General features: G+C 35.1%; 1 protein-coding gene and 1 long non-coding RNA gene across 2 annotated transcripts; both read right to left on the bottom strand.

The window, feature by feature from the left end:
• Nucleotides 1-20,894: 20,894 nt before the first annotated feature.
• On the bottom strand, nucleotides 20,895-32,367 carry LOC129256935 (uncharacterized). Its single transcript, XR_008584111.2, has 2 exons — nucleotides 30,851-32,367; nucleotides 20,895-25,256 (listed from the first exon to the last, which is right to left on the bottom strand). It is a non-coding gene; the product is annotated as an uncharacterized LOC129256935 (long non-coding RNA).
• Nucleotides 32,368-43,358: 10,991 nt separating this feature from the next.
• On the bottom strand, nucleotides 43,359-70,890 carry LOC129255470 (protein bicaudal D homolog 1-like). The gene is made up of 3 exons (XM_054893821.2): nucleotides 70,660-70,890; nucleotides 50,687-51,028; nucleotides 43,359-48,980 (listed from the first exon to the last, which is right to left on the bottom strand). Exons 1-3 carry the CDS (start codon nucleotides 70,888-70,890, stop codon nucleotides 47,061-47,063), a joined length of 2,493 nt encoding a protein of 830 aa, XP_054749796.2. The 3' UTR covers nucleotides 43,359-47,060.
• Between the last annotated feature and the right edge of the window lie 1,199 nt (nucleotides 70,891-72,089).

The following is a 72,089-nucleotide window of genomic DNA, read 5'->3' as shown; positions in this document are numbered from 1 at the left end:
ATTGCAAAAATCTTTGAAAAATTAGTAAATATGCGTCTCATGGCCTTTCTAGAGTCCAGTGATATTTTGTATAGACATCAGTATGGCTTTCGTAAGAGATATACAGTAGTACGAAATTATCAGTAATAAATTTGGTAAACACATTATTGAAGGCGATTGATAAAGGTGAAATAACCATAGGTATATTTATAGATTTCAAAAAGGCGTTTGACACAATCAATCATAACATACTCTACGAAAAATTAAAGCATTATGGAATAAGAGGTATTGTATTGCAGTGGTTCCAGAATTACTTAATGGACCGATCGCAGGTTTTATGTTACAAAGATGAAATGTCCAGTAGTAGAAGGATAACATGTGGTGTTCCCCAAGGATCAGTCCTGGGGCCAACACTCTTTTTATTATATATTAATGACTTACCAAGATCAACTGATTTTTTCCAGTTTAGACTTTTTGCAGATGATTCAAATATACCCTTTTTACACAGGATTTTCTTAGCCCCGGACTATCGCTAACCCCGTACTATCCTTAACCCCGTACTATTTTTTTTTTCCTTTTTACACATGCCAAATTGTTATTGCTAACCCCGGATAAGGAATGCTTGCTTTTCACACACGAAACTCGCTAACCCCGGACTAGTGGTTTTTGTCGATCATTCGTAGTACAAGTACTTCACGAGTTCACTCGTACCTTTTTACACACGCCACAATTTCCTTAACCCCGTACTATAGGTGGGGCCAAATTGCCATTTAGCCCCACCTATAGTACGGGGTTAAGCTTAGCCCACTTTCGTTTTACACTAGCGATCTTAACCCCGTACTATCGCTCTTAGCACCGCAATTGCTGGGATAACCCTGCTTTTTTGCAGGGCCAAATAATCCCGTACTAAAGGTGGGGTTAGCCCACTTTGCAAAAATGCTGTGTAAAAAGAAAGTGGGCTAAGCTTAACCCCGTACTATAGGTGGGGCTAAATGGCAATTTAGCCCCACCTATAGTACGGGGTTAAGGAAATTTTAGCGTGTGTAAAAAGGGTAAAATTTTCCATACTTTCCCCAAATGTCAAAAAGATATTGATATGAACTATGTAAGTAAGAAATTAAAAGAGGTGTATAGTTGGTGTATACTTAATAAATTAACCATAAATTTGAAGAAAACTAATTATATGATAATAAAAGGACCAAGACGATCTATTGAAATTGAAGGTGTATTAACTTTATGTGAAACAGTTATAGAAAAAGTACATGTGGCATCTTTTGTAGGAATTCAAATCGATGAATCTTTGTTGTGGAAAAACCAGATCCAATGTATTGATAAATGCATTAGGCGGAAAATTGGTTTGCTTTTTAAATTACGTTACTATGTACCACGGCATGTTCTAATGCTTTTGTATAAATGTTTTATACAACCACACATATCTTTTGGAATTGAAGTTTGGGGAAGTAGCTACAGGAGCCACCTAAATCGTATATATTTGGAGCAGAAATGGCTATGAGAGCAATTACATTTTCTCCACTTAGAACAAGCTCTACGCCACTATTCGTCAGTCTGGGGGTGTTTATGACTTGCATAAACTTGCAGTATCAACATTTGTTTATGATTTACACAAGGAACATTTACCACATTCTGTAAAGCAATACTTTGAGATGTTAAATCATAGTTACAAAACCAGAGGCAGAGAACATTCCATGCTAAGACTCCCCAAATGTAACACTACACATGGCACTTTTTCTATATCTTTTATTGGAGCAAAGTTTTGGAATAGTTTGCCCCAGAGTATACGAGAGAAAAGAACACGGTTTTCATTTCGTAAAAATCTGAAAATTTACTTGATTAATGAAGTTTGATGATTGATATGAGTTTGGAAAAAAATAAAATAAAACAAAGTTGTTTTAGAAGTAGATACATTGAACTTTTATCCTTTTGGGAAACCATTCTTGACTAGCACTTGTACTAACTTTTGGTTCTCCCTTTAACAGCATTTCATTTGGTACAAAATCACCCATACCATTTATAATTTATGTTCATGCATACAATCAATTTTTATGGTGATTTGCTTCTTGTCAGGTGAAACTGTATCAAGACAAACCACATGATGTTACTCTTTTGTATTATATGCTGATATCACATGCGGTATTATATTGTGTTTTTATTTAGACTATGATTATATTATGTTATGAATTGCATTTACATGTATATGATTCATGTTATATAACACATTCTTGTAAATATGTATTACACATATATTCATTCATGTAAATATGTTAATGTTGTTAATAAATTCAACTCAACTCAACTCATGCCTATTCGCTATTTGTATACCATTTCGTCTAATAACCAGTTGGTCTAATACTCACTTTGTTTTCCTTAGTTTTGCACAATCAACACTTTAGTTTTATTATTAGACCAAATGGTAGACTATATGGACTAAATGGCTATTGGACAAACTGGTTATTTAACAGAATGGCATTAGACTAAATGAAAGTAGACCAAGTGGTGAGTGGACGAAATGATGGTAGACCAAATGATAGTAGACAAGTTGGCAATTGGATGAATTGGCTTTAGACCAATTGGAAATAAACCAAACAAAATACAATGAAATAGGGCCTAATACAGGGCTCGACACTAGCGGCGGTCCGACGGTCCCAGACCGGTAAAAATCGCTGTCGGGCCAGTAGATTTTCAGAAATAGGAAGATTTACTGGTCCGACATGACCAGTAAAAAATATCATTTTCGGGCCAGTAATTTTTCCAAAAATAGCAAGATTTAAGGGTCCGACATGACCACTAATAAAATCCACTGTTGGGCCAATAACTTTCCCAGAAATTGTCAAATTCACTGCAAACTATTTCCCCCCGTTAAATTCTGTCATTCACACACAGAATACACACACTAGAGTAGCATACAGTGTACATGTAGCCAGCCACACAACACACGTGGTAAATTCTCTACTGGCTGCGCGAACGAAGCTTGGCTAAACTTGGCAGAAATCTCTCACAGAACTGTAAAAATTCACGGTTCATACTCATGAAAGGCTCTTATAATGTCCAATTTCCTAAAAATTGGAGTAACTCTGTCATTTGTAAGCAGTAAAAGGAGAAATTTTCACTTCTGTTTTGGTTCAAACAGATCGGGTTTCGGGTGATATCTTCTGAATACATAATAGCCCCACATATGCATTTATGTGTGTGTTGATACACTTGGTTTCTGACTTTCTTTCGTAGTTATTTTAATTGAGCCAAAAAGAAACTGATAAATTATTTGATGATAGTTTTAGCTTTCTTCCTCTGTTTTCTTCCTATCTTTCTTTCCTTCTTTCTTTTCAATCTTTCTTTGTTTCTTCCCTCTTTTCTTTCATTTTTTTTGTTACTGTCTTTCTTTTTTAATTTCCCTTTTTTCTTTAATTTGTTCTTTCTTTCCTTTTAAAAATATTTTTCTCTATTTCTTTTTCTCTTTCTTTCTTTCTTTTTTTTTTTTCTTCCTTTCTTTCTTTCTTCCTTTCTTCCTTCCTTCCTTCCTTTCTTTCTTTTTGATATGTTTCTTTCTTTAATTCTTGAGTCCATCCATCCTATATTCATCTCTTCTCTCATTCCTTTCTTTCCTTCTTTTTACCCTTTTCTTTCCTTCATTCTTTGTTACTTTCTTTGTTTCTTTCTTCCTTCCATCCATCATTTATTTACCCTTTCTTGTTGTTTTTTATTTCTTCCTTCTTCCAACCCTTTCTTTCTTACATTCATTCCTTCCTTTCTTATATATGTCTTGTTCTTTCCTTTTTCCCTTTGTTAAATCTATCCTTTTACCTTTCCTTTCTTTTTTTGACTGCTTGCTTCCTTTCTCTCCTTTATTCTTTCATTCCTTCCTTTCTTTGTCTCTCAGTCTTTCTTTTTTTCTTCCTTTCATCTATTCTTTTCTCTTTTTTTATATTGCTTGCTTCTTTCCTTCCTTCCTTTATTTCTTTCCTTCTATCTATCATTTTACCCTTCCTTTATTTCTTCCTTAATTCCTTTCTTCCTTCTTTCAATCCTTCCTTCCTCTCTTTCTTTATTTTGACCTTCTTTCCATCTCTCCTTTTACCCTTTCTTTTTTATTGCTTCTTCTTTCTTTCCTTTACTACTTACTGGATTTGTTCTTTCTTTCTGTATTGCTTGCTTCATTTCTTTCCTTCATTTCTTTTTTTCTTTTCTTTCTTTCTTTCTTTCTTTCTTTCTTTCTTTCTTTCTTTCTTTCTTTCTTTCTTTCTTTCTTTTTGTTCCTTCTTTATTCCTTCCTTCCTTTCCTTCTTTAGTTCTTTCTTTTTTTTCCTTCCTTCACATCTATCCTTTCTTTACCTTTTCTTTTTTTCTTCCTTCCTTCCTATCTTTTATTCTTTTCTTTCTTTCTTTCTTTCTTTCTTTCTTTCTTCGTTTCTGTCTTGCTTTCTTTTTGTCCTTCATTCCTTCATTTTATGGGGGGGGGGGGAACGAGAGGCTAGAAAAATAAACTTGCGCCTTTTTTTAATGTTTTCTTTATTTTTTGGGACCAGTAGATTTTAGGTTCGGACCAGTAAAAATATGAAAAACTGGGTATCTACTGGTCTGACATGAATAGGTTGGACCAGTAGAAAAAATGGGTTAGTGTGGAGCCCTGCCTAATATAATATACTAGCTAGTACACTGTAGCTACACTACACATACAGACTTACAGTGTAAACTGAATTTCTTAAATTCATTTAAAATACCAGTTATAGTATGCAGCTAGATCTAATTGTTTTTACCATAATCTTTCAATACCCATTACCATAATCTTTCAATACCCATAGTTTTTAATGAGTGTTCACTGTGTCGCCCGATTTTGAGCTCCGAGACATTTCACTGCCTGAATTTGAATCGTTTGAATGAACAAGTGTTGTTTTAACCGAGCAGCAAGCAGAGCAAATCACGGGGCTACCTGCGGGGTGCACGAGGAGGTACCGGTACCTACAGTAACACTTCTCCTCTACACTCTACAGCTAAAAAAAACTTTCAACTTTTTCGTTCGTACCGGTACCCTCAGATTAAACAAATTGAACACCAATAATTCAAATACTTAACTGACAGTTCACATTTAAGCAGCTTACCTGAAATTCATAACACTTTCGTGACAACCATTCCATCCGAATTTTGGAGAAAATAACGACGTAGAGTGATCGGATTCCACGCAGTTCTCATAACTCAATACAGTATACCTATAAAACCAGGGCGTTGATTCGCGTTCTCCCTCGCCAATGCGTATTGTGTACACCTGTATGGTATGGCAATGGGTAAACGCATGGGTACGGTATGAATGATGAGGAGCGCTTGTACTTGTTGGTAGGCAGCTCAGATAAAAGAGCTGAAAATACTTCCACATTCCCAAGAAATGTAAATACTTCATGTGGGGTCTACATGGGGGGCATAGGGAGTAGCAGGGGCCACAGAACCAGGCGCTGGGGTCTTTAGGCCCGAGCCCCCCCCCCCCCACACACACACACACACGGGCCACACACACACTTTTTTTTCTTCAATAAACCATAAACCAAGGGATGGCCACCTGATTGTTTGGTATTGTGGGTTTTTTTGCATGGTCAGTCCCCACTTTCGGCTCAGCCCCCACTTTCTAAACCATTCCAGTCATCCATGAAGAGGGCATTTGTCACTTGGGTCACGAAGGAGCAGGCATTATAAAAAAGCGGGGGACAGAGCTGAGGGCACTTCCTCCATAAAGTTGGGGGACAAAACGAGTTTTTGCCCCCCCCCCCCATGTGCCCCGAAAAAGTAAGATAATAATCAATTGTCTAAAATTGTCAATCTTTAAATTAAAAAGTTAAAATTATCGCTCCTGACGGGGCAAGTTCATAATATTACAAGTAAATTTAGTGTTTAGCCTCCAGTCCGTCGACAACTATGCCCCATGCCCAGGTGAAACATACCTTTGGTAAACCCTTTCATCGTCTTAATTTTTCCATGCTTACTTGTAATATAAGAATATTATTCATTGCTCGCGTACTTAGTAAATGCATGGATGGTAAATGAATAATCTTCATAATCTACGATTATAGTCCTTGGCAGCATGGGCGTCAATCCAAACTTGAGCATGGGGGGGACACAAAGCAACATGCAAGCATGTCACTTTTATAGGTATACTTTCCAGATCCATTACACTTTCGTCATACTCCACTGCTACATGTACCGTATGTCACAGGGGCGGATCCAGCCTTCGTCAATAGGGGGGAGGGGCCGGAATTTTTTTCACCCACATTTTCCCCGATCGGCCGCTCGAAGTTAATTTTTGTTTGTTTCTTTGAAGGGGTAATATATATAATATATAATATCATGAGCCTTATTTAAAAAGTGTGAGCTTTTTGTTTATTTTATGTATTTTGTTTTAAAATTAAAATATTTTGGGCAATGTTTATGATCCTAAACGAGATGTGTATCTAACTAAACAATTGCTGCGAGCGAGCAGACATTTTTAATATAAGTTTTCATCTGATAAAAAAGGATCTGTTACCGGCAGCTTGTTAGCCATGAAGATGTTATAATGCGAAGCGTGAGCTGAAAATTTTGACATTTTTACGTGAAGAATGAAAAAGGTTAAGTATATAACTAAATAATTAATGCGAGCGCGAAGCGCGAGCTGAAAAATTCGAGATTCAAACCAAAAAATTGGACACTCTATTCATATTTTGTAAATCATGAAAATGATGAGTAATTGGAAATCGGCTTCCTACATTAATAATGCGAGCGCAAAACGCGAGCACAAATTGATTTATTTTTTGATATACGCTTTGATCTGATCTGTTAACGGCTGCGTGTTAGCCATGATGACGTTACATATTTTAACTACAAACTAATGCGAGCGCGAAGCGCGAGCTGGAAATTTTGACATTTCTACCTCAAGAATGAAAATTCTAAGCACTTTTTGTAATCGTGAAAAGGATAAGTATATAACTAAACAATTGATGCGAGCGCGAAGCGCGAGCGGAAAAATTCTGGACACTCTATTCATGATTTGTAAATCATGAAAATGAGTCATTGGAAATTTTCCTACATTAATAATGCGAGCGCAAAGCGCGAGCAGACAATTTTTTATATTGTGATCTGAAACTGAATAATGATTTAAATAGAGAACAAGCTGCGTATCTTAATAAACGCGTGTTTCAGATTTCGACCAAGAACATGTAGAATTAGGGTAATTTAAATACATTTCTTATCATGAAAATCAATAAAGCGAGCGCAAAGCGCGAGCTAAAAATATGTGATATTCCGCTCTGAAAGGGGTCAATTTAAGCTCTGTTTTTCAAGCACTTTGTGGGAAAATTGTGAGGTGGATATGGATCACATTTAAAAAGAGCTGATAAGCTTCATTATTATTACTTTGAGTTTTGACATAGGACCGGGACATTATGTCATCATATGAAAATGATGACTATCTTCCCATTTCTCTTCCTAAGCATGAGAGCGCAAAATCTCTTAATATTATGGCCTGAAAACTGGACATTTAAAGAATTTTTGTAATTATGAATAAGATGCATGAGTTGATATATTTCAACAGGGCTACCCTGTTGAAATAAAACGGAAATAAATAAATAATAAATAAAACAATCAATGCGAGCGGAAATCGCGAGCCGAAATTTTTAATAAACTGCAAGTGATCAAATGGGGATTTTTAGTAGTTTGTTTTATAATTAATATTGAGATAAACATAACTAACCAATCAAAATGCGAGCATGCAACGCTAGCTAATACGTTTTCACAATCTGACCTGAATAGGGATATTTTGATAACTTTATGGAATACAGGAAAATAATAGGTACCTGACAAATCAAATTTTGGGAGCGCGCAGCGCAAGCAGAAAATGTTAATATTCAGACCATAAAACAAAAAAAATTACAGAACACTTTAAAAAAATCAAATTTGCAAATCAAACAAAATAATGAAAGTTAAATTTTCGAGCTGAAATATGTTTTGTACATTGACTTCAAGATTTGATATTTAAGCTCCATATTGAGCAAGATATGTAAATCACCTAAAAGGCGAAGCGAGCGCGAAGCGCGAGCAAAAATTTTATATCCCGGCATGAAAGATTTTTTATTATTACTTTCCAAGTCTTCCCCTAATATCTTATTCACTCGTCTTCCTCCTTTTATGTTTCCCTATCTTTTATTTCTCCTCTCTTTTCCCTTCTTCTCTTTTTTTTCTTTCTTTCCCTTTTTTTTCTTTTTTTTTGCTCCGCCAATAGGGGGGGGGGCCCGGGCCCCTCGGCCCCCCCCCTGGATCCGCCTATGCTGTCATGCCGTGCATACCCACTTGAAAAAAACCCACCACGCACGTGCGGGTCTCCATGTGGGTGCTCGCGTGTACCCCGGCGTCGTACGTACAGGAACGGCTCATAGACGGCTTGCTGCGCTGCTTTTGAATGCGAATTTACCCACCGTTAATTGCATCGAAAAGTTACATGGCAGTTGTTTTTTTTCTTTATATTTTTAAGGGGAATCAACTCTCATTTCCTTGAGAAGGTATGCACATATCCCCCCCCCCCCCAGATGGTCACACTTCTTTTGTGACAAAAACATGGGGGGGGGGCATTTGATATTGTTTCCCCCCTGAAAAAGTCATGGAGGGGACACGTCCCCCCCCCCGTCCCCCACCGATTGACGCCCATGCTTGGCAGTGAATTTCAACTTTGTTTAATTTCCAAGGAATTTGTTTTGAAATGCTCTATAAATTACAAAAGTCCTTACCGCGGGAGTGGGTCATAGGCGAATCAAAGGGGGGGGGGGGGGCGAAGCAACCGCCCACCTACAAGCGGTGCAAAAAAAGTGAAGGAGAGGACAAACAGAAGATAAAAGAAAGTTAAATTAAATAAGGGGAGGAGAATAATTAGAAAAAAGGGGGAAAATTCAGTCATAATAATTTCGTTCGCGCTTCGTGCTCGCAATGTTTTCTGTTGAGAAAGATAATCTGTTCAAGAGGGTAACATTAGGCTTAAAAAATATTTCGTTTTAAAGTCAATAAGTCCCAAATTACGAAGTTATTGATTTTTAAGGATTTGCATTATTCCGGTGAAACAGTTCTAGGCATGTCTTCATGAATATTCATAAGGTGGGTTGATGATGTTATATCCCCACTTATTATTTTGTATTTCATTAGGTTTATTCAAATTTTTCTACCAAGAACTAAAACAATTGGATTGACAACTGATTAAGTGCATTAATTATTTATTGCCGCAACTTATTTCATCAAAATTTAGACACATCATTTACACATGCATGTATAAAAAAAAAAATAAAAAAAAAATTATGATTTCATGTAATAACATAAGAAAAAGGAAAGTGGGAATATGACACCATCAGCCCACCTAATGAATATTCATAATATTGATAAAATTTAAAATTCAATAACTTCGTTATTTGTTATCCGATTTTGATGAAATTTTCAGCATTTTGTTTTGTGAACTTTACTCTATTTATTTAGAAATATTTCCAGCCCGAACCATCCCTTTAAGGTATTTTAAAGTTTCACTTATTTATGCACTACTCAGTCATATGCAAATGAGAGAATCAATTATTTCCCTTACTCATTGTTCTTTTTTGTTTATTGTTTGAATTACGCAATATTTCAGTTTTTACAGATTTGATAATAATGACCCTCTTGATTGAACCACAAAACGTTAAAACTCTAAAAATTCATATTGTACATGTTCAGGTAGGAATAAAACTTTGTTTTATACCACAATCTTGAAGAAAAAAGAATTACATGTACATTTTATAATGAGAAATGGTGAGGGTGTGATGTCACCGTCCAAGATATATGTTTTGTGAAATTAAGTGAAACTTTAAAATGTCATAGCTTTCTTATTTTACACCCGACTTTGATGAAATTTACATTTTGTTATGCTTGTTGGATTTTTCCCTTTTTATTTAAATCAACTTTAAGTTGGGGTGGACTTGTCCTTTAAAACATTAGTCTTTAGTTAGGGCTGCCCCCTCAAGATCTAAAATAAAACAAGAAGTAAAAATAAAAAGAAGTAAAAAAAAATTGTGGCCGATTGGGAGAAATGTGGAGGAAAATGTTTCATACGCCCCTCCCCCGTTGACGGGGGCGGCGGAAAGTATTTTCGTTTGGGGAGAGGGCAAAGCCAATAAAGGGGGCCTAGGCCTTTCTGTCAAAATGGGCATTTTGGTGCAAACGAATATTTTCACATTATACTATCATCTGCGTAAAGTAGTTGTGTGTTTTGTGGTAATTGCGTTGAGCAAAGCATTTTTAAGTGATTTCTGATTGATAAGACATATCTTTAGGCTTTATTTTTTCCACGAGAGAGATTAGCGACCGAGAAGTTTAGGAACAATTTTAAAATCTGAAGTTGTAAAACTCGCTCTTTGGTCAACTGTTATCATCGGGGGATTGTTGCGAGCGCAAATCGCTAGTTCAAACTTTTGGTAAAATTCATGTGATACAAATTAAACATTCCGAGCACTTTTGTAATCATGAAAAAGATGCGTATCTAACTAAACAATTAACACGAGCGCGAAGAGCGAGCTGATATTTATAAATTACTGGCCAGAAAAAGAATATGTTAAGGACTGCATTTTTTTTTTATTTATGAGTAGGAAACAAATTAACCACTCGAATAATGCGAGCGCGAGCTGAAAATTTGTGATATTCCAACTGAAAACTGGACATTCTAAGCATTTTTTTTGTAACCAGGAACATAATGAATACTTTACTAAACAATAATTAATGCGAGCGTGAAACCCGAGCCAATTTTTTAAAAATATTTTAACCTGAAAACTATAGCATTTTTGTAACCATGAACGTAAAATGTGTTATGTTTTGTTTCAACAAGAGTATTTCATTATGAAAAAGGGCAAATTTCATTTTGAAAAAAAAAATGACATTTTTCCTCAGGGTAATTTTCTTGGGGGGGGGGGGGGGACAAGTGCCGATTCTGCCTCCCCCCCTTTACGCCGCCCCTGCCCGTTGACGAAAGACGCGGAGGGGAAGGGGTCCTTCCCCCATTCTCCATCCACTCGGTCGCTTTGCTTACTCGCCACTTTCAAACAAAATTATTGTATCCCCTTCAAGACTTTGCCCTCTCAAAACTGAAAGTGTTCCGGCGTGCCTGGTCATATAGGGATAGGCCTAATGGTATAGGAAGAATTCTTTAAAAATATTGACTTGATTGTTTTTCTTTACGGAGTCATTGATTTGTAGGCCTAGCCGCGTGAGGAATGTGGAGATACAATATAAAGGAATATCATTTTATGTTGTCGGGTGAATGCATTTTTTTTTTGGTGAAAAAGATATCGTTTTATTTATCATCATGATTTCAGTCAGAGTAATATCTGGCAAATTGAACCTCTCTTAGTCAATTACTGTATGCTAGTACCAGATTTTATTTTCTCATTCATCAAATTTTATACCTTCAATTTTTTTTGTGCAAATCCATGGAGAAAATGCATACACGGTGCGGGCATGCATGCAGGATTCCATGACCGGGCGCTTAGAAACGCAAAGTACTATTCGCGTTCGCAAACCTTCAGCCCCCGCAAAAAAAAAAAAAAAAAAAAAAAAAAGTGGAACGCCTCTGACAGTCTCGCCTGCATTACGCTATTCGATATAGCAGCAGTGCTGACTTTAAAAACAGCTATTGAATAATCATTCACAAAAGAAAACATTCCTATGATAATAAAATACTTTGTCCATTGACCCAAACTGACCTTTGACCGTGATCATGACTTGTGACGTGTGAAAAACAATCATTCACACTTGATTACAAATATGTCAATGAGTTATGTCTATGCTTCATGAACTAGGTCCATAAAATTTCAAAGTTATGATGACAATTCCACAAATACCCCCAACATGACCAAAGATCATTGACCCTAAGTGACCTTTGACCTTGGTCATGTGACCTGAAACTAAGGCAGGATCATTACTCTTATGCCTAAGTTTCATGAACTAGGTCCACATACTTCCTAACTAATGATGACATGTCAAAAACTTAACCTTGGTTTAGATTTCGATATTGATTCCCCCAACATGGTATAAATTCATTGACCCTATATGACCTTTGACCTTGGTCATGTAACCTGGAACTGAGGGAGGATGTTCAGTAATACTTAATTACCCTTATGTCCAAGATTCATGATCTAGGTCCACAGTTATGATTATTTAAGAACTTAACCTTGGTTGAGATTTCAATGTTGACGACGCTGCCGCCGTCGCAACCGTCGGAAAAGCGGCGCCTATAATAGTCTCGCTATGCAATGCAGGCGAGACGTAAACAAAACAAAAACAACAACAAACAAACATGACTTCATCCGGCACCTCAAAAGCACAGCCAACATCTCAAAATCGGTTGTGTACAAAAAACTAAATATTGTCATGATTGTCATGTGTTGACATTCGACATTATACATGTATAGAAAAAGATGCGAGTTAAAATGCATCCATCCTCCACGGCAAATAATTTTCACTTCTGGTCTTCTGCAACACAAACTTTCTCCTAGATTTGATTTATTGACAAATAATTTATCAAATTTTCTTGTGTGATGGTGGTGGGGGCTGGTGAAAATACATTAATAAACTATGTTATCCAACTTTAATTATAATCGCAGAGAGGTGCTATATGTACCGAGATCTTGTCAAAGAAAGAACCTGATATTGGAATTATATTACAAAATCCAGTCGAATACATTTTTTTTTTGGGGGGGGGGGCGAGGGGGAGGGTAGGTAATGATAATGAAAATATTCATCGTATTCTCGATATGTGCGCAATATCTGCTATTTTCATGGTTGATCGAAATTATTTTTTTTTACCTCATTGCTTCATTTCCAACATAAACAACTGGAACACCTATTTTTTTTTAATTTAGACAGTTAAAAGGATGCTGGAGATGAAATAAAATGTTTAAGGCAAGTCGGCTGAATAATTTCTGTCTTTACCTTATTTTATGCTCTTAGCATCTTCTTTCGTTCCCATCCATAATCATAAATTTAAGAAATGAAATATTCTGCGCCAGACGAGTAAACATGCTAACTCAGTTTTCGAAAGGTCCATGCAAGAAAATCAAATTGAGGATTTATGTACCTTTGTGATAAAATGAAATGGAAGCGCTGGGTGTTTTTAACGAGCTCTACCATACCATTACAGGTAGTCGAGTTTACTGCTACATCATGTTTAGAGCGGTGCTTCTCCATCTCAATAATTACTAAAGCGTGTCTGAAGTCACGAAAGCCGATACTTTTTCTCTCGCAAAATATTACTCACGAGATTGATTAAAGTTATATGTAGATGATGATATGGGAGTAATGGAAAGCCATGTTAAAAGGTTTTCAGAGTGCGTTTGACAGTCTGAAAACATCGACTGTTCAAGAAAAGCCATGTTAGTGTATTTGCAATAAAGGGACCAATATCAACTATAGCTTACATCAGGGTGGGGGGCGGGGGCAGAGTGCCCCCTGACGGAGTTCAAACCGAAGGAAAGAAAATATTAAAGGATGAAAATAATAAAATGGAAAAAAGGACAAACGGAAAAGGATTAAAGGTTTGAAAAAAATAAAGAAGAGAAAGGAAAAGGGGGAATTTCGGGAAGACAAAAGGAATGATTTTTTCCCCTCCTTTACCCAAGAGCACCTGCCAAAATAAAGGGCATGATTCAGTGCACCTAGCTCCTCAATGATGATCAAGATAGTTCAGCATAAAATTTTACTCACTTGCTCCTATTCGCTCACACATACGGGACATTTAATTTATAAGAGGGGGATTTTCATATTCTCAAAACTTTTGGGGGTCCTTAAACATTCAATTCAGTGATACTATTTTATAACTCACTTCTATAATTATATTCACACTGATCACAACATATGTTTTTCTCTATCAACGAAATTCGACAGAGATCATCATGACCATAGTCTTTCTTCGCCCCTCCTTGATCAATCGAAAGATTTAGGTAAATCGACATTGACATTTTTGTAATAAATGAAATGTGCTCAAATCATTGATTGATTGTGCATACGGGTTGTTGTTTTTTGTCTTTGAAACACCAGAGCGAAATTGCTAAATCACGTATACGTATTTATCTCGTGATTTTTGCCACAAATACTCGAACTTTCGAAATAACGAAGCGTCGGAATTACGAATGTATGCGCGTAGGTATATTTAAAGGACAAGTCCACCCCAACAAAAAGTTTATTTGAATAAAGAGAGAAAAATGCAATAAGCATAACACTGAAAATTTCATCAAAATCGGATGTAAATTAAGAAAGTTATGACATTTTAAAGTTTCGCTTAATTTCACAAAACAGTTATATGCACATCCTGGCTGGTATGCAAATGAGGAGACTATGACGTCATCCACTCACTATTTCTTTTGTATTTCATTATATGAAATATGAAATATTCTAATTTTCTCCTCATTGTCAAGTGATACAACGATTAATTTCTCCCTGAACATGTGGAATTAGCATTGTTTAATACTGTATGGTTCAGTCAAGTTGGTCCTTATTCTCAAATCTATAAAAATTGAATTATTGTATAATTCAAACAATAAAAAACAAAAGAAATAGTGAGTGATGGACATCATCCACTGACTCACCTATATAGTTGTGCATATAACTGTTTTGTGAAATATAAGCGAAACTTTAAAATGTCATAACTTTCTTATTTTACATCCGATTTTGATGAAATTTTCAGCACTATGCTAGTTTGATTTTTCTCTATTTATTCAGGTGAGCATTTTCCTGGGATGGACTTGACCTTTAACTATTTAACAAGCATGACAAGAGAAGTGGTTGGTATAGTAAAATAGCATTAAGGACGTTCCACAGTTAAAATGAAGTCCATGTCATTTTCACCAAATTTTGCAGAGAGATACTTTGGTATCTATGCACTTTTATGAAAATGCAAAAAATAATATAGGTTCATGTGCTTATTTTTTTTCTACGGGTCTTCAAAGTCGCCGTATTTGAATGATATATGCAATCAAGAGAATAATTTTTTTTATGCCTCTCTTAGACCTCACGAATTCACCAAATGAGTTTAAATCATCTTTACTCAGTGGATACCGCATCAAACTTCATCAAATTTTCAAGATATATAAAAAAGTGTATATCAAAGTAAGAGAAAGTCTTTTAATTGGTAAAACTATATCCATTTGGAGTCAGCAGCGCCCTCATTTGGCAAGAATGGTGCAAAAACTCGGAAAAAACAAATCTTCAAAGACGTGAGTATACTCAAAAATTAAAAAAGTATTTTGTAAGCTGCACTTTTTTCAAAATCCATGTCATTTTCATCACATTCGGCTAAATTGTAGAGGAATGCATATCGAAGGTGTAGGAAAGTTAAAAATATGGGGTCCATGTGCTCGTTTTTAACTAAGAGTGTCCAAAGTGATGCGAGTTGGCATGAAAACCGCCGAAAATGCGCTCAAAACGTGCAAAAGTCTAATAATACCGTCTAAAATGCGAATGGTTCCGTAGTTTTGACCCCAAACATTCAAAATCCATGTCATTTTCATCATACTCTCCAGATTTGTATATAGAAGAATATATTCTGAAGACATTAAAATATAAAAAATATGGGGTCCATGTGCTCGTTTTTAAACTATTGGTGTCCCAACTCCCAAGTGTTGCAAGTTGGCTTGAAAATCGTCTTAAAAGCGCCGAAAACATGCAAAAGTTCCATATTTCGCTCCCAAACATTCAAAATCCATGTCATTTTCATCATACTCTCTACATTTGTAGAGGAATATATTCTAAAGGCATTAGAACATTAAAAATATGGGGTCCATGTGCTCGTTTTTAAACTATCAGTGTCCAAAGTGTTGCAAAATGGCTTGAAAATATTGAAATCCACCTAAAAAGCGCCGAAAACGTGCAAAAGTCTCTTGATACCCTCTAAAATGCAAATGGTTCCATATTTCACTCCCAAACATTTAAAATCCATGTCATTTTCATTATACTCTCTAGATTTGTAGAGGAATATATTCTGATGACGTTAAAATATTAAAAACATGGGGTCCATGTGCTCGTTTTTAAACTATCAGTGTCTTAACTGTTGCGAGTTGGCTTGAAACAGCCCAAAATGCGCCGAAAACAAGAAAACAAGTCTGATAATACCGTCCAAAATGTCTAAAATACGAATGGTTCCGTAGTTCTGCTCCCAAACATTAAAAATCCATGTCATTTTCATAATACTCTCTAGATTTGTAGAGGGATATATTCTGAAGACGTTAAAATATTAAAAATATGGGGTCCAAGTACTCGTTATCAAACTATCAGTGTCTAAAGTGTTGCGAGTTGGCTTGAAACAGTCTATAATGCGTCTATAATGGGCAAAAGTCTAATACCGTCCAAAATGTCTAAGATACGAATGGTTCTTTAGTCCTGCTCCAAAACATTCAAAATCCATGTCAGTTTCATCATACTTTCTAGATTTGTAGAAGAATATATTCTGAAGAATTTAAGACATTTAAACTATGGGGTCCATGTGCTCGTTTTCAAATTATCAGTGTCCAAAATATTGCGAGTTGGATTGAAACAGCCCCAAATGCGCCGAAAACAAGCAAAAGTCTGTCAATATATACCGTCTAAAATGCGAATGGTTCCGTAGTCTTGCTCCCAAACATTGAAAATCCATGTAATTTTCATGATACTTTGCACATAGATACTTTAGCACCTGAATATTCCAAATATGCAAAAATTAACATGGGTCCATGTGCTTGATTTTTTGCTATAGAGCTTCAAAGTTAACCCAAAACGGATGATGTTCTTAAAAATTGCGCATCCAAAAGAATTTGGCATTTTTAGACTTCACGAGATCACAACAATGAGTTTAAAGCTCTATTACTTAGTCAAAATCCATGAAAATGTTATCAAATTTTGTAATATGATTAATACTTATATCCGTAAGATGGATAATTTATTCATATTGTTGTCAATTGTTTTCTCATTTAAGTCTAACAACACTCACAGTTCTTAGAAATTGCGGGAAAGATACTCAACCTCAAAACTTTCAAATTTCAATAACAAACTTGAGAAGTAAAAAAAAATGCTGCACTTTGTAGTAGGAGGTATACCTAAGAGGTGCAAACATTAAAAAATATGGGTTCATGTGCTTGTTTTCAAACTACCAGCACTCTTATTAGAGCAAATCTGCTTCTTAAAACACCCGCAAAAACGCGCCAAAAGCTTTGTATCTATGTGAGGAAAAATTCCGAACCACTTTTCCATTTATTCAAACTCGGGGTCATATTCATCATACTTTGCAGCACTACAAAGAAACGATTTTGAAATTGTAGAGGAATAAAAAAAAATGGTCCATGGAATAATTCCAGTTTATTAGCTTCATAAAATAACACATCGGATCTGCAGTTAGTGCAGATAAGGAGAAAAATCAGCTCACAATACCTACAGCTGATTAATCACCAGTTCATCCATTGTGACGTCAGCGCGCAGAGTGTAAAATATGCGCAGATCATGATGCGCACAAACATAACTGTGGAACGTCCTTAAACATGGATATACTAATGACGCTTTTCGACGAAGGACGAGCTCAAACCTTGAATACTCAGTCTGAACTGTGATAATATTCATTTTAACAACCGTTTACAGGATACAAGTCTCATTAAGTGATAATGTGAGCACAAAGCAAGTGTTTTAGACCAGAAAACATTCCGACTTGCCGAGTATTTCTTGTGATTATGAAAAGGAACTAAATTGCTATAATGCGAGTAAGAAGCTCTAGAGGAATTTTTATATCGATATAGTGACCTGAAAGTTATCGTATTTGCCAATTTTTATCTTACCCATGTTCATTACTTTTCTTTCTCATTAGATTGTTATTGTCTTTTCCTTCATATAGTACATGAATTTGTGAACTACATTCAATGTAGTTTAACAAATAGATTGGTCAAAATAACAGTATAGGCCTTGTGAACCAAACCTGGATCTTATCGGGGGGGGGGGGGGGGGGGGGTACTTAAATTTTGTTTGGACGTGGGTGTGCGACTGAAGGTTCAAAACCCATACCCATATTTACGGGTCATTTTGGCTAAAAGGTACCCATTATTAAGGATTTATTAAAATTTGACAAGCAAAAAAAAAAAAAAGGAAGTTATCACCAAAAATATGGACCCATCATAAGGCCATTATCTAAAAATTGGGGCCATGGACCCATGTTTAAGGCCAGTATCTAAAAATTTGGGCCATGTTTAGGGATTTTCCAGCATAATACACCATGTTTAGGGATTTCTTCCCCCAAAGCGACCAATTCCAGCGGCACATCCCCGTATGCCTTATCTCGTGAGTACCCCCCCCCCCGGATCTTGTTGCACGGTCTTTAATTTAAGTGCATGTGTCGTTCACTAAAATCAACTGGATTATAATAGTTTCTATTAATACAGAAAACAAAGGAATTAATTTGTCAGTTTTGGTAGTATGTTATCAGACATAATTATAACTTCCTCCAACGACTTTCCAGATGTTGGAAATCTTATTCAAAGAAATCGAAAGAACGCTCAGAATTTTCGTAGTAAAGCACCTGTGTTATAATGAGATTTCCTTATCCGGATGAGCTTAAGGAAAAAGTAAATATTCTGCATATCTTATAGATAATGAAAAAAGTAAATTTTCAGACTTTTGATTCGAATTCTTCAGACCTTATAATATAGATTCAAAAGCGGGACATTCTACTTTTAGTTATCATTATCTTGGCGTGTATCAAACCATGGACCATAGGTCCATGATCAAACCAAACATTGATGAGGGCGCAAGTTGATTTTTTTATACTCCACCCCAGAAAAATGTTGATTTGAATCAAAAGAGAAAATCAAACAAGAATAACGCTGAAAATTTCATCACAATCGGATGTAAAATAAGAAAGTTATGACATTTAAATTTTCGCTTATTTTTCACAAAACAGTTAATGCACCACTCAGCAACATGCAAAAATGAGAGTCGATGATGTCCCTCACTTTCTTTTGCTTTTATCGTTCAGTTTATACAATATTTCATTTTATTTTCAGATTTGACAATAAGGACCAGCTTGACTGAATGTTAACATGTTAAAACAATTATTGTTCATGATGGAAGAAAACTTGCTTCACCTTCGAATGAGGAGAAAATTAGAATATTTTATATTTCATATAATAAACTACAAAAAGAAATAGTGAGTGACGTCATCAGTCCCCGCATGTGCATACCGACCTGGATGTGCATTATGAACTGTTTTGTGAACTTAGGCAAAACTTAGAAATGTCATAACTTTCCTAATTTACATCCGATTTCGATGAAATTTTCAGTGTTATGCTTTTTGGATTTTCTCTTTTTGTTCAAATCAACATTTTGTTGGGGTGGACTTTTTAACACTGCGCTATACAGAAGGGGCTGGGGTATGTTTGCTCCCCTGGAGGATTTCACCAGGAAATTGGTTTAAAAAAAAAAAGGGGTGGGGGAGTGAAAGACGGAAAGGGAAGAAAAGAAAATGGAGAAATAATCAGAAAGGAGGGAGAAAGGGGAAATAAATTAAAGGGTAGCAAAATGGAAGAGGAAAGGGAAAGAAAAGCGGCAAAAAAGAAATGAAGATAGAGTGGAATGAGTGAAAAGGCTAAAGGAAATGCTAAAATGGAAAGTAAATAAAAGGAAAAAGAAAAAGGCCAAGCTGCAAAACAGAAACAAAAAAATTGTCAAAGAAGAATGGAAGTTGGAAGCGAAGGGATAGGAAAGGGCACGTCGGGTCGTAGAGGAAAAAGGGAAACTAGAAAATAGGGGGGGGGGGAATAAGACGAATTAACCAAAGTGAATGAAAAAAATCAAAAGGGGAAAGATGACAGAATACTATAGAAAATAATGAAAGAGGATCATGTATATTCAGGGGTGGGAGATACAACCTTCTATCACAGTGGCGGGTCTCGCCCTATATTGAGTGAACAAAGTTGATTTTTGCATGTCTGGAGTTTCTTCCCATTTCCAATAGGTGGCGCTATTCACGAGGGTTTTTATTGTGAGATTTACTGGATACAGACTTCTGTCCGATAATTGCATAGTATTGTGTTTACTTCATCATCATCATCATCATCACCATCATCATCATCATCATTCATATTACAAAGAAGTTAAGCAATTGATGCTTCATTGAAAAGAAATAATTTCATCTAAGCTGGGGACAAGATGGTTTTTGTTCATAACCAAACTATGACTTCTTAAAGGTCATGCAAGTCCACCCCAGAAAAATGTTGATTTGAATAAAAAGAGAAAAATCAAACTAGCATAACGCTGAAAATTTCATAAAACTCGGATGTAAAATAAGGAAATTATGGCATTTTAAAGTATCGCTTAAGTTCACGAAACAGGGATAATTATGTACAACTCAGTGTCATGCAAATGAGTCAGGCGATGATGTCCATCACTCACTATTTCTTTTGTTTTTTATTGTTTCAATTATACATTATTTCAATTTTTACAGATTTGACAAGAAGGACCCTCTTGTTTGAACCACAAAATGTTCAGACAATGATATATACACATGTTCAGGAAGGAATAGAACTTCATTTCACATGACAATGAGGAGAAAATTAGAATATTTCATATTTCATATACCAGTAATAAAATACAAAAGAAATAGTGAGTGATGTCATCAGTTCCCTCATTTGCCTACCGACTGGATGTGCATATAACTGTTTTGTGAAATTAAGCAAAACTTTAAAATGTCATAACTTTCTTATTTTACATCCGATTTTGATGAAATTTTCAGTGTTTATTTGTTGGATTTTTCTCGTTTTATTCAAATAAACTTTCTGTTGGGGTGGACTTGTCCTTTAACAAAGACAGATTGAGAATTTAAAAGAAAAGAACAAACCGATATTAAATAAAGAAAATTCTATCAAAATAAATGTATATTGATTAATGAAAGCTGTTTATTCATAATAAATTGTGAACAGCAAAAATACCATGAACAAATTGCCAATCTCAGCAATTCTCCATATATCCAGTGCATTTAAAAATGATTTAGAAATCCAACATAATAGCTTTCATAAAAAATCACTTCGGCATAATAAAATGTAAAAATCAGTCAATTCAAAACAAAACAAATTCATACATTATATAGGCAATGAGTACATATCACTGAGATCCCATTCATAATGAGTGTTTGAAAACTATTGGAATAATAATTAAACATCACAGCTCTCAAAGAAGTATAAAACTTTATCACCTTCATAACTCTATATATTTCTCCATTATTTCAGTTGTTAATCTAAACCTATTAGTAAATGCTACTGAATCATATTTTTTTCAGTCTCCCAATACAAGAACCAACTAAATATTAAGTGTACATATCTGTATTCTATGTGACCATCAAAGTTAATTGATTTCCAGGAATCAAGTCAGTGGAATGATAAAAACAATTATTGGATGTCACTTTTTAATAAGCTGAATACAAATAGTAACTATTGTAATAAAAATACATTTACATATAAAATTGCAATTGAGAACTTTGATCTCTTAAAGATAAATACCTGTTGTGGTAAATGAGTTCGAACAGAATCCAATGAAATTACCACCAAAGTGTTTGTATGTATAACTAACAAATATGTGCCAAATAGCTCTGGAAGAAAATGTGTAATTGCTGAAAAATGAGCAAAAGCATGGAATTCAATCAAATGTTGAGTATTTTTGAAGCAATATTAATACACTGTCCCACACTGTGTTAGTGATCATCAGAATGATCAATTTTGAGCTAAGATTTCATGATTGTACAAAGATAAGGTTACATTTTTGCACCAGATCTAGATCTATGAAAACATTTTGACAATTAACCTTGATTTAAGACTTTCTCATGAAATAATTCGTCGGCGGTCATCCGAACCGTCGTATCAGTCAATTTTGGTCTAAAAAAAAAGTCCTGCTCTATTCATAACTAAATTTCTAGGCAGCAATTTATTTTATTTTCTGAGATATGAGAGGATTTTCACGGCGATGCCATACAATTTTTTTATAAAATGCGTAAATCCCATTGGAAACGTGTACTGTAACAGAGCGATACGACGTTTTGACTGACCGCGATTTCAATGCGCGCAGTCAGCCAAACTGTCATATCGGCACTGGGCCGGGAACTGCATTGACTTTGCGCGTGAAAAGCGATACAACGTTTTGACTGACCGCGTGCATTGAAATCGCGGTCAGGGTTGTTGTATTTCCTATGGCGTTTTTGTACAGGGAAAATCTAAACCGCTCAAACCGAAATTACAAGCACGTAGCTCTTTTGCGATATTTTCTCGGATTCTTAGTTTTGTGTAAAAATAAAGATACCAATGTCAAGCAATTGTCTTGGTCTTTCCAACCATGTACTTTTCTAGCAATGAATATGTTGTAAGGCTGGGGAACTAAGTGTGAAAATTATAGTAAACTTTGAAGTCGATTTTCTCTGAAATGGGTTTGCACCGTCGTATGTGTGACGGTTCGGAAGACCGCCGACGGATTGTATGATGCAACTACTGTCTTTTACCTTTAATATTGAATATTATGAAGAAACCTATTCTGATGGAGAATTATATATTGTATGAAGTCTAGTATAAATATTCACATCTATTAAAGCAAAACATTTATAAAGAGTATATAAATAAATATTTCTTGCAGCACAAACTAATATTGACAATATAACAGCTATGACTTAACATTATAAATTTACAGACTCATAAAAGATACACTAAATGAATTGGAGTCAAGTAGGCCTAATATGGATGAATAATGTCAATATACGTTTAGACAAAGATATTGCCCCCTTCAAAGTGTGATACTAATGCCCCGTTCTACGATCTTTACCTGTGGTTTAAGTTTAAAAAAAGACTGAAATGTTCTTTGCATAATGTAAAGTTGAAACTCCTTTAAAGAATCATTCCACGTTCATTTCAAAGACTGACAGAGAAAACACATTAACAATTCATAACATGAATTGAACAACCTGTCTTTTCAATATTAGACATGTTGCATTAAGTTTTAAACATTTTCAAAAAGCATGTTCACAGTGTAAATCTTCAAATTAATCAATAAACATCCGGGGGGGGGGGGATTATTATCAACACAAAATGAATAAGTTATTGGATACAAGATTCTAATTAGTTCTATATTATTATTGTTATCATGTCATCAACCCATACATACCCATATACATGTAAAGTAAGTCTCACAGTTTAACCCAATATTTAGTCATCAATACACTGGAGTTCAACAATAAATAATTCATAAATCAAATTAAATTCAACAATCTTCATACCTTTGATAATAATCTTCATTTTAAATATTCTATAAATATAAAGTTCAAAGCTAAGGAAAGGAGAAAAATTACCTGGACTAACTATATATTGCACAATAAATGTATACTATGCTGGATTTTAATTTCCTCTTTCAAAACAAGATTACCATTACTAAAAATCACTTAACAAATTATAAGACGGATTCTGCTAATATTAAAAAAATAAAAAATATTAGGCACAGTGTGGTTGGCTAGGATAAATAACCTCAATATGTCACAACATTGACTGATATAGCACAATACAAAATAGGCCTGATACAACACAATGCCATAAGCACAAGAATAAAAAAAGACCAAGTAAAGTGACTCATACTGTGAACCTTCAAGTATACACATCAACAACACACATATTTATCTGCTGCAATACTAAACTTGGTATTATTTAGTTTTTAATGGTCCATCTTTGAAAATAAACACCAAATATGGGCTAATTCAATATGTAAGAACTTTTGAGTCTTATTGCAGAATAGACAGATGCACAAACTCTCATTTTTTGTGACTTTATGAGAAAAAAAATCAAGCACATCACTTCATACTTTGTTTCATTTCCTAACTTCCAGAACTATCAATGCCTAGAATTAAAAGAAAATAATTATCAACATTTTTGGTAAAAAATAAATATAAAATACTTAGATAATCATAGTCAACTTAGCCACTAACACGAACACAAAATTTTCACTTGCCTTCCAAAGGGTCATACATGAAACTAAAGTAACTCCTTGTTGAATCATATTTTCTTATGATTATCTAGCTACCCCAGTTCAATTTTCTAATCCATTATATGTTTTTAATCTAACCCACCCCCTTAGACTGTAGATATTAATGATTTATTGTACTTTAATATCATTTTGAATAAAAGGCATACACTATATATTTGTTCTTGTACATTCAAAGGTATTAAGCAAAACTGTACAATATTTCTACAAACCCAAATTATGTTAGTACATATACAAATGGACTGATTTCAATTCAACAGATCAATGTCCCCACTTTTAATATTGAAGACATACATGTAACATCAATTTCAAGTGTATCTTTTGGGTATGTTTGGCTTTTCTTATCTTATAGTCATTTTTTGAGGTACATAACGTGTGTAGTAAAACAAAAAAATATAAATTGCCGTGAAAACATTTTTGTGACTTTTCATAAATAGAATAAAATACTTCTACAAGAGTTTCAGATATGTGAATCCCAGCACCAATATGAAATATGAGTTGAATACATTATGCTATTAAAACCATAATAAAAAAATTACAATTTGATTTTTGACATGAAATTTGAATGACTATAATTAGGTCCATATAGTATGCCAAACATGAAGGTTTTAATCATACTGTGAAGAAATATATCTCAATTTGCCAGATCAAGTTTTTCTTTTCTTTTCATGTATGGCCTAAAATACAATGGAAACAATTTTACTTTAGGTACTGATAGTGATATTCGATCCTAATAGAAACATTCAATTTTTTATAATTTTTTTACTAGACCCACATGCATCTGCTCTTGAAATATTACCATGATTTCTTTCTAGTTTGAAACAGTAAACGGTGAACCTACTTATAGACAGTTTTCATTTCAAAACAAACTCAATGTAAACTATGTCCTACAAGGTGATTTTGCAAGGTAGTGCCTCCCTCTGTAATGTACTGTATTATATTATACATGTATACCATGGGCGCTCTCCTTCACAATGTGCTAAATTGTGGACTGTAGGGACTGTAAGCTCCTTCTGTTACAAACCCTGTGTAGGCACAGTATAATAAGCTTGATACAAGGAGCTCCTTCCTAGCAGGCTCCATGTAAACTATCGTTGGCTACAAGCTCCCCCAGCAAGCTCTCCATATAGGGTCCACGGTAAGTGCTCCTCCTACTGTAAACTTGGGCTCCATGCAGACTTTGGTTCAAAATTCTTCTTATCACATAACAAGCTCCTTCTTCAGCTCTTGAAGAGAGAAAAAAATCAAAAACATTAATTTCCTGTATGTTACATATTTATATCTTCAGAAGAAGACACAAGTCAAGTTGAAGTACTGTACCATGAGTGATTTTATGAAGTGTTCTATATTTAGAATGTTTCCATAACAAGCTTTTGAGATAATAATATTGCCTTCAGAGTTTGGATGTTCTTCCGATGCTCAAAATTTGCAGTCCGAAGGAAATCACAGCAATTTGTTATTGTCAATTTAAAGTATAAATTCTTTTTTATTTCATAATACATGGTGTATGCAAAATTGTTTATGGAACTTTGTAAAATCGCACAATGCATAATATATATGCAAAAACATCTAGGTATAGGGTATTGACCCCTGCACGTCATTCAGGAGGCTGCTATAGTGTATAGAAACAATGGTTTAGGATGCTTCATAAAATCAAATGAGTGGGATCATCTGGTAATAAAAATTTGGATCTTATCTTACTTTTTAAAAATAATAAGAAATTTGATCTGAAATTCAATAAGTGGATTGAGTTGAAACAAGTTTTTTTTTTTATATATAACACTTCAATATTTTAAATTTGACAAAAAAACTAGGTTTATGACAGTTTGTAAAATCAGCGATGATAATGAGACGGCCTACATGTAAGTTTCAAGAATATATCTTAAAAAGTGTTGGACAAAAACATACAGTAAATTACCATGAAAACCTCTGATCATATTATATTACTGCTGTTGTATGTTTTACTTGTTAACCATTTCATGCTTCTCAAGATAAAATATCACAGATACACATCTGACTGCTCTGTGAGCTTTCACCTATAATTAATAATGATTGTAGAGAAGAAGGTAAAGTTGTTTGAAATCTATTAGAAATCAGTTTGAATATTTTTTCTTTTGTATTTCACAGGCAGTCCTAAACAACTTTCACTCAGTGTGTTCTGCCTAATGTTTCAATATAAATTACACAATTTATCTGGGCTACCAGGACTGGCATATTCAGGGTTATCCCTTGTCCAGCATTATCTGCCTCTACCCTAATATTATTTTCTCTCTCTTTTTTCGGTTTTGATTTCATTGTCTTTTCTTCCTTTCTTTAAAATTGAAAATATATGAATGGAACACTCTAAGGCAACAAAGAATAAATTACTTGCAGCATCCCTAGTACAGCTCTTATCACATGCACAAAATAATTGCTGCTTACTCAACTGCAGCGTGCAGTCAAGCAATAAGGTAGATTAAGAATCCACAGCGCCATCTAGTGACAGGGGTGTTAAGTGCATGACAAGGGTGTTAAGTGCATAACAGAGAAAAAAAAACCCATAATGTATCATGGGCAAACATAAAAACACCAGTTTGAGTTTAGGCATTGCTATATCTTATCTCAAAATTCAATTAGTAATTTAGGTGGGAAAAGTCTGAATATTTTTTGGCTAATTCATTTAGTGCTGATGAAAATAAACTGGATAAAGATGTTGACTGCATGGCAGCTGAAAATCTGCATACATATCATGACATGCCAATGAGAGCAACGTTAATTTCAAAATCCATTTTCATTGCTATTCACTGCTTTAAGACCTGTTTACTGATATATTCAAATTTCATGTTCTCAAAGGAAGACAACCTGAAAGCTTGCCACAGGAATGCCAGACATATAAATGATTAGCCTATATATATGTCGTAAGTGATTTTACAAACTAGCTCAAACCTCGGCTGGTCTCCAAAACATGATTTCGAGATAATCACGTTCAAAGTTTTGATGTTTCTCAGATGCTCATAACTTTGCGCTTTGAAAGAAACCAGATAAATTAGTTATATCAATTTAAAGCATACATTCTATTCTTTTATAATACAAAAAAATTTGTCCACAATTCGTATTCATTCTTTCAATATGTGAAATGAAGCAAGCTGCTAATTTTTACAAAAAACAGGGGGTTTGAGTCACTTCATAAAATCATGCGTACCATGCAAACTGTTTTTAGCAGCAAAGACCCCACTTTGAACTAGTCAAAATTATTCTTATACAATTATATTTTATACATTATTATTATACAACATATGCGCCGCATACGTACAGCATCTAGGTCGGGTCTTTGACCTGTTCACGCCGTCTGCCATTCCACAGACTTTATAGTACTCAAAGAATGGTTTCAGTCAGTTTGTAAAATCAAAGGAGGGGGTTGAGCCGGTTGTTAAGAAAATTAAATATGCTCTTATTCTTTAAATAAGAATTTTGATCTGAAATTTGGCAAATCAATAGAGTGAGTCACTGGCTTCCAGGATATGAATTTGACTGAAAATTAGGTTTGAGCCTGTTCATAAAATCACTGACGATGTGAACACGATTCCAGATATTGTAGTTTTGAATAAATAAATTCATACTAGGTTCTCATAAGAAAGCAAAAATCCATAAAATTTGAACACTAAGGAAACAGGCTTGCTTATACTTGTAACCTTCCAAAATACTTTGTTTTTCATATATATTTCTCAGTCAAATACAGCAATATTGTAGAATACATTTTTAGACTGAGGCATGTTTCAAGTATGAACAGGGGTTAGCCAGAATGCAACTCGTGTACATTAGTGTTGAATGTAAAAAGGCAGTATGTTATTCATAATGATTGCGTCACAAAGAAAAATAGTTTCCCACTAACATGAGTGTACACTGAACAATTTGCCACTTGTTTGTAGTCCTTTAATGCATCAGTAAAATTGTTGTTTTCTGTCTAAGCTCTGCCTGAAAGTATAGCCACAATATAAGTGTAAAAACAAGGAAACAAATACTTTCATATTTATTGGCCACCTTTCATATTTACCATCAAAAGCATATCCGTAAAGCACCTGAATATTTATGGACAGGGTTTATGAGATGCTTTATGATGAAGCAAAGATTATAGGCCTTATCATGGAGATATTAACATATCTCCATGGCCTATGCAGTATAGAGTCTCCAGTGTCATTATTGCATGAAATGATAACTGTCCAAAGTTTGTATAAATGCGTCACTGTAGAACCAATCTTTGCATGCTCATAATATGTTTCACACTTTTACTGAGGGGTTAGTACATGTACTGTATTTGGATTTTAAAAAGATTTGCTTTCTATCTTTTTAAGTGTGAATGGTTCTTTTTTAACTAAAACATTTTTTTTTCAAAAATTCTTCCAAAACCATTTAAAAAACAATTAATTATTTTTCTTAAATTGTCCAAAAGGAAAGGATGTTCCAAGGGATACAGGATATGGGACAAATTGTGAATATAGGATGATCCTGTATGATACCAAACATCTGGTCACCCTTGAATGATATATGTAGATGAGAGTACATGTAATATATCCCTGATGAAAAGCATGATTACAGGTGAATATGGTATATTCTAAAGTGTATAATGACCACAAATAACCATTGATAAACACAGTGGAAAATCAGCATGATCAAGTCATTTGAAACTATACATCAATTTACCAAATTATAAAGCAGAAACATAATTATCTTGGGCTTTAAAAACTAATGTTATAGAAAGTCAACCCTACTTAAAAACTTTACAAATGACCAATAGTAAAATTGGCAATTATCTTCCGAAGTTTTTAAACCTTATTTCATTAGCTTTTGAGTGATGTTTTGAACAAATTGATACTGCTGATATGAAAAATGACCATCCATCCTCATTGAGGTCCAAACATCTTAATACCAAGTTTCCACTGAAATGTGTTTTTTTTTAAGTTAAAATAGATTTTTTAAATGATTATTAAATATTAATATCAAGTACATCAAAATGTATAGGCTGCATGCATTTCATGAATATTAAAGGAGAATGAAACCCTTGAAACCAGCTGAATCCATATCAAAGAGAAAAATCAAAGGAACACATTGTTGAAAGTTTGAGGAAGATTGAATGAATAATAAGAAAGTTATGAGCATTTGAATATTGAGATCACTAGTGCCATGTAGATCCTCCCATCGGCAATGCGACCAAGATCTGTGATGTCACACACGTACAACTCTCCCATTTGGACACTGAAAATATACCCCAAAACATTTCTTTTTGCTCATTCTAATCATATGACAAACGATTCATCAATGATATAATGTTGTGAAACCTCTGTACTTGTCATCTCATAAAGAGAACACCTCACCTTGTGATAGACTCTATAAAAGTGAGAATATAAGTGAAATAAGTACTAAAGTAATGAGGGAGTTGTACGTGTGTGATATCACAGATCTTGGTCGCATTGCCGATGGGAGGATCTACATGGCACTCGTGATCTCAATATTCAAATGCTCATAACTTTCTTATTATTCATTCAATCTTCCTCAAACTTTCAACAATGTGTTCCTTTGATTTTTCTCTTTGATATGGATTCAGCTGGTTTCAAGGGTTTCATTCTCCTTTAATATATTATGTAATGAAAACATCACAGTATAAGTGTAATGAGAAATCAAATTCAAACTTCATATTAATTGAATTATACATGCATATCAGTAGATGACAGGTGATCTATGAATCTCCACCAGAGTATACACCTTATGATCATGTTGGTATTTAAAAACAATATAGAAAGGGACAGGGGTATGCAGTTAGTGCAGCCTTCGCTAATAAGAATAAATTATCCCAGTGAGGTAGTCAATTTTTTTCTTTCTCACTAAATTTTTTTAAAGATAAATAATATGTATCATACCAAATCTAACATTTATTGTTTCATACATCTACTTAAAAAACCAAATATATATATATATATATTTTCACAGCAAAATTGGCAAGAGTTGTCAAGTTTGTCATGTCAGCCCCCACCCCAGCCCCTATGATTTTGAAGTAGTAAATAAACAGATGAGAGGTCTGGGTTTGTAATGAGCCAATAATGCTATAATTATATGAGAAAAATATGACATCATCTTTAGGTCATCCCCATACCCATCAAAATATTCCTAGCACCACCACGACCACAGTATGGTTTGTCAGTCCCCTTGAAACACTGCCTAATTTTGTCTTCATAAAAAAGAGAAAAAAATTAATCCCCATTTTTGTGTTTACCAGTCAATGGCTGTAACCAAGAGGAGAGATATAATATAGTGTCTAAATTTAATTGTACAACAAACCAAGATTTCATTTCAGACATTGTCCCAATTACCTCACTTTAACTTTCTTATTCCATATCCCATTTCTTTACATCAATCATCCCATGTTCATTTTCTGCAAGATCTGCTTTCAAGCAAATCATGTCATAACCAAGATCAGATTGCCCTTTGAATAAGAAAAAAATAGACAACCTCACTATCCATGGATGAATATAACATATATAATTTTTGCAAGATAAAAATCAGAGTATAAAATAATTAATAAAACATATTTACATATTGTGGGACTTTCCAGGAAGCTAACAAAATGCTGTAGATTTATATTACCAATTAAGGAAAGAGAAACAAAAACAAACAAAAATCTATAAACAAACAAATTTACAATACAAGGGTAATACCCCCTCCTAACCCTAACATTTCCTTTCTACAATGGAAATAATAAATGTTAAATGAAAATTAGATGAAAATATCAACATTAGCACATTTGTTAATAAAGTTACAGATTGTGAAATATTTTTCAAAAACTTACGTTCTACTTAACGATGCTGTGAGATAGAAAGGGGTAAAAAGGCAAATAATTTTTAATATCAGTTATACCATTAAGGAACAGTCAGTTTGGTCTAACAAAAAGAGCAAGGGGAATGTCCCAAATCACTTATGACAGCCAAAATTAATAAGGTGTTAGTGCTATTGCCTATTAGGCATTCATATTTTCATCAATAAATTCAAACCTTCACCTGACCATATTTTTGTTGGCCCACGCTTGGTGGTTCCTCGGTGAAAAAATGGCGAAAGAGAAATTTGCATATAAAGCCAAACTTTTTTCTTCTCCTTTCAATGGTTGTTTTCCAAAGGTATCAGCTTCCAAGGCTACATCTTCAGTGCAGATCTTACTCATGACCGTAACATATGTAAATTGCCAGTCACTTTTATGTCTGCCCAAACAAACTGATTGCTTTCACCAAAAAGGGATATAATGGAGATCTCTTCAGTACTTCTCCAGGTTATAATCAAGGACACCGTTCTCATTATACTTTCTAAAACAGGTTTACTGGAAACCGGTTCAGAAGCTCGCTTTGCTAGCATTCCCATGCATTTTATCACCTGAAAGTAGTTTTCAAAACCACTTCATGTAAAGCGGTCTTGTTGCTATGGGAACACTCTCAGTGGGGTGACATGTTTCGCGCGAAATTTGAAACTGCATCGTATGCATTCCACACAATGTGTGGAGTAGCGCGCTCAAAATGTGCAAAGATCGCTTCCCGAAGAATGGTTGTGTCCTCACTTACGCTAAAACCAGTTTAACGAGGCAAAGCGATCTTCAAAACTACATCGCGAGGTGGTTTTCTGAACCGGTTTGGAAGATCGCTTCCAAGACCACTTTGACTGTTCTCATTAAACGCTAAACTAGTTTCCACTATTTTCCAGTAAACTAATTTTAGAACGGTAGTGAGAATGGTGTCAAGAAGTCACCACACAGAGATGACTTAACATAACGAAAGTGATAATTTCAGTGAAGCAGTTTAGAATTTAGAAATGTTATGGAGATCTGCAGGGAACGGTATCACTTCAAAGTAACATTCTATTATGAATAGTATCAAGTTGTTATTACAAGGAAAATCAATGGAGCAAGTCAGTGAAATGATATGTTTAAAGGTATGAAGTTGTGAATTTTTTTAAATATTCAGTCATTTACAGGACACAAAATTTGATCACTATTGATAGCATCTCTCTGAATTACCTACATGTATAATATTCCACAAATCATGCTCCGTTGTCAATAAATCAGGCCTACATTAGTGTATTATTCAGATTTGGCAATCATTACTATGTATACATTATAAAGTCAATCATAGAATCTTAATCTGATCATAGTCAAAAGTCAGTGCAAATAAATAAATACATATGAAAATAAATACGTGATGCAAAAAGCAGAATAGGAGCTTGTATCAAAGTGACACTTATGTGTTTTGCATTCATATTTGATTCAGCACTTAGACATCTATGTTTGAGATTATAGTTTTTTCATAACTTTCTACCACTTGATATCAGGAATGACCAACCCCTCCATCCCACCCCCCCATCAAAAACAATGGGGAACAGTGGCGTAACTACGGGGGGGGGGGGGGGCACGTGCCCCCCCCCCCCCCAATCGGCTGGCCCCCCAAAAAAAACGGGGAAAAAGAGAAAAAGAGGGAGAAACTGAGAGCAACGTAGTGGGAAGGAAGAAATTATTGTTAATTATGTTATATTATATTATAATTATGTCATGTTATATTCAATAGAAATGAAAAAAATATCATAACTTTATGAAACATAATTTGCTCAGGGCCTATATGTCTTCATTGTCCCTGATGCTCGCATCGTCTGTTTATTAACGAGATATGTAATCCTGTTGTACTAAAACCTCCCGTTTTCAAGTCAATACACCAAATATATTTCCTCGCACTTCGAATTATAATTGTTTTATGTAGTGACATATCATTTTAAGATCTTAATATAAAACATTTCCCGTCCGTGCTTATGTTCGCATTAGTGGATTAGTGAGATATGTCTGCTCTTCATGAATTCCTAAAATCAGTCCTTAAAATTTCCCTTTTTCTGATCTGAATATCAAAAATTTCAGCTTGCGCTCGCTTCATTTGGTTAGTGAAATACTATGGTGAGATATATGTACTCTTAATGGATTCTTTTTAAAAATAGACCTTAAAATATCCATGCTTGGGGTCAATATATAAAAAAATTTCAGCTCGCGCTTCGCGCTCGCTTCATTTGGTTAGTGAAATACGTATGGTCTTCGTGAATTCCTACAAACAAGCCTTAAAATGACCCTCTTCAGGTCTGAATTTCCTAAATTTTCAGCTCGCGCTCGCAATATTTGATTAGTGAGATGCGCATGTTAGTCATGATTACAATGACTACAATTGATTTATGTGTTTGGATGCATAAAATTCTAACAAAATCAGCAAGCGCTTGGCACTCGCATTAGATTACTATATGGTGAGATATGTATACTCTTAATAGATTCCTAAAATATAGTCCCTAAAATGTTTGGGGTCAATGTATAAAAATTTCAGCTCGAGCTCCGCGCTCGCATTGTTTGTTTAGCGAGACAGGTACATATCATGATTACAAAAATTTGCTTATAATGTCCCTTTTTAGGTCTGAATATCAAAAATTTTCAGCTCGCGCTTCGCGCTCGCATTATGTGACCAGTGACATACATATCTGTTTAATGACACTTTCCTTAAAATGTCTCTATTAGGTCAGCATACCTAGCAACTGAGCGCGCTTCGCGCGCTCACCGTCTAAGTGACTCAAAATTTTTGCTAGTGCCCCCCCAATGCCATGACCCACGGTACGCCACTGATGGGGAAGAAAAAGAGAGGGCAGTGAAATACAGAGGGAGAGATGGAAGGAGGAGATAGGTCATGATGGTCCAGTGGTAGAGTGCCTGCTTTCATGGACTGAATCTGATTCAAACCAAAGAATTATAAGAATGGAACCTTCTTCCTTCTCTCTAGAAATGGGTTTTTCCTGGTTTTTTCAATTACTGTACTTTTGTTGATGTGCCAATTTGTTATCAGAAATCTATACTGCGCTACTATCCATTATGTGTAGAGATCGTAGCGTCACAATATTAAAGGGTACAGGGACCCTTTTCAGGCCAGCAAGAGCCCTAAGCTTGGGTAGAACCCCAAACCTTTTGAATTTGAGGACTTTTAAATGGGTCAAAATCTGTTTTTATTAATGTTAAAGGACAAGTCCACTCCAACAAAACGTTGATTTGAATAAAAAGAGAAAAATCCAGCAAGCATAACACTGATAATTTCATCCAAATCGGATGTAAAATAAGAAAGTTATGACATTTTAAAGTTTCGCTTAATTTCACAAAAAACTACATCGCGAGATGCTTTTCTGAACCGGTCTGGAAGATCGCTTCGACCATTCCCATTACACGTTAAACTACTTTCTAGTAAACTAGTTTCCAGTAAACAAGTTTCAGAAAGGTCGTGAGAACGGTGTCTTATAATATATATGCACATCCTGGTCAGTATGCAAATGAAGAGACTGATGATGTCATCTACTCACTATTTCTTTTGTATTTTATTATATGAAATATTCTAATTTTCTCCTCATTGTCAAGTGAAACAACAATTAATTCCTCCATGAACAAGTGGAATTAGCATTGTTTAATACTTCATGGTTCAGTCAAGTTGGTCCTTATTGTCAAATCTGTAAACAATGAAATATTGTATAATTCAAACAATAGAAAACAAAGAAATAGTGGGTGAGGGACATCATCAACCATTTCATTTGCATGTCACTGAGTTGTGCATATCACTGTTTTGTGAAAAATAAGCGAAACTTTAAAATGTCATAACTTTATTTTACATCCGATTTGGATGAAATTTTCAGGGTTATGCTCATTTGATTTTTCTCTATTTATTCAAATAAACATTTTCTGGGGTGGACTTGACCTTTAACATAACAAAGTCAGAACTGAAAAATTGAGACCCCCTGTTCTAGGCACGCAGCATTTAGTTTGGAGAATAATTACATTATGAAAAGTTTTCTTGCATTATGCACTTGCCATTCATTTGACTGAGTATAAATGCATTTATGTTTAGCATTACTAAAATACATCTTTTAGCAGGAATTCCACATGATTTGAGTCTTTAATATATCTTTGATTGTCTACATGAATGTGACAAGCGGCGAATAGATGCAGCCAGGATTCTGCAAGATGCTGTGGTACGATTTTTGGTAAGGTGCCTTCTGGTGTAGGAATGGATATGTTCAAAACCCTATTCTCAAGGTTTGATTTGTACCATGGTACCATGATTTATGCAGATTTCTCATATCACACTTACTGTCACACTTCCCTTTTAGCGCCCTCTGCCAAGGTGCGCATTTAGTTGGATTTTTCTTAAGTATACACAATGAAATAAGCATAATCCATGGTTGTGTACCATGGTACAACCTCTTTGGAGAATATGGGCCAAAGACACTGACCCCTTTTTAAACATCAGTGGTCTAGAACTAGCTACCTATGGCAGTCTATTTTGGTCTCTTGGCATGCTTCCCTACAAATCACCTTGTGATTGAGAACACAATAAAATGAGTATGCCAGGAGTACATCACAGTGAGATTATTCATATGAATAGACCCCTTTACGTTGGAAGGGGGGAGGTACAGTGGAATGTAAAGTGTAAGTAAAAAAATGCAAAATTTCCTCGACCCCTGAGCAGATGTTTCTATGAGAAAGAAACTGTTGTATTTACAAGAGTTAAAAACTCTGATCAGGGGTTGCAGTGTACTCCACACTTCCCATTCCATATCCAACCAGAAGATAGATGTTTTCCTCAGTAGATGTGATATCAACCTCCTGTACACCTGGTCAAGAAGGTTCACCTCTTCAATCAGAATGAAATCAATCAAAGTCACACATATGAAACCACTTCCCCCCCCCCCCCCCCAAACTAGGGGATTCCAAATGAAATGCTTTAAAGGGGAAGTTCACCCTCACAAAAAGTTTGTTGTAAAAAAACTGAAAAAATAAAAATATTGGTGAAGGTTCAAGGAAAATCCATCAAATATTCAATATTAGAATTCTAAATTTTTGAGTTGTGACATCATATACAAGCAGCTTCCCCATGATATAAAATGCAGAAATTTCAATTTTTTGATAGTTCATGATGACTAAACACTGTCTTCTTTCAGAAGCGGGTGCGAAATAATTTGTCTGTTGATATACTGAAGGTACAATAAAAACAATTTTCAATTTTTTGAGAAAATGACATTTCATTGTGTATTTTTAATTCATGATACCTGAGCTGCTGTTGCATTTGAAAAATAACTTTAATCTTTGATAGATTTTCCTCAAACCTTTTCCAATATGTTTTAATTATTTTTTCTGCTATTCCTACATTTTTAAAATCAGGGTGAAGTTACCCTTCAATAACAACTCCCATCCCCAAAAGAACAAATACCAGATATTTAATACAACTAATTTATTTTGAGTTGGACCATCATCACCACCACCACCAAAGCTATTACTTTCAAGCATAAGGATACAATTTGACAGAATAATGCAGGAAAATACTACATTTTGCTAGGCCAGGGAGAATTAAAGATGAAAAATAACTTCATGTTAAAGGAAAAGAGATTTAAGATAAGTACCATTATAGAAAATTTTTAAAATATGGTTACCATCTTCATTCCTGAAATCCACAAAACCCCCAATTAATTGATGTAAACCCATGTCATACAGTTAGTAGAGTTTAGTACAATATCTTTTTCATGAAAGAGGGGGAAATGTAGCACATGATGGGAAAATATATGAACTGCTTCTTATCCACCATAGCACTTTGGAAGATATCCAGCCATGGAGTAGCTTTCATTTAATTAATTTAATAGAATGGATAGGACAGATAATCAGAAATGGAGTTATTATGTTTTGTATGACAATAATTGAAGTGTAAATGATGATCATGAATCTGATATAATGTAACAATTTAATTTGTGTTCATATTGTTTTATTCATAAATAAATAATCTATACAAAAATCTGCCAAGCTAACTCCTAAAATAAAACTGTCTAAACTATTGACATGTGTCCATTCTATAAAAAAGCTAGTAGGGATCTTCAGAATGTACATGTCTCTATCAAAGCATTTGAATACCAATACTATTCATAACAAAATATTTTGTCTGTTCATTCTTTTATCATAGTCTAATAATAAAATAAATCAGAACATTTTTTTAAACTATTGAATCATTTTAAAAGTAATATGAATGCACTATTAAAAAAATATGCTGAAGAGATTATAAGAAACATGTATGTATAATGTATAACAGGATATAAATAAATAAAACTTTGTTAGTTTATGCTTGGGACATGTTTATGTACAATATTACCACATCAGGAAGGTAATATTTTATAGACCTTTTCTTCATAATGAATTAAATTTTGAGGATATGGATTTATGAGATGCCAGGGAAAGAATAATGTCATTTACTTACTATAATAGTTGAATAATCTGAATGTTACTTTGATTCAAAATTTCGAAAATGCATTACAAAACTGACTTTAAAATTGATGTTAAATGACCTGTTTGTTAAAATGGGTCTGTATATTTCCATTCAGACGTATGCTTCCTGGTAATAAAATTAATAAATTAAAATATGATTATACAAAATATGATTTTGATAATTGACATGAATGGTATATGTAGGCAGCTATACAATATTACTCAAGTACCACACCAAAACCCACATACACAATTGTTAAAGTTGAAAAACATGATCTGTGATACACATACATGTATTTCATTAATGTCTAATGAATGGAGTTAGTATACGAATGTTGTTAGCAAACACTTAATGCAGTACATGACTGTTAGCAAGATATAAAAAATGACCCAACATTTGTGCAATATTTTGCTGGACTTTATACCTTTTATTGACTACTGCAAACTTCCATATACATTAAATGACAACTAAAATTCCATTATTACTATAAGTATACAAAGACTCTCTCAAGTATTAAGTACACTCTAAAGCTATGACTTCAGCAGATGGCCCCGTTGTACAAAGAGTTACGATTGATTCGATCAATCGCAACTATGGAAAGCCAGCAAAGTCAACATATGAAATGCATGTTTGTTAAAACAAAAATTCTAGATATGAATGCATATCCATAAATTCATTGATTTCTTGACAATTTGGGGTGTTTTCCTTTGATTACAAAGGACATTTTGCAAATTTCCTGTAGAAAAAATTATGACACTGATGGATTTCCATAGAGTTACGATTGATCGGATCAATCGTAACTCTTTGTACAACGGGGCCATGGTATTAAAGCAATGTAGCACTTTGTATCAACATGGAATTAAGCTTTGTACATTGAGATGCAAACATTCTTTTTTTCTATTTTGTCTCAATTTTTTCTCAATACATGAATGCTTATGTGCTTTTGTCCAGGAAGCATAAGTTCCAGTCTAAGCTTCAAATTGCTTTAAAAATAAATCCCTAATTAAAAATAATCTTGAATATTGATCTGAATCAATCATCTATGGAGTCCAGCAGCCTGTTGCATAAAACTTTGTACCTGAGAAAACTCCGGTAAAAACTGAAAACTAAGGTTAGTCTGATTTCTGCCATTGAGTTTAACACAGGGCAAAAACTCAGGTAAAAAATACCTGAGTTTTCTCAGGAAAAAGTTTTATGCAACAGGCCCCTGATGTTTATACAATATATTCAAACTTATACAGTGCAGATGCAGAGTAATAGTGCCTTCTTACAATACTGGAAGTCTTACATTACCTTAGTAATTACTCTCCTTATAGGAAATAAATAAAATCAGTTTACATCTACAAATACTATAAACATCTATTGCATAATTGAACACACAAAATGCACACTTGACTACACTAACAAGACTTTATTACTTGACTTAAATAACACTGACAATTTAACATATATTATTACAATTGCATGGAAAAATGACAAGAAATGCAATTTCTTCAGAGTAATATTGCTTAATAATAATACAACAATTACAGCCCCTGAAATCTATATGCAGATCACCTCTGATCAGTCAACAATATTTTTGCCCATAGAGCAGTTAACAACAATGACTTTAAACCCTCCACAATATAATTGTTGATACAAGGACACTAATGTTATGTACACAAAGTTGCAATAACTTACATTGTCCAATTTTTCGATAGGTTGGAGAGGGGTGGAGATGATTCCAAATATTTTTTTTAAAATTATATAGTGTACCAAACATATTCTGTTCAGAATATGAAGAGTTTTAAACAGAGATGTGAATTATATGAATCGATATTAAAAAAATGCAACAGAATTTTGCCTACTGGTAAAAATTTTATGTATAAGCACAAAATACAGTTATGTAAAGTTTTATTTCTGCAATGTAAAATAAGTTGTTCATAAGATATGAAACTGGCTTCTACAAGCTTATGTATACATTACATGTATATCTGGAAACTGAATTTGTACAAAAAAGGCAAAGGGAACAAATACAATATGAAAGTCATGGAATTTTTAAAGGAGAAATATATAGATTATGAAAATGGCCTTATTATATATCAATGGAAAGGTTATGATAATGGGGATTATCATTATGGCATTTGTAAAATGAAGACAGACAGGGAATATGTTACACCCCCCATTCCCTTGCAGGTTTGCACACATGTATAACCAAAAAAACCCAAAAAACTTGCAAATGCCCCTTCAGAAAAAAAAAACTTCTTGAATACATTATTAGCTACAATGTACTAACAAGTTATTTTCCATAATGAGGAAAAAAGGAAGAAAATCAGCAGAATGTTATTACACTTCAAAATACAGATTTAATTATCTAGCAAAAGTATCCATGAACAAGATCAGATCAGAATTTCAAATAAGAATGGTTACCTCTCTAAATTATGATTTACCTACAACTCTGATCAAATAATAAACCCTGTCTCAAAACCATTACACAATACACAAGCAAGAGTTGTACACAATTTTCATTCTTTTTCAGAGTAGTTCATTTATGCAATCAAATTTACATAAGTCCACCATATGTACAAAATTTTCTTAAACAATCATACTCAAAAAGTAGTTTGGTTTCTTTTGTTACACAACTGTAAAAATGCATGGGTATATTAAAATAATGTATCGTCTAAAATCAACAGGAAAAAAATCATTAGTACTTGGAATTTGGATGAATAAATTATACCAATAATTAAAGTATGAATACAAATTATGATCTTGTACATACTGTACATGTAGATGTTTGCTCAAACAGATATTAAGCTAACTTATCAAGTTGATCTTATCTTCAAATGTATAAAAAAAAGTATTTAAAATGATTTTGCACATCTAAAATGCCAAAATATTTCAATTCAAACAAAAATTTGACAAACCATGCATGTATGGACAAATACAAAAATGATTATGAAATAAATGGATTGTCGAGATTTTTAGAACTTTAGGAAAATTTTAGTTTTTTCTATAAATATCTATAATGATAATAATCATTGACCCCATAGTTGTATAAGGTTTTGATTCAAATGAAATTATTATGAGAATATTATTAAATTTACAGATGTATTGACTGCAATTTTTTTTTTCTTAAATAGTGGAAAATCCATAAAGTAGTATCACTGTACACATATTACATCATGGATCACACATTTTAAATAAAGAGTATAAAATATGAGGTAATAAATACACCAGGGTAAGTTTTTTGTGCATTGTTGCAATTGTTTAAAAAAAGGGAGCTAAAATATAGAGATTTGCATGGTGGAGTACAACTGAAAATAATGCAAAAAGGTTCTTTTTACTGAACTGTTCTACAGTGCGTCCCAGAATAAACGAAACCGAGATTTAGCGATGATTTATCATAACTTAATCACAAATACAATAGACAAGTGACCTACCAATGTAAAGCTTAGAATCTCCTCTTTCATCTGATATTACTTAGATTATTCCCCATTCACGCATGAGTGAGTAAAAACAAAGAAAAGATACCAAAAACTCATTTGGCGGGGGGTATCTGAATTTCAAAAAGAAAATCACATGCCTAAAGAGTTCAATATCTGCTCTTTTATTTGATACCTTAATCACAAAAAATGGTCAAGAAGTAAACAAGTTATGTTCCCTCGAAACAATGCTTGTATTTCCACAATTTCATTAAATAACCGTGTTTTCACCGGCTTCCCACAGAAGCTATCGCATGGTTAACAAAAGATTTAATGCATGGTTGATCGTCAACAAAACGGAGTGTCAAGTGAGTTTGAACGCTAGCCTGTAGAACCTCTTAATTTAATGAAATTATTGAAATTCAAGCCTTATTTCAAATAACAAGAACTTTGTTATTTCTTGACCATTTTCTGTAATTGTGGTATCAAATTAAAGAGCAGATATTGAACCTTTTAAAAATGTGGTTTTCTTTTTGATACCCAGATACAGCCCGCCAAATGACTTTTTGGAATACCCTCTTCAAACTGTTTTTGCTCACCCATGCGTGAATGAAAAATAATCTAAGTAATTCCAGATGAAAGAGGAGATTCTAAGCTTTACAATGGTAGGTCATTTGTCTATCGTATTTGTGATTAAGTTATGATAAATCATCGATAAATCTCGGTTTCGTTTTTTGTGGGACGCACTGTATAGCAATTTAAATGATAGAAGTACAGTGTATTTCCAGACTTGACTATATATGGTCAAATTAAATCAATCTATTAAATCATGCATTAGTGAGTGCACATTAAAGATACAATTGTCACTTTAAAGTTCACAGGAGACATATTAATGCCACAATATGAGTCAAATTAAGAGTATCTTATTATTTAAATCTGTGCTCACTCAACCATGATATGACAATTATATTTTGTATTTTCATAATTGAAACCACAATTGATAGCAAAACCTGCTTTCAATCTCCCCAAAACTAAAGTAACCTGCATGAATTTAACCATTCCAATACCAATAATAAACATAGGTAAAATAAAAATCCCAAAGAATTGTGTTCATTGATCTGTGCACATCAAATATGTACTGTCAGCTACATGTTAGTGCAATTGTAAATTGCCAATTCGTCTACTCATCACATGGTCTACCTTTATTTAGTCTAATGACAGTCCGTCCATCAACATTTTGTCTAACAACCATATTTTGGTCCAGTCATCACTTTGTCTTATCACCAGTTTGTTTATGACCATTTTGGCTCATAACCAATTGGTCTAATACCCATTTTATTTTCATTCATTTTCATTTGCCCAATTAGACTGAATGATATACATGTATGAACTGAATGGCTATTGGACCAACTGGTTATTAAACAAAATGGTGAGTGGACTAAATGCCAATTAGACCATTAGGATAGAGGACAAACTGATGGTAGACAAATGATAGTATACGAATTGGCTTTATGATTAGACCAATTGAAAATAAACCAGTGCAACTGGATGAAGTGATGAATATTTAACAACCACAGCAGTTTCAACATTCACTAGAAAAAAAAATTGATATGACAAAATACTTTCAGAAAAAGAATTTAAAAAAATTGAAAACTTGGATTCCCTGTGTGCTCAAAAGGGATCTAGTTTCATACAGAATTTAGTCCAATATTTCTTCAATCTTGTTATTTAAGTTATACCATTTCAGTTAAGGGGGAACTTACATTTTGTGTTATATTTAGATTGAGGTTTCCAGAAAGCACCATGTAATGTTATAATCACAGTAATGAAACCTACTCAAAGATATTTGAACGGCATATTATCAACCAGTTTGGAGTCTTATTTCCCTGATGTGACTAGAACATCAGTAGTCCTTAGGACTTCTTTAGTGAAATTTCTCATAAGATCTGAGTTTTTTCAAAAATTTCTCTTGTTACTTAACTCATTGTTCTTTCTGAAAAAAGAGGAGAAACCTTATCCTCATTTAGTTGTTTTGGTATTCATTATATCATTGCACAGTGCCTACAAAAAGGGGATCGGATTGTTTGTGTTCTACTTCAATGCAAAAATTGCAGGACTCAACACAGTTATCGCCAATTAATTCTGTCAGCCACAGTATTTGTTTTGCTTGCATTAACTATAAGGAACTTTCATTTTGGACAATGGATGCTTCTACCAGTTCTACCACAAATATATAAGTGTCGTCCAGTGTTGCATTGTTTCCATCGCCACATAAAGATGTCTAAAATGTCAATTGAAAAAGACCAAATCTCTGTGGAGTTGTCATTTTCAGCACAACCCTGATTCACCATAAAAACTGTTGAACAAACTGGAGAATTGAAGATTCAACCTCAAGAGCTGATGTATACGCACATAGTTTAATCATCAGAAATCCATTTTATTGTTGCAGAAGCATCCACTATGTAAAACAAAAGCTCCTTATTGCATGATAAATACAATAATACAGTGTATTTTTCATTATAGATTTCTGGTAAACAGCAAGTCAATAGTCCCCACTTCAACTTTACTGGATAAAAATTAACGTTTCTTTGGTTTTAAGGAAGCTTTTGTAAACAAGAGGATAAAGTTAAGCCAAATTACTCATGTAAAACAGAAAATGCCTGCATGAGTTCTCAAATGCATTTAGTGCTTAGTGCATGCAGTCCAATCAAACATACATTTTGTGCGCTTTCTCACTAGCGGTTACTATGACGATAGTCCATATTATTTCCTTGTTACACTTGTAAAACAGACAAGAAACAATGAAACAACTTTTATTGCCTGGTTTTTCTTTTTTTTATGAGGGTGAATCAATAAAAGTGGCATAATATGATTGTTTCCATGCAATCAAATTAATGAGCATGTAATTTGGAAACATACAGCACCGGTATACAAAGTACTGTATGTGTAGTTGTGGCTGAAGTTGCAATTTAATATCAAAGGTGCACTGGGATGGTTATCCAGGTGACATGTCCTATAGGCATCAGACACAAAACCATCAGAGGACCATTGTATATGGAAAGACAACAGAATGAAATTTAAGATTACGCATGCGCAGATTGACTCTGAATTGGCTACCCACATTTTTCCTTATTTGCAAAAGCTCCCTTAACATGTATATTATCTTGTTAATATGAACATTCATTAAAAAAAAAAGACCAGGCTTATATCACTGTGGTGACAATACATGCCACAACACAAGCAAAAAGGTCAAACTCATATCATAAGTTCAACAGAAATTGAATGCAAACTTAATAGTGACCAGTAAAAATGAATGTTTCATCATGCATCATGCCATTCAATCAACAAATACAATCAATATAATGAAATACGTAAGTACATGAACCATGCTTTTACTACACAGCTCTGCCTTAGTAATTTATAATCAACATAATAGATGTATCTTTAAAACCGATGTGACTTTAAATCTCTCAATGAAATGAAGTTAAAATCAATGTAAAATTATTATTTGATTTTTATTGGTCAGCATACATACATGTAAATTGTAAGTGAGGTACTAAGGTATGCATCATTGATGATAATTTTGATTTCTGGTGTAATCTGACTTATGTCAAACTAAGCAATCACTAGAGCTTTGAGATATTTCCCACTCAAATCTCGATATACATGTGCATGAAATGCACAAAGCTATGTATAATACTACTAGACATTTTGTGAGATTCATCATTTTAAGAACAAAATCTTATCTTGTCCAATATCAGTTTCATTTATAGGATACTTCTAAGACAAGATATTTAAACGTAATATCTTGAGGGTATGGCTAAAGTGTTGATACAATCAGTTGTCAAATGAAAAGATTATTTAAACCCTTCATATGTTGAATTTATAAATATTCCACTCAGTATCAGTATAATATGTTTGAATCATAATTCATCTAAAAAATCTGTCAGAGAATAGACATTTACCAGGAGTTCTGGGTTGAACCTAGACCTCTCCTTAACCAAGGTACCGAGACAACATATCATCTTGAATCAGTAATGTGCAAAACCACAATGGATTATCTCTCAAATATGCTTCATATTTGTCCTTCTACAAAATAAAACAATTTAACTTGGAAAATGTGGTTGCCTTTTACATCATCATCACTGCACAGTCCTCAGGTCCATATGATAAGGTAAGTATTTTATAGTAGAGCTCTCTGACTTACAAACACCATGAAATCAAGATACATGTAAATCATGCAGATCTGAAGGCAGGTTCACTGTTGATGTCCAGACTCCTCCTCCTTCTTCAGTCAAGCTTTGTCACCTCATCAACTTACCAGCTACACAAAGGTCATTCATCGACTAAAACCAATTATCTATTTAAATCTGATAAATTTGAAAAATACACACTATGGATCTGTGCACCTAAATAATACACTCTGATTTTTAAAGACACACTGATGCACACCAAACTGCATTATTGTATTCCATAACGGATTAAATCAAGAGTTAATGGATTCTACATCTAATTGGATTACAGATATCATGTGACCAGGTCTTTTATCCCGAGGGAATGCTTCTTTCTAAATTTCTTCAGCATCTCCTTGCCCTTTTACGATAGTTGTGGTTTTCATTATTTCTAATTTGATAATTCATATAAACTACTGTATGCCAATGGGGCTCTGGTAATGCTTGTGTTATAACAAAAATAATAGTCTGCATGTACCTACCATTAAAATGGTTGCTAACCATGTTATCATTAGAGCCGTCATCCCAATGAATTAAGGCTACATGTACATAAAAGCAGTCTTATCATCATCATTATCATAAATAGAAAATTAATGTGCTTGAGCAATTAAAATATACTGGGTAAGAAATTTGAAATTTTGTATGCATCCTATTTAAGACATGAAGTTTATCGATCAAGCACATGGAACTGGTGCTAATTTAATTTTGTTTTTAGGACACTTTTAATGGACTTATTGCTTCCCTGACCTGACCATTCATGCTCTCGAGCAACACAGAAATGAAATCTCAGCATGATTGTCCCTAAAACACATATCAAATAGATTGTTTACTACATCAAACATTATAATCAATGCTAATCCTCACAAGGTTCTATTTAGCATAGCATGTCTACATGTAGCATCAGACAAGCTTGATAAGGAAGTTGTTTCATTAAAAAAGTTAAGTGTGAATTAAGTTGCAAATTTGTCATTTGATTTGTGCTGTATTATATGTGCAGAATAAAATAAATCACTGCAATCATATTGTGTATTGATTTTGGACCATGAAAAAAAAAATCTATCGAGCACTATCTATCCAGCTAAAAAAGTAGCATAGAACTGAACTGGTAAATATACCCCTTCCCAAAAAATTATTTCAGCTACACCTTATCAAAGAAAAAATGAAAATGAATTTTAGTTCCAGATAATAATAACTGCTCTTTTTTCAACCATTTATACTCATACATGTAAAAAAGCTAGTAGTGACCCCCCCCCCCATTTTTCTTTTCTGGGGGAAGGAAACATGTGGGTGTGGAGTAACTCAATGTGATAAAGATGATAAAGTATTCTTATTTAAATACCATTTATATCAATAAAAAAAACATCTTGTAAGCCAACAAATTGTCATAATATTGTTTTGATTGAATGATTCATCCAGTACCAAACACTTTTATTACATGCAAAATGTACATGCCATGCATTAATATTAATGATACAATTAAGAAAAATCATTCATTTTGGAATAAATACATTCAAAGGAAAAATATACAACACTGGGTACTACATGCTTATATGTATTAAATGGGGATTAATCACTTATAACATAATCTTTATCATGTGTTAGTACATTCCATTAACCTTTTAATACATGCTTGTGTTAGTAGAACTACATGTAAAACCTGGTATCATACCTTGATTTATGTGAATGTGAAATGAAATGAATAACTATTTTTATCTGTGAATTAGCTGCATCATTATATGTTTAGAATTTGATACATGTCCATTGGTTTTTTAAAAAATCTGTAAAGTAAAAGTAACAATGATAAAACTTGGAGTCATGCTTTGACAATCAGATTCATTGTGCCATTGATTGTAGAATGATTTGGAGATTGAGTAGTTTTCATTTTGAGCAAATATCGATGGATATCAGATATCACCATCTGAAATACAGAAATTTAATAAACGAAATAAGATTTAATGGTTGATACAATAAGTTGGACAAAGTTGCCTGGTATTGTTCAGAATGACTCAAAATTTTTCATAGATTTAGAAGAAGAAAAGGAAGGAGGACAGAATAAACCTTGGGACTCACCACTACAAGAAATGAGGTTGGTTAGAGTAAGGAAAGCGAGGCATTCTCATAGGAAGATGTTGATGGTGTGGTGGTGGTGGTGGTGGCGGTGGTCTCATTGATCTAAAAGGGAGAGGAACAAGAGGAGGTCCCATAGGCCCCATATGATGATGGGGCATTGGTAGACCCATACTAGTCACCCAAGCCATTTGATTATCACTCACTTTGGAGGATTTGTGTTTTCGAGGACCTCTTCGCTGGCTGGTCATCTCGTTCTGGAATTCAAGATCCTCAAGACGTTGTGTAAGGGCAAGCTTCTGTTGGATGGCCATCCTTAAGAGTGAGTTCAGCGTCTTCTTCTCCTCCTCAGCAGCAGCAAGCTGACGATGCATGTCATCTAGTTGGGTCACGTATTCATCACATCGCTTGGCAAACATAGCACGGAGACTGGCAAAACTGGCTGCTTCCTCCTTGAGGGCTTTCAGTTCGTTCCGCAGCTTTTTCATTGTCTCTGCAATTATAGCTTTTTCATGTTCATATTTGCTCTTAAGATTGGCAAGAGCTACTTCTGCAGTTGTTTTATTTGCTTTAAGTACAGTCCTGAGAGTAGCCACTTGCTCCCGTTTGGTCATGAGAAGAGCTTTAAGTTTAACAACCTCCTCACGCAAATCTTCATTCTCAGCACCACTACCTTCGGTGCCATGTTGCCTGGACATTTCAACTGCCTGTTCCACAGATCGCTTCAGGTACTTGATCTGGTCTCTGACAGTTGTGACCAGTGTTGAGCAAGTAACAGTGTCTCCGTTAAATTTGGCATGTTCATCTAATCGTTTGGAAGGACTACTGGTAGCAGAATTGGCGCCCACACCATCCGCTGATTTTTCTTTACTATGTTCATTTGATACTTCTTTGAGTTGGCTTGCAATCTCAGCACGGAAACCGTCTCTCCTACTTTGCCTGGTGACCTTAAGGTGATCTTGCATGATCCGATTAGGAGCTTCCCCATTTACCATGCAAACATGATGATAGAGCTGAGCAATGTCTTCGCTTACACCTGCCAACTCATCATGAGTTAAGTTAAGCTGACCATGGGCATCTCCTACCATATCATTAATGCCTTTGAGCTGTCCTTGAAGATCCCTTATTGTATCTTGTTGTTTTCTATTCTTATCATTCATGAATTGAACTTCCTTCTGTAGCTCTACCTTGGCCCCTTCATCATTCACTTTAGATCTCAGTACCTCCAACTCACTTTGCAAGTCCTTGTTCTTATTTAGCACACCAGCATATTTCTTTTCTTGGATTTTGTAAAGACTCACAAGTTGGTAGAGTTTTTGATGAGCTTCATCAAGATGCTGATACTGAGAATGATCTATTTCACCTTCTGTTGGGGAAATGTTGAGATCAGATAAGCTCTGAAGGGCATCCCGGGTTGTCTCCAACTCTGAGTTAGATTTCTCTAAATGCTTTGACAACTCACTCTTTTCACTTTCAACTTGTTTAAGCTGCTTCTCCAACTTCTGTACCTCCATAGATTGTAATTCACTAAACAAATCTGATGCTTCTTGCCCAATATTGGTTTGTACCCCTTCATTGTCATCTCTCATCTGTCGTTCATATCGCCTGAGTAGAGGATGGCCAACACCATCTTCGTCTTCATAGTCCTCTTCCATGTAATGGAATTGAGAATTATTTTCAAGATCCACATTAATAGCTTCCAGTTCGGAGATCATCGCCTGATCTAGTTGCTTCTTTAGTTGATGTTTCTGATCTCTTTCACACTCCAAGGCTTGCATGGTCTCTTCAATCTGCTTCTCTGAGATGTCTCTCAATCGCATCAGGTCTTCAATGTTGGAATTCAGGTACTGGATCTCTTCAGCAAGGCGTCTATTCTCATGCTTGAAAGATTCATATTCGATCTGGGATGACTTCAGAGACGAATTCTGCAAGAAATACAAATTCAAAACAGGAGTAGTATTAAAACTACAATAAGTTTTCCTGTTGCTTTCACAATTTGTTGGTTATATCTACATGATCTCACACAAGCTTGAGCTCAAAAGCTCAAACTATACAGTTTGGTCTGAAAGTTTAAATACAGCTGGAAGCGAAGAATAATCAAAATTTTACTTAACCCAAGATAGTCTAAAATTTTCCCTTCGATAAGTTTGGTCTTGATATAAAAAAGCATTTTAAGTAAATACAATTGTTATATTTTTGTTCATAACAAACTCTGCATATATACAAGAGATATCGAGATGTACTATTTTTGCATTCATTTTAATTTTGTTTTTATTTGCTTCAGTAGCCATACATTATAAAGAAAAATACAATTTTAGTTGGTGATCTTCAATGGTCGAAAAATGAATATAACTCAGAATGGGACTCCTGGGGAGCATTTCATGAAAGGACTTGTCAGACGTTTTATCCCACAAGTATTATCCGACAGTTACTATGGTAATGGTGCCTCTTAAGCAGGCCTCTAAAAAAAAAAAATTTCATCACATTGATGAAAAATTTTGCTTGCCCGATAGAAAAAAAAATGCTTGCCCAATTTTTTTCATTATTCTTTCGCTCTTTAATATTTTATTTTCATGATGGTACTACACTTTATTTTAAAGGTCAAGAAAAATAACTACAAATGCGAATCATAGTAAAGAACACACAGAAGTATATTTTTTCATGACATTAGTTCTTGTTGCCATCATATAGACATGGATCTGCTAATTTTTACTCAGTTTCACTAGTAGCTTCACTCACACTACCTTTGGAGCTATAAAACTAAGTCACTGCCACAATTGTGATGACAAAAATTGCAGATTTTAGTCTGATGACTCATTATTTACTCGGTTTGGAACGATCACAAATCTTGAGGCCGAGTCACAAAGTTTGCTGCGAGCAGCTCGAGAATCAGCTGGCTCGCTCTTAATTGTGAAGCGCTGATGTACACGGAGCATGCTGTGTGTTGCTGCCATCTACGTTCGTTGGTCATCGGCAAATTGCCCAAGATAGTAGTGTATTTTAGAGCGTAAGAAGGCAGCCCTGGTAAATTTGCCACTGATTAACATGTTTCCACTGTTTTTTTTTTACTGGTTTGAGAAATAACTGGAAGATTATTGTGATTTATTGAAATTTACTGTCATTTCATTTTCAAAACAGCCACTTGCCTGATCGGGTAATTGCTTGCCCGCACATCATTTTTCACTTGCATTGGGCAAGCAGTTTTGTTGCGCCCTGCTCTTAGCCAATCATAATCAAGGAAAGTTGTCAGACCTGACAACTTTCCTTGATTATGATTGAATAAGAGGCACTGTTACCATAGTAACTGTCGGATAAAACGTCCGACAAGTCCTTTCATGAAATGCTCCCCTGAAAGGAGACACTGAAGTTTTTATCATGAAAACCAAATATTCTGTTTTCCACATGTATTTTGCACACTTTGGGAATCAACTACAAATGCATGTTATAATCCAACTTCACTACATTGTAGTAAAAAAAAAAAATCTTCAACTTCCCTGTTTTTCAAATACAGACTATAGCTGAATCTGCAACACGAATAAAGAGTGATGACTGCTTTACATAGTATGCAACAGCAAATTTGATTGTGTTGTCCCTAAATGTGTTTATGTTTACTGTGCATGAAAATACTGACCTGTTTTTGCATAGCAATATTCTCCTCTTCTAGCTCACTGTAGTCTCGTAGAAGACGCTTTTCTCTAAACTTAATCTCCCGCAGTTCTTCTTTCAATTCCTTGCGTTCTTTCTCAAACTGCTCCAAAGACGAGTTAATCTCAGTATGTCTGGAGTGAAGCCTCTCTTTCTCCACCCGGAGTCGGCTCACCTCCTGTCTCATGTGACGCCCCTCAGTCTCCAACTCTGCCAGCCTCTCAGTAAGATCCGCCTCACGGGTTGCACTCTCTTCAAGAAGACTCTGTTCATGATTAACTTCTTGCTCTGAATAACGCTTCTGCCATTGAGTTTTTGAATCCAGGGCCTGAAAATTGATTGATAGTATATTTAATTAAGATTTTAAGACATGGTAAAAGTGTTCACAGAAAATGAATGACTACTCATGATCAAACTATTTTAGTCATATTGACAGTGACAAAATAGTTTGTGTTGCTCTAGTCAGCTCTAAGTCCCTATTAAATTCATCAGTCTACATCACGCGTGGGTCTAGGGGAGGGCTGAAGGTGCACCCCGTAGAATTTCAAGAAAAAAAAAGAACAGCCTTTTTTTTTTGCCCGTCAACTTCTTTTGGAGAACATGACAAAATTAATTTTATGTTCCATCTTGACCTTTTTTTGATCATTTTGCTTTCGCTTTTCTGCTTCGGTGCTCAAGACGCGACTTCAATTCACGGAAATAAACTGTGCTTCAATTTTGTGTGGTGCATCATGCACCTGTGCCTTGCCTAGCTATGACCTAACACACTACAAGCAAGGGATACAAATTCGCAAAATTCTGGCGCAAGAGCTTGAGCGGCTGAGCCGAGGCGAGAGTACTCTGCTAATTAAGTTTTTTTAAGCTTGGACCAGTTTCAACTCACTGACATCTGAAGTAGCTGAAATTATGAAGAGCATAACTAAGGGGGGGGGGCACATGCACCCCAATCAGCCGGCAAAAAAAAGGGGGGGGGGAGGAGTAACAGAGGGAGAAAGAAAGTAGTGGGGCAAGAAGAAAAAAATTATTGTATATGATATTATGTTATATTATATTATACATATACATGTATATTTGTTTTCATAACTTAATGAAATGAAACATAATTTGCTTAGGGCCTATGTGTTTGTCACTCCTGGTGCTCGCATTGTCTGTTTAATGAGATAAAAAATCCTGTTCAAGGGGTTTAAATGGTACTAAAACAACCTGTTTTTAAGTCAATATACACCAAATATATTTCCTTGCACTTCAAGCTTTTATCATTTGATGTACATGTAGTGACATATGCTTCTTTTTCATGACTTCTTAAAGTGATTGCCCCCTTTTAAGGTCTGAATATAAAACATTTTCAGTCCTGCTTAGGTTCGCATTAGCAACGAGATACATTGGTGGTTTGGTGAGATAACGTCGGCGGTCATTCGATCTGTCGTATCACACATACGACTCGACTTCAAAGCGTACTAAAATTTTCACACTTAGTTCCCAAGCCTTACAACATATTCTTGCTAGAAAAATACATTGTTGGAAAGACCAAGACAGTTGCTTGACATCAGTATCCTTATTTTAACACAAAACCAAGGATCAAAGAAAATATCGTAAAAGAGCTCAATGAGTGTAATTTCGGTTTGAGCGGTTTAGATTTCCCCTGTATAAAAACGCCATAGGGGATACAAGAACCCTGACAGTGATTTCAATGCGCGCATTTAGTCTAGACATTGTATCGTTTTTCACATGCAAAGTCAATTCTGTGTCGATAGCCGCGTACAACGGTTCGGCTGACCATGCGCATTGGAATTGCGGTCAGTCAAAACGTCGTATTGCTCTGCTACAGTACACGTTTCCAATGGGATTTGCGCATTTTTATTAAATTGTATGTCATCGCCGTGAAAATCCACTCATATCTCAGATACTAAAATAAATTGCTGCCTAGAAATTTATTTATGAATAGAATAGGACTTGTACTTTCATTTTCTGCAGAAATCGATTTTTAACCCAAATTGACTGATACGATGGTTCATATGAAAGCTGACGATATGTCTGCTCTTCATGAATTCCAAAAAACAGTACTTAAAATGTCCTTTTTTCTGTTAGGAACACTAAAAATTTTCAGCTCGCACTTTGCACTTGCATCATTTGGTTAGTGAAATACAAATGGTCTTTAATTCCTTCAAACAAGCCTTAGAATGCCCCTTTTCAGATCTGAATATAAAAAAAAATCAGATCGCATTTCGTGCTTGCAATTATTGATTAGTGAGATACGTATCATGTTCATGATTAGAATACTACATGTACAAAAATGCTTCTCGTGCCTTGATGTAATTCTAAAAAAAATCACAACACGCTACATGGTATGTACTATGCTCTTTATGAATTCGTGAAAATAGTCCTTAAAATGACCGTTTAAAAAAAATATATTAAAAAAATTCAGCTCGTGCTCTGCGCTTGCATCGTTTGTTTTAGTGAGACTGGTGCGTATCATGATTTTAAAAATGTTCTTATAATGTCCCTTTTTAGGTCTGAATATCACAAATTAGAGTTAGAAACTATCATGTTCATGGTTACAAAAAGTGCTTAGAATGTCCAGTTTTCATGTTGGAACTTCAAAAACAATTTCAGCTTGTGCTTTGCACTTGCATCAATTGTTTATTTAGAAACCATCATATTCAATGTTACAAAGAGTGCTTAGAATTTTCATTTTTCATGTTGGAATATCAAAAATTTTCAGCTCACACTTCACGCTCATATAATTGTTTATTTTTAGATACCATCCCGTTACATGTATAGGGACAGTGATTTACCGCTTCTAAAAATTGCCTTTTCCGTTTCAGAAAATCTCAAATTCCGTTTCAGCATGTCTGAAAACGGAAATTCCGTTTCCCCATTGACTTTGTGACAATTCCGTTTACATAGAAAACCAATACGCAATGAGTAGCGCGATGTCAAAATGCTAGCGCTGGTCAAAATCTGCATCTACCAATGTACTAACATCGCTCTAAAATCCATTTTAATCGAAGAGATTCGAGCTCAAAAACTATTTAAAGAAACATAATGAACATTAATACATCCCCACCTTTCATATTATTAGCATTATTTTATGGTTACATGGGATTTTATTGCTGATTTGGGGACTTTTCGGATATCGTTTTGAGCAGTCGACGACTTCCGCCTATCCGCCAATTTGGATTTGTTGAATCACCGTGATCATTGTATAATGACCGAACGCAGAGGGCAGCAACACACGGCCGTATTCTGCCTTATCATATGCGGATGTCAGTGTAAACTAATTTAGATACGATCGAGTGATGGAGGGGCTCGAGTGTAATTACGATGTGTTGATTGTCATAATTGTTGTTGCAAAGTGAAATCGTGTTTTTTTCAGTTGATATTCGTATTTTGTTGAGGATTTGGGATTAATTTCTGATGATATTTTGTGCATTTTTTGTTTTCCGTGATTTTCCGTTTGAAAAGCCACTTTCCGTTTCAAAAGGCCGATTCCGTCCGTTTTCCGCGATCGCGGAAAATCACTGTCCCTACATGTATGTTGGCAAAAAGTGGTGAGAATGTCTAGTTTTGATTTTGGGATTTCAAAGAATTTCTGCTTGCGCTTCGCAGTTGCATCAATTGTTTAGTTAGAAATTATCCTTTTTATGGTTACAAAAGTGCTAAGAATGTCCAGTTTTCATGATGGAATTAAAAAAAAAAAATTCAAGCTTCAAGCTTGCATCTAATGTTTAGTTAAAAACCATCATGTTCATGGAACTTACAAAAAGTGCTTAAAATTGTCAGTTTCCATGTTGGAATATCAGCAAATTTCAGCTCACACTTCGCGCTCGTATAATTATTTAGATAACATAATGTTATGTTGACAAAAAATGGTGAGAATGTCCAGTTTAATTTTGAGATTTCACAGAATTTCTGCTTGCGCTTTGCACTCGCATCAATTGTAGTTCAAAACCATCTTGTTCATGGTTACAAAAATTGTTAAGAATTTCCAGTTTTTATGTTGGAATATCAAAACTTTTCAGCTTGTATCAATTTGTTGCCTAGGATAGGTCTTTTTCTTTGTTACAAAATATGTTTTACTGTAAATGCTTCTTTTTCAGGTCAGTATATGGAAATTGATGACAAACAATATTCTGTTGTATCTAGGCCCGTTTTGAAAGTTAATTTTTGATGCACATGTACACTGCATGTTTTTCGGTCGTGTACACGATGTAAACACGGAGAGACAGTTATGTTACATAATATGATAACTTGCGTTAGGCCTAAGTCATATTGATTATTTTGTAAACAGCTTTAATTCGATCGAACATCGATGCATCAAAATTGAAGGCGGGAATATCAAGTCAATTATTTTTCTCTGTCATGACCGTGCTGAAATGCGCTGAGGGCCGGGGTTAGTTTTGCACAAGTGGCTGTATTTTCCATGATCACAAAACAACTACCGGTAAAAAAAAAGTATCCAAGCAGAATTCTTCCCAAAATATTCAACACAATGATATTTGCAGATGACAACATATACGGCATTTGAATTTATGAAAGACAGAATCACGCAAGGTCAATCTGAACAATTCTCGGTCAACTCACAGTCACGACTCGCACACACACTACAGCCCCTTACGACACTCACTCTCCCAAACGACAGGTGAGTTTGTCGCCCAACAAGTGATATACGTGCGGAGACCAAGTTGCCTGAGATGTAGTTGGATCCAAAATGAGCTCCAAATTGATGGGAATAAGTATCATATGTAATTTTCTCAGGATGGTCATTTAAATTGGTATTCTATAACGATTGTGAGAAAAGTTTGTGGAATATGAGTTAAGACGATGTTCAAGAATTAATCCTGATTCGTGATGTCCGTCATTGAAAATGGAAACGGAATACAAATGTTTCACATCAAGCTCTATATTCATATTAATGATTATCATTTGCAAATTATTGTTAAAATATTACGATTAAATAATGTTCTATGGTCATGATAAGAAAAATTGTTATTGAAAGCAAGATTTATTTTACGTTGATCGCGTCATGATTTTCCTTTCAGATCAATTTTGATCTGGTTTGATTAAAGCACAATGCGCATGCACGATCGACGATAAATTCCATTCATGAATTCATCTTTCATAAATTATCTCAGCACGAACAGATGAGTGAGACTCGAACTAGGATAAAAATAATCTTCAAATTAATGGCGAATAGGCATCATAATTACACAATATGTTTAATTTTGGGGAAATATAAATCAAGTAAGTAGTATTTAAGTATCAAGCATAACGTCACTGCATCGTGCATGCTGCCCGTGCCCAGCGCTGGCCAAAGACAAATTTCATTCATGAATAACAAGGCAAAAGCGATTTTGTGTCTTGCCCACTTATGAAAATAACCAGAAATATCGTGATTTGCGAAGGCATGCAACAGAATTGTATCGAAACTTCATTGTGAAATGACTGGGATGGAATAACACTTGTCATAAGAGCCTTGCAGGTAAACTTTAATGTTGACCTGAAAATGATCTTTGACCTTACCATGTGACCTCCGACTGCAGCATAACATGCAGGTTGCCTAAGTACATCTACCATCCAAGTTTTGTTGAAAAGTGACTTACGGTTGCAGAGTTAGGTGTCATAAGAGTCTTGCATGTAAACTTTAACATTGACCTGAAAACAGGGTTGTTGATTTTTTTGATTTTTTTTTTAAAATAAAAAAAATTGGATTTTTTTTATTTAAATCGGATTTTTATGATTTAAATCAGATTTTTTTGATTTTTTTTCCAACAAAAATAATGGTCAAACTTAACAAGTTTTAAACTATATTTAAACTGTTTTACACCAATAATAGTGGTCAAGTAGTCTTATGAACATTGTGTATTGTACTATTTGACACAATAATCCACTTATATACAGGTAATCTTTTTTATTTATTTTTTTATTTATTTGCATTATAGAGAGGGACATTTTATGGAAGCCCAAGTAATGTTATGTATTATGTATACATTTAAACTATTGAAATTTTTATATCAGTCAGTTCAAAACATCCGAAGTGTTACTCCAATGCATGAAGTACTCAAAGAACTTGAGAATTTCCAACAAAATTGACATTATTAAAGGCCTGTTCCTATACTGCCCTTGGGAATTCTAGCTGGGAATATTTCCTAGAATTATCACATGGGGGATTTTAGCTAGGAATATTTCCTAGAACTATCACATGGGGGACTTCCCAACTAACAGCTGGTAATAGCTAATAAACAAAGGGTTTTGCAACTTAAGTAATTGAAAGAATGGGTATTAATAGTAACAAGAAGGAGGTACATACAAGTAGTTCAGCTGTTTTGTAAAAGTATCCAAGTTGTGGACTTTGAGCACCTTTGTAGATTTTGTATATTATTTCATTGAAGATTTAACAGTTTGGTGTACATACAGAGAGTTATTTATCATTACTTCGTTAGAAACTTGTTGTTTTCATCAGTTTTGCTTGTTTTACAATTTGAAAATAAAACAGTGGTGTTAAATCAGACTCCATGAGGGTGTATCATTCTTTTAAAGTATCTCTAAAGCATGTGGAACAGAAATGAAAATGATTACATTGAAAGTATCTGTTAAGAAGAAGACAAAATAGAGAAAACTAATTTTTTTCATAAAAGTTGATTTAAATCAGTGATTCTTTTGAAAAAAAATCAAGTGATTTAAATCGCGATTTAAATCATGATTTAAATCGACATGATTTAAATCAAACAACCCTGCCTGAAAATGACCTTTGACCTTACCATGTGACCTCCGACTGCAGCATCACATGCAGGTCCCCCAAGTCCATCTACCATCCAAGTTTGGTTAAAAAGAGACCTACGGTTGCGGAGTTAGGTGCCATAAGAGAGTCTTGCATGTAAACTTTAACTTTGACCTAAATATGACCTTTGACTTTATCATGTGACCTCCGACTGCAGCATAACATGCAGGTCCCGAAAGTCCATCTTCCATCCAAGTTTGGTTGAAAAGCGACTTACGGTTGCGGAGTTAGGTGTCATAAGAGAGTCTTGCATGTAAACTTTAACGTTGACCTGAAAATGACCTTTGACCTTATCATGTGACCTCCGACTGCAGCATACCATGCAGGTCCCCTAAGTCCATCTACCATCCAAGTTTGGTTGAAAAGCGACTTACAGTTGCGGAGTTAGGTGTCATAAGAGTCTTGCATGTAAACTTTAACGTTGACCTGAAAATGACCTTTGACCTTACCATGTGGCCTCCAACTGCAGCATAACATGCAGGTTCCCCAAGTCCATCTACCATCCAAGTTTGGTTGAAAAGTGACTTACGGTTGCGGAGTTAGGTGTCATAAGAGAGTCTTGCATGTAAACTTTAACGTTGACCTGAAAATGACCTTTGACCTTACCATGTGAACTCAGACTGCAGCATAACATGCAGGTCCCTCAAGTCCATCTACCATCCAAATTTGGTTGAAAAGTGACTTACGGTTGCGGAGTTAGGTGTCATAAGAGTCTTGCATGTAAACTTTACCGTTGACCTGAAAATGACGTTTGACCTTACCATGTGACCTTTGACTGCAGCATAACATGCAGGTCCCCCAAGTCCATCTACCATCCAAGTTTGGTTGAAAAGCGACTTACGGTTGTGGAGTTATGTGTCATTAGGTTTGTGACGGACGGACGACATTTGGATCCTTAAGTCTCGCCTTAACCTCTGGTGGGCGAGACAAAACGTGTGAGTGAGCGCTGTGGCTTCTTGCGCAAATACAGAAATTCAAGGGTGGGTATGAAAGTGGAATTTTTGTGATTAAAACTTGTGCAGCATCTGAGAACTTGGAATTACAATGTAATGTGAGGTTGTGAGCATGGTAATAGAATTGTGTTCAATTAAATAATTGTTTACTTGTTTACAACTCCCACGCAAGTTTTATACACATGCTAACTGTGTACATGGTCATGGAATTCAGTACACGTGCACTGACTTGACCGGGCATGTACACGTGTACCCGAAACGGGCCTAATTGTTTTCCTTTCAATTTATTAGGCATTATGGGATACCGATATTGCTTTTACGATGTACTTTGACTTCCGGCCTTAGATGTAGGAATACCCCTTCCCATATAAAAAACCTGCTGACCAGGAAATAAATGGGAATGATTGGATTATTTTCCAGCCACAACCCCCTCCTCCTCCGTCTTAGCAAAAGCTTCTAGATCAGCACATATAGGTATTCTTGACACGTACTTGGCAGTGTTATATGCCACCAAAAATCTGCTCTTGTGACTTCGAATTTGCCCCCCCCCCCAGAAATCCTGGATCTGCGCCTGTGATTGCCTACCCTAAAGCAAGAAAAAAATAAATACAAGAAATGAAATAAAGGGAATATTATGCACGGGGAAAAGGAAAATGGAGAGAAAATAATTACTTCATTCAATTGCCCCCCCTACCCATTTTTATGCATTTGGAATATGTATTTATTTCAAAATAGGGAGAAGAAAAGGGGAAAGAGACTACAGAATTCGTAATATAGGAAGTACTAAATCAAGCCATCGTTTTCAAAACGATGATAAAAAAATTATATTTACAGCGCATTGATTTAAGACGACAACAGCTACATCACGCCAAAAATTAGCACCCCGTAAACGTCCAATTCTGGATCTGTACCAGTACATGTACTGTACAAGTACACCAATGTCAATGTATGCGTTTGTCTATAAACTGATATCTACAGTAGGCCTACTTTTTGTGTGTGCATACATGCACATGTAGCACATGGGCTTCTGCAATAATTTAGGCCTACATGTAGGCTATAGATTTTTTTTATCTTCAAAATCCAGTCAATGAAAGGTCATAAGGTGTGTTTCAACCTAGACACTAACACATTTCTTTTGGTGAGAAATGAGATAGCTTGTATGAGTACTGAGGAGAGTACAACGTCATGAACGTTTTTCATTAAGAGATGAGTCAGATGACTCATCTTATCCCTATAAAGCTTTAAGCAGTGTATCAAGCAATTTACAATATTCATACATGTACACTGTACATGCGTACAGCACAGTGAGCACACAGCAGACTTCCACAGAGAAACAAACGCAATGGAAGTAATATAATGTACATGAATTTTTTTTCTAATGTATTCCATGATTTATTATGTTAAACAATATGGTGCTAACAATTTAGTCTACAAAGAGGGGCTCATACATTTACCAGTAGACGCTTTGATATAATTTTACTACTTCTTCATACCTGTATAATACCCTTTTTACACACGCTAAAATTTCCTTAACCCGGTACTATAGGTGGGGCTAAATTGCCATTTAGCCCCACCTATAGTATGGGGTTAAGCTTAGCCCACTTTCTTTTTACACAGCATTTTTGCAAAGTGGGCTAACCCCACCTATAGTACGGGATTATTTGGCCCTGCAAAAAAGCAGGGTTATCCCAGCAATTGCGGTGCTAAGAGCGATAGTACGGGGTTAAGATCGCTAGTGTAAAACGAAAGTGGGCTAAGCGCTCCCATTCATGCCCCGCAACAGTGCCGGCCCTGTTGTCCAATCAGAGGTAAGCATAATGAATATTCATGAACAGCGAACACGGGCGATGAGAATCAAGCAAATAACGTAATTAGGTCTATCGTATAGCCGGTAAACAATTCCGAGTGAAGTACTTGTACTACGAATGATCGACAAATGTATTTAAAGCGCGCACGATTTTGGATATGACCCGAATGACCCCTCAGTGCGCTCGTGAATATTCATGAGCTACCACTAGTCCGGGGTTAGTGAGTTTCGTGTGTGAAAAGCAAGCATTCCTTATCCGGGGTTAGCAATAACAATTTGGCATGTGTGAAAAGGAAAAAAAAATAGTACGGGGTTAAGGATAGTACGGGGTTAGCGATAGTCCGGGGCTAAGAAAATCCTGTGTAAAAAGGGTATAAGACAAAGCCTACTTCACACTAGGAAGTTGTTCATGCCATCAAATTAAATCCTGAGATATGTTTCAGTATTAAAGGTTAACTTTCATTTCTCTTAGTTACGTTACGAAAAGAGGACATTATCTTTATTTTTTGTGTGAATGTATAAAACAACTGTGATCAGATTACTGTTGGATAGTTACCAAGTCAATAGTTACAAGTATGTACATTATATCAAATGGCCACAAAACCCCACAAAACACGATCTCACTTCGCTACAATCATGACAATCCACACATCCTGACTGCACTCGTCTACATCACACTCGATCTTACCCCTCAGCCGGAAGGGTCGGCCGTATTGAAAACATTCACATGCACACATCGTTTGATTTTTAGGGATGCCAGTTGGAATTGATCAGAGGGCCTGAAAATCACCTATAATACAATATTTTGTACACAAAAATGCTAAAACTATGGCCTGAAAATAAAGTGCCAGAGCCTGAATTCAGGCAGATACTAATTTTGACTAGCGAGAGTGTTGTGACATCACTACTCAAAGCGTATTGATTTTCTGTGTAAAGTGTAAACGGAATTGTCACTTTTTCATGTACACAAAGTCTACAGGGAAACAGAATTTCCGTTTTCTGACATGCTGAAACGGAATTTAAGATTTTCTGACACAGAAAAGGAAATTTTTTGAAATGGAAAATCACTGTCCCTATATAAGATTAATCTGTATCTGAGGTAAAAGCAAAAATAAAGTTTTTGAAAATGTTCCATAAATTAAGGAAATTACCAATTTGCCTTAATTTCTAAAAGAAATGAAGTTTGGTAATTTATCTAAATATTTTATTTTTGTGTATGGTGATTCAACCTCCCTACATAAACACAGTATAGTTATAAGTACACATTTTAATTGGAAAGCAAATATCATAAACATAAGAGAATTTCTTGTTTTTTGGAACAGCCATATATTCCCTGCAGGCTGTAAGGAGTGTACATGTTTGTAAGAATGACTTCAGTCAATTTATGCCACATGTGGAGGAGTTTTTAGACAGCGAGGCAAGACGTACACATGACCGTTCAGCAGAAAAATTAACTGACGAAACAGAGCAAGAGAGACTGAACTTCACTTTCAGTCCAGACAACATCTTGATCTTGCTGCACTAAGTTAGTATTCTAGAGACAAGTAGGCTTATATCAATGGATTTTATGGGAAAAGTTCCTTTTGTGACAGCCATCCATAGTGGAAAAAAAATAATATAAGGGTTAGGATAGGAGTAGGGTTAGGGTGGCTGTCGAAAAAGGAACTCTTACCAATTTGGGGACCGAACACTTTTCATAAATTCAGTCATCATACAGTATTCAAATGCAAGGTTTTCTTTAAATTCATCAACTACCACCATGTATATTCTGAATACACAAATACCTACAAAAATAAGATGAAGATTTTTTGCCAAGATCAGTTCTCCTGTTTATGGTATCAGCTTCTGATCACACTACCCTTCGCATACAATGTATTTGGGTCACTTGAAAATAGTATCGTCTTAAACCAACATCACATTGTCACACACGTTTTCTGTTAGGGATGGGGAAAGTTTGAAAATTAAACAAAAATAATTGATCAGCTATATTGACCATATTTTGTTGTTTTAAGAAAAGAAAGTCTTTGAAAATTGTGCTAGCCTTTGCCTTTGGCCCCTTTCATCATCTTTTTTATTGACAAATGTTTTGGAAGCAAAGTTTAAAGCGTAGATCTAGGCCTAGACCTAACTTTACTTACATGTTACATCTAACTTAGATCTAGACCCTAACTTAAGTTTTAATGCGTAGCTGTAGATCTACCTGCATGTGCATGTGTTTGGTAAAAAAAAGGCTGGTAGGTAAAACAATCACTCACTGTAGTGTAGATCTACAACCAAAAAAGTAAAAAATAAAAACTCCCAATTAGTCTACAGGGGCGGTATTCTGAAAACCATGTTTGCACAAAAACGGTGTTAGCTAACAAGATTGGTATTCTGAAAATCATGTTAGCATGAAAAACATGTGGCCAAATTGGTAACACCGTGCATGGTCATGAAATACGCCATGCGCAACCCCCCCATACGCGGTGTTAAGGGTGGAAGATAACATGAAATTTGGTATTCTGAAAATGGTGTTGGGCTGTTTTAGCAAAAGTTTAGTTTAAACATAACACGAACATTTAACACTGCGTTAAGGAGAGGTTAAGTTGGGGACGACGATGGCTGTACTTTTTCTAGTAGACGCAAACTTCAAGAACAACATATACGGGCATACAGCTATCTGGCAGAACTTCCTGCAATTTTCTATCATTTCTTAGCTTTATTTTCCATTTACCCTTCTCTCTACTAACAATCATTAAACAATATCTTTGGAACTTCTTGTGAAAATACATTTTAAATGCATCTTTAATTTTGATTAATCAAAATCATTATTATTATTATGCTCATGAGTTATTTATTTGGTTTCTTTTTGCCATATCATAAAAAAAAGACAAAAGGAGAGGAAGAAAATTAAAATCATCGAAAAGTAAAAAGGCACAAGCAGCAATAAAAAAGAATGGAATTATACATGGATTGGGGAACTCTTTTATAATATTTACAAAACTTTTACCTTTTTTAATGGATTATAGTTCCAATGATTACAATTTTTAACTCTCAATGCTTGTACATGTAGGTAAATCCTTAGCCTTGAGGACTTCGTGATGATATTTTTAAATATTTTGACATAAACTTATTCATCACAAAGCCTTGAAACCCTTCCCCATACAGGCTAAGTGAGACATACATGTACATGTATAAACACGGATGGATTTCCCTAGGAAATCCATCTTTAAACCTACAAATCGCATAAATTTGTTGCATTTTACTTATCTATACCATTTACACATCTAATGCGCATGAAGGTGCAAAAAATGTTAGTATAAATATGAAAAATGAGAGGTTTCTTACAAGACCAATCTCGTGTAGATCCCTTGATCCATTCGTAAACACCGCGAATACAAGAGGCTTGACCCTTGAACCGCTTCGTTATGACGTAGCTTCGATAAGTGATGTTACAAAATGCCGTTTTGAAGAACAATTTATAGATAAAAATCATTATTTAACAAATAATAAAATATGAAACTTGATTATAGTTATTATAATAATTATTTATAATAAAGTTTCAAATCTTATTTGATAAATAATAATTTTTATCTATAAAATTGTTTATGATATTATTATCAAGTTTTGTATTATTAGTTAAATAATAATTTTTATCTATGAAATTATTCTTCAAAACGGCATTTTGTAACATCGCTTATCGAAGCTATGTCATAACGAAGCGGTTCAAGCGGTATAGATAAATAAAATGCAACAAGTTTATGTGATTTGAAGGTTTAAAGATGGATTTCGTAGGGAAATCCATCCCTGTTTATATGTCTCGCTTGGCCTGTATGGGGAAGGGTTTCAAGGCTTTGTGATAAGTATATGTAAAAATATTGAAAAATATCATCACTAAGTCCTCAAGAGTAGGTTATCCTAGGCCTTTATCTATTTCTCCTGCCATGTTTCGGACGGGGGGTGAAAAAAATGTATTTTTTTGGCTGATCGCTCTACACACCAATTTATAATAAAGAATTTCGTGTGCTGAGTGCACCGAAAAAATTACAATTTTGTATGTTTGATATTGTTTCTATGTCAGGTTTAATTTTTCTTTAAGAGCTTTTCATGTTTTTTTTTAATTGCATTGCATATTTTTTTCAAGTTTTCTAAATTATTGGGGGCATACAGATTATCATAATAATAATTATTTATATAATCAAAATTCTAATTTTATCATTTGTTAAATAATAATTTTTATCTATAAAATAGTATAAATTGATCTTCAAAACAGCATTTTGTAACATCGCTCATCGATGCTACGTCATAACAAAGCGGTTCAAAGGTCAAGCCTATTGTATTTGTGGTGTTTACGAATGGATACACGAGATCGGTCAGGTAAGAAACCTCTCATTTTTCATATTTATAATATACTAAGAGACTTTTCATACGCATTAGGTGTATGAAGACACCTTCATATGCATTAAGCGTATGAAGGTTTATAGATAAATAAAATCAAGCAATATAAATCGATTTCTAATTTCTAGGGAAATCCATCTGCGTTTATATGTCTTGCTTAGGCATGTATGTGCAGAGTGTCAACGCTCCGTGATGTATAAGTATAGAGGTCTATGTAAAAATATTATCACAAAGTCCTCAAGGCTAGCCCCCTCCATAGTCGATTGAGGCCTCTGTTGTATCCATGCTGTCTGAAATAATCCATTCTCAATTGCCACAATCACCCCTTTCCCAAGTCTCTATCTAGCTTTAACTTTTATTTAGCTGCCTGTTTGCAAAATCATGATGATGTCACAATCAGCGAAAAAAATACACGGGGGTGGCGGGCGAATTCGCCCCGGATATGCCTAAAGTCGCCCTGGAAATCACCCAAAATCATGCTTTCGGGGGCGATATATAATCTTAATGTCGCCCCCGAAATTATTGCCGAGCGATAACAACTCAGCGGCCCACAAGCGCCATATGCTCGAGCTCCGCTTATCATTTAAAAATAATCAAAAATCTGCACTCAAAATCATGAACAAGCCTTGGAAATAGCGCGGAGCACAGTTTCAAATTCCGAAGTTGCATTTTTTTTTCTGTACCACGTTTTTCCATGCACACGGTATGAAAAAAAAAATCAATGCAACGGTCGGGAAACGGTTGCATGTATAGGGGTCCATTATGACTACCACCATGTGCAATTTCTAATGCACATTTCCCCCTACAGATATCACAATTCTGTGATAACATAATTCAAATTACACAGGAAATAAATCCCAGAGTCTAGTAACCTCGCATTGGTGAGTTGTCATTCGGCTTTGCTTTTCAAAACGGCCTAGTAAATATCCAAAATAACTTATCTTATTTGCTAATTATAACTTAAAAATCATTTGTTTTATTTTTCTAGGGGATGAGGTAAATATCAGACAATACCGTAAATCATCAAACAAAGCTCCATCTATATTACAAGGCCGACGGGAGGCTCACGCACGTTCGCATTGGCGCTTGTACTAGCTAGCCAGTCTGAGCTCTGTCTCTCTGCCAGAGCTCTGGGGGACAATTCGCTCAGTAAAGGCCTCAATGATGGTGATTTTCTGTTTCAGAGTTTACATTTCGGGTATATTATTCAAAACTGCCAATAAAGTTTGATGATTTCTTCATAGACAGCTGGCAGCCGTCTGTTTCGAGGAGTTTTTTGAATTTTTGAATTTTTTAAATTTCTCCTCGTACACAGACGGCTCGCTATCGTGCAGCCACCATTAGGGGACTTACAATGTAAAATCCCCCCGTCGGGGCTCTTCAATTTTTGTCTTTAATGAATCAAACTTTTGAAAATTAACGCGTCCGAAATGCAAATTAATATTCCCTCTTGGCATTAATTGCCAAAAAACTGGGAAAAATCAAGTTAAAAGGAACAAAAACAGTGACTTACCTCGGCTGTCGCGCAACTTTACCTCTAGGGTTGCAAAATTCCCGGGAATTTTCATGGTGGGCACTTTCCATGGGAATAAACTGGAATTTATTGGGAATTTTGGGAATTTTCAGGAATTTTCTGGAATTTTCAAAAAGTGTTGGGAATTTTCAAAAAGTAGCAATTTTCTGATATTTATATACAGGAATTGAAAGGATTGCCCTGGCAGATGATGTTTGATTGTGCTTTGTCCGCAAGTTTCAAGCAAAATATTATGCTAAGAAAGTCAAACAAGGCAAAATTTCAATGAATTTCATGTAAAAGTTGATTTCCTGTATTACTGGTATGTGCGATGGCAGTACATGTACACTGCAAATGCTTTACACAAATGCCTCTTGGATATTCTCATCTTTTTGCAGATGAGAATCATTATTAATAATAATATGACATTATTGTTGTTATTAGCATTATATTATCATTTATTTATCATTTATTTCTGCATAGCAGAAGTGAGAACTTTGTGCTGTTTGCAACGTTGATTTGATGAGTATACAGTTTTCTGGTTCAAGCTTAAAGTTAACTTCAGTTCAATTAACCCTCTTAGAAATAAACATTGTATTTTTAAAATACTAGATCAAATTAATTGAAACTGATATGAGATTGTCATTTAATGTCACAAAAGATATGAAATTGATAGCAAGTTTCTCAATCATAATCAAGGTCAAAGGTCATTTGAGGTCAGCAAACTTTAATAGTGCATTTTTTCTTCCCTTTGCGAAAAATTATTCATCTTGATTGTTTTCAAAGTCGCCCATTATACATGTAATATTGTTATTTCTTGCCCCTCCCCATGTTTTCGGGGGTGGAGGGGGGCATCTCAGAAATAAATTAGTAATATAACATATCTTGTTCCTGGACCTGATTTCCCCATTTTTAGACTCAAGCCAGTGCCATAGCTGCTGGTGGGATTAGTCTGCTGTGCAAACCTTGTCTGCAGGCACAGACCCTGATTGAAACTTTGATCAAAAAGTGGGTCTCCATGCAAAGACTAGAATATAATATCTTGCTGTTTCCTGAGCAAGAGGGCCTTCAGTACACAAGGCATGAGTAGGCTGCACATTCAGACCCTAAACTCGAGTGAAGGCTTTGCACAGCAGACAAGGGCAAACCCTTCACTCAAGGAAAGTGGTCTGAATAAGCAGCCTAAGGTTTCTGCCAATGACTTGTGTACAGGAGGTCCTTTTGTTCAACAGAAAGTTGTATTCGTGCTAGTCTTGTGTGAAGTCTCACTTGTGGATCAACGTTTCAATAAGGGTCTGTGCATGCAGACTACATGTAGGGGGCAATGTTCTCTTAATAACATGCTATTATATAATGGCAGGTTCTCACATAAAAAACAATAACATTTAAAGACAAATGAAAAAAAAGTGTAATGCAAAGTATTATTTTTTTCATGTTGAATTGAAAAGCTTCATTTTGTACATAATGCTCCATCATGTTACTACATATACCGGGTACATGTACTATAATGTATTTATGTACAGTTTGATGAATATTTTATACCCTAGGCAATTTAAAAAATGAAGAATAGTAAAAATACAAATGGAAAATATGATATTTTAGGATATCAATTTATAATTTTGCATTTAAAAAGAGAATTTATCACTTTTTGTGAAAAAATGAAAATTCCTGAAAATTCCCGAAACTTTAAATGGAAATTTTCCAAAATTTCCGGAAAGTTTCCAGTCCTTTGCAACCCTATTCACCTCCCTGTTTTATCCGAACTTATATACATAAACATATGGCCATTGAGTCCCCTGTACAGATCGCGCTAGAACTTCGGTCTCTGTATTTGGTGAGTGAAGCCAACGGAGTTCAGCTGAACAACCAACATAACAGAGACCGAAGCTTTTGGTCTAATTTCTTCATTGCCATGTATATTTCAGTTATTAATGAGTTCATTCTCACCAAATTTAGACTCCCCCATAGAGAAATGCGATTTTCGTGGAGATCTGCATTTTCAAAGAACTTCAGGAAAAGTTAGGGTATGTGGGCCTTTATTACATGGCCGAGTACAGGTTATTGTACTGGAATAGATGGAGTAGAAATTAGATATTGAATTCATTTATATCCAAGTTCAACTCACAGTCACACCCACATCCAAGATTCTAAGCATGAAAAAACTAACTTAAAAAGTCATACAATATTAAAACTCATTAATAAGTGAACTGTCAAAAAACCTGGACTCACAATGCAGACTTCATGTTACCGCGTTCGCACTCATTTTTTCCCCTGAAAATTTTGCGCGATCTTTTCTTTAACACTACAACGCATTTGATTGGATTAAATACAGTACGGTAGATGCAGAGTGGGACATGTGGGAGGAGCTACATGTAGCCTGGAGGCGTCTGGGGAGTAAAAGTCATCTACTCTACGTAGGCTTACTCCCCACTTACGCCTGGGACGCCAAGGTATATTCACGCAAGTACGGCCACAAAACCTGAAACTTTCGCCCCCGAGATTTCTACTTTCCCTCTAAAAGATCTAGCCCTAAAACATGTACATGGAGTTCAACATTTCTGCGATATCGATTTTGGTTTTAAAGAAGAATTCAATAAAAAAACAAGAAAAATGTTATGAAAAGATGGGAAGAGCTTACGGCCGTCTTTAGGTCGCCATCTTGATTTCTTTGTCTTCCGCTTGGCGACAGCACGCAAATTGCGCTGTCGCCAAGCGGAAGACAAAGAAATCAAGATGGCGACGTAAACACGGCCGTCAGCACTTCCCATCTTTTCATAACATTTTTCTCGTTTTTTTATTGAATTCTTCTTTAAAAACAAAATCGATATCACAGAAATGTTGGAAATGAAGTTGAACCCCATGTATAGTCACGTATAGACAGGAATAACCGTCGTTTCTGGGGATTTATTCAACAATTTCTGACATTTTACTATAATCCCCATTTGTGAGTGAGCCAACGCAGTTCAGCGGAACAACCAAAATACAGAGACTGAAGCTTTTGGTCTAAGTCACGTATTGTATTACCGGACACTATTATGTTACCGGACGCGCGTATCACTGCGTTCTAAAACAAATTCGTACCGTAAGACTTCCGCAATTCAATTTCACAGAGCAATACATAGAACAAGATTGCAAAAACAAGGCGAAAAATCAAACTTTTACCTAATTATCTCTAAAAATTACAGAAAATGCTTAAAATATCATATAACATAGTTTTGTATTAACAATTGATATATTTTCTAACGGAAATATGGTCCTGATTTGCCGAATTTCAATCTCGTCCACTCCTTCGATCGAATGATGAGGTGTGGTGTATTGTGGGTGATCGTCGACGGCTAGTTCTCAAGGTACCCGTGCGCGAGGTTTACCGTGAGTAGAGCCGTCGATTGGCAGCGCATCGATAGAACTTGATGAGCGTCACGATACGAACGCGAGCATATTATTATTGGAAAGTGCCATGGAACATGCAGCTAACAAGACAAAATAAAATAAGTTATCAAACACGAATTTATTACCAACATCTGCTCAGATTCGATATAAAAAAAGCAAATAATACTTAGAATTTACTCATGATATGATATAAGAAAAAAATCACAAAAATTTGTTCTTACATCATTATAATCAAGGATATCTTTACCCGTCCGGCGCGCGTCCGGAATCATGATGTAATTTGTCGCGCACAAAAATAATTGTTTTTTGTGGAGGGGTATGCGACAAGTGCGATGCAAAGAAAACGGTTGGTAAATATAAAATAATTTTATCATATTCATAATTTTCATATTTGGAATAGCAAGTGTGAATTTTTCTTGATTGTATTTCCTCTAGTTGTCATTTTTAAAGCACTGAAATAAAGGTGTCCGGCAATGCCAATAGCCTAGGATACACTGCCATACATGTTTTACTTAGGGCTAGATCTTTTTTTTTTTAGAGGGAAAGTAGAAATCTCGGGAGCCAAAGTTTCAGGTTTTGTGGCCGTACGTGCGTGAATATACCTTGGCGTCCCAGGCGTCAGTGGGGAGTAAGCCTACGGCTACGTAGAGTAGATGACTTATACTTCCCCAGACGCCTCCAGGCTAGGACTCTACTAGGACTCGGAGTAGGAGCAAGGAGCTGAAGATAACACGAAATGATGATAACAACATGGTTATCAGAATACCGATTTGGGGGTATGTTAGGGGCGTGTTAAATCAGAGACATAACAACGATATTTAACACCAAAGTTAACACGATTTTCAGAATACCGCCCCACTACTAGTAGTAGGATGGGGGATCGGGTGTCCGGACACTTTATATTTTTGAAGCCTTCTTTTTTGTCATTGGATTACACTACAAATACGAAATCAATAGTTGTAATCATCTTCTATTTTGTTCTCTATAATATTTCCTGACATTTTGTACTAAAAATTGATAAAACTTTCCTTGTAAATTTTTCCAAATGACTTTCTAAAATTGATCGTCCGGACACACAACCTGTCCGGACACACAACAACTGGGTATACACTACTAGTACTACTAGGCCAGGGCCTACCTCTTTTGCCATCTGAAGCTCCTGTTTACAAGTTTCATAGAGTAAATCAAGGTCTTCATATTGCTGCTTTATTGCCTGCTTTTCTTCAAGAACAACTAAACCGTATTCAGCAGCCTGTATTTTCTCTCTGCTGGCCAAAGCGAGTTCCTCTTTCAAACGGCTGATTTCAACCCGTAACTCTTCGATGGTTTCCGAACCATCGTCCGAGTCGAACATGGCGAATGACTGCATTTTCAACAGCAAGTGATACCGGTAATGTTGGACTTGGAGCCGGCTAGACTCGGGTGGCCTGCACTCCTTGGCTCTGTGGTGACAATACCACTCGAGTTTCACAGTCGATCCACAAGGTTAATGACGAATCCAGCGTCCTGGACTTCACCCGTTTTCATCCTTGAATTTTGGAGATCATTGTGCTTCTTATAAAAAACAACACCGATGCTGAAAAGGTGAAATTTGAAGGTTTCTTAGTCCTGGGTCTATGGTACAATCGCAGACTCGCGACAATGCAACATACGGGAATGTAGTGAACGTTTCCTACGCGCGCGCATTATGCATTTGATTTATAGCGCAATATGCGCTAGCGCCAGGAAACTCTGCATGAGTCGGTTTTGTATTAGCAAAGATCGGGGGCGTATCCGCCCAGAGATTCCGAACTAGCTCAAAACCACATCTCTATGCTCAAAACTGAGCAAGCGCATCGCATCCGTACGTTTTCTCTCTGGTCATCGATATCGTATCTGTACGGTATGCCGTATACACGGTATCTGGAGCTGGAGTTCACCCCGCGTGCGTCTGCGCCATGGGCCATAGGTTTGCGCATGCATATAAGTGGGCGTGGGCGTGTCCTTAAAAGCCGTAAGTGGTACAATTTTAACGTTAGATATCTACTTTTTATGAAAAATAAATTAATGAGGAATAAAACAAAAATATGATGGGGCAAACCCCTCAAAGCAGCGTCCTTATTCGATAGCTCCTCTGAGATTGAATGTTCGAACAGTTTTTCCTCTCTACTTGAGGACAAGTCTCCCTTCTTCGCACCAATTGCTATATGTCCTCACCAACGAGTACGAGTGGTGACAAACCTTCACCTTCTCGTAAGAAGTCCCCGCAATCTGGTAATAGGAAACTGAGAGCTGTAGTCATCAATTTCCAAGGTCTCAGAAGCAAAGTCGAACCCCTATCCAATCTTATAAATTCTGTTCATCCAGATATAATATTTGGAACTGAAACTTGGGGAAATGATACTATTTCTAACTCTGAGCTTTTTCTAACACATCTTGATACGTATGGCGGAAAGACCGCAATGATGGTCATGGAGGTGTCCTCATTGCAGTTAGGAAAACGCTGCTCGCAGTAGCTCTTCCTGAATATGACGCTGATTGCGAAGTACTTTTGGACTAAGCTGAGGTCCCATGGCCAGAAAGATGTAT

This window comes from Lytechinus pictus, chromosome 3, assembly GCF_037042905.1.
Source record: "Lytechinus pictus isolate F3 Inbred chromosome 3, Lp3.0, whole genome shotgun sequence".
Taxonomy (NCBI): Eukaryota; Metazoa; Echinodermata; class Echinoidea; order Temnopleuroida; family Toxopneustidae; genus Lytechinus; species Lytechinus pictus.
This window is presented reverse-complemented; position numbering and strand designations above follow the sequence as displayed.

Coding starts and splice junctions, on each gene's coding strand:
- LOC129255470 (XM_054893821.2), bottom strand. CDS start 70,890: ATGCAGTCATTCGCCATGTTCGACTCGGACGATGGTTCGGAAACCATC. Junction 51,029..70,659: donor AGCTTCAGATGGCAAAAGAG/GTAGGCCCTGGC, acceptor ATCAATTTTCAG/GCCCTGGATTCAAAAACTCA. Junction 48,981..50,686: donor ATATTGCTATGCAAAAACAG/GTCAGTATTTTC, acceptor TATTTCTTGCAG/AATTCGTCTCTGAAGTCATC.